Source organism: Camelina sativa, chromosome 14 (genome assembly GCF_030686135.1).
Source record: "Camelina sativa cultivar CO46 ecotype springtype chromosome 14, ASM3068613v1".
NCBI lineage: Eukaryota > Viridiplantae > Streptophyta > Magnoliopsida > Brassicales > Brassicaceae > Camelina > Camelina sativa.
This window is the reverse complement of record NC_141893.1, coordinates 31,729,828-31,785,711: the sequence shown is the minus strand read 5'-3', so window position 1 is coordinate 31,785,711 and position 55,884 is coordinate 31,729,828. Positions and strand designations below refer to the sequence as shown.

The following is a 55,884-nucleotide window of genomic DNA, read 5'->3' as shown; positions in this document are numbered from 1 at the left end:
GTCGGAGGAGGGACGAAGCGGAAGGGATTTAATCTCGGAGGCAAATCGGAGGATATTGATTTGAGTTTGGAATCAGGTCATTCAGATGAGGTTGAAACAATTGGAATCGAAGGGTAAATTTCTCTGTTTAGTAGATTGAATTCGCAAATAGTTAGGAGGGATTAGGGTTGTTTGGATTTTGATCGTAAATTTGGGATTAGGGTTTGTTGTTCGAAATTTTAGGGTTCTTGCCTGTAAATGAACAACATTATTTAGGGAGGAATTGATTGAAGTGGTGATGGATTTAGGGAGGAAGCCATTAGCTAGATTCCCTTTCGGCGATTAGGTGATCTCAGAGCAGCCTGTTACACACCAGGATCTGAAGCTTGCAGTATCAAAGGTCTCTCATCTAATACATGCAACTAATTTTTCAAATGTTTTAGCTTATTCTAGTTTCTGATCTATACTGTTACATTCCGTGTTTGAATCAAATGTTTTTTGATGAATTTGAGCTGATGAGGAGAGAAATATTTTCAATCTAGGTTGGTGATTTTTCTGATGATAACCGATCAGGGATTGACAGATCTTTGCATCGTATAAGCGCTATATGTAATCGGAAACTGCAAGTAATTGGTCTAACATGTCGAGTGGGTCGAGCTGTATCCGGAAGTGCAGAAATTATAAGAGACTTGGTTGAAGGAGGAGGATCCATCTTGGTTATAGGATCTCCTGGACTGGAGGGCCTGGATGTAGCAGTGAGCTGGCTGTGTTCTACGAGAATGGTCCTTTCAAGATTACTAATAACATGTCTCTTACTTGGAATGAGTATGGATGGGATCAGGTATTATTGTTACCTTCTATAATTATCCTTGTAATCTACTATTTCCCAAACCGCTTTAATCCTCTAGATATTTGCACATGAGAGTTGATTTGAGAATTCGTGTTGCAGGTTTCCAATCTTCTGTATGTTGACCAGCATGTTGGAACTGGTTTCAGCTTTACTACAGACAAAAGTGATATCCGTCATGACGAAACTGGAGTTAGCAATGATCTATATGATTTTCTGCAGGTTTGATCACTGGAATTTCTCTTGAATTCCTTTTTGTTCTGCATTTTCCTGCTTTCAAGCTATGAATTGGATACACATGTGATTATGTTTCCTGATATAACCTCAAACATTTCCTCTTTTTATGAATTTTACTTGTCATTTCTTATGTTTTAATGTTTCCTATGTTTTAAATTTTATGAAATGCAATAATTTTATAAAGATATATCTCAAATGCAATGCAATAACTTCATATTCTAATTTAAATTTTTTATTTTCAAAAAAAAAAAAATTACTTAAGAGACTCAAAATAAGAACCCACAAGAGTTGGAAACTAATGGTCCGAATGGTGACCGCGTATTTGATTGTGTGGGAAAAGCGGTTTTAGAGTGCGGTACGGATCAACTGTGGTACATGCGGTTTGCGGTACAAGTGCGGTTTATACAAAATAAGTGGTACATAAAAAAGTTTTTTTTGGTAAAAAAAACTATTTGCGGTACGGGTATCATATTATTTTGATATAGTTAGTATAGTTATATATATTTAACTTGTTTTCTACTAATAAATAAACATTTTTATATATTTATGAACTTTAAAATACCTACAAAATAGCAAAATATATTATAATTTAAATTGATTATTATTGATTTAAATGTTAATGAACTAACATATTGATCTAATATATATAAACTTGCTTAAAACTACTTAATTATGCATTATTGGTTTAATTTGTAATGATAAAAAATCAAATTTATTTAAACTAAAATTTAACTTTTATGTACATATTTTTATGCACAACTAAAATATATTTATATTTATAATTTATTAACTTTTTGGTATTTACAACATATGTAAATTATTCTTATTTATTTTATTATTTGTAATATAATTATTTATTGCATAAACATCTTTTTTTTTTACTTAAAACAATATATTAGTTACCATAAACCTTATTTTAATACAAATTTAGATAATCATTAATGGATCATTTATAATAAAAAACAAAAGGAAAGCGGATTTATGGTGATCCGCACCATATTTGGAAAACATTCATTAACGGAGCGTTTTTCATTTAACAAGACAGAACAAAAACTTAATGCAGTTTTCCTTTTTTGTTTTTTACAAAACCGCAAATTAATGTAAATTGTATGAATGGTGTAATAAATGCGGATTTCCCTTTTTGTTACAAAAACGTCCCCCTTTTCGATCACCATTCAAGGCCTAAACAAAAAGAGGGACTACACCTCTAAAACGAATTTGCTTCAGTGACCACAGAAGTGACTGATCTCAATATCAGAGCCGTGCAACAGTAATAGAAAAAGAAGCCGTCACTTGCGGCATCCAATTTTGAAAAAAATAAGGGCATATAAAACTTAGTAAGGTCATATTAATATAATTTATCCCTAATAAAAATATATAAATGTGAAAATATGGGTTCATAAATTTTTTTTACAAGTTACACCGTTAGAAACGAAATATAGATTTCTACAATATGATTTTAAACATACTTATTATATTATTTAATTAAAAAGAACTAGTTACATGACATACTCTATGCTTATTTAAACAATTAGGATTACAAATTTATTTTCGATAGCTTTCTATTTTGTCATTAAGATTTTCTCATCTTTTGATTATATGGTAACACAGTGACAAATTTTTTCTTCAACGTCTTCTCACCAGATTGATTCTATAAAAATAACCTAATAACTAAAGTTATCAAATCATGTTCTGTTAATGTTTGAAAACTAATATTTCATTTCAGTTTGTTTTTGTTTTTTTTTTTTGTTATATGTAGCCTATCAAATTAAAACATTAAATACATATCAGTTTTTTAATGTTATGTGGACAAAGCATAACGAAAAAGAGAACGTTTAATCAATTGCTCGATTTTTTTTCTTCATCGTCGTGACACTTATCTTGAATACTCATCTATCTTCTTCTTCGGCACCTTTATACCAATTTTTAATTAATTTTATTTTCATAAATTTATTTATACAATACGATTATGTGCATAAAACAAAATCAACATTTTACTTGAATTTTTTTAATAACTTTGACTACTAAAAAATTTATGTGTAACTAAGTTATACTAATGTATATTATCATAGAATTTATAAATATTCATAAATGATGTTTTTATTAAAAGTCAAAGAGGTTTAAAGAAACATATCGTTATAACTTAATTCTATTTTGATCCATATATTATAACAAATATATGTTTTTTAAAACTTACATATATTTATTACAAAAAAATAATTAGGGATATGTGCGATAATTTTATATTATTAAGCTATTATATATTTAGCTTTACACAAGCAAATATACAAATTATGAAATTAATAAATAGTTGACCAATACAAGAAATCAAATAAATAATTAGGATAAACATTTTATTGAATATTTTTGATTTACTTAACATATCATTATGAGAACTGATTTTGTGATTCTCTACTTTTTTGTAAGTTTTTTCAGATTTACTGTTAGACTTCCATCCCATGATCCCAATAAAAGCATGTAGAAAATGATTTTGATCACTAATCCTCTTGCTTTTTATGAAGGAAACATGTACATGGAGCATAATTTTAAACTATATAAGATTAGCTTTTTTTTAAGTTTTTTTTTTGGTATGAATTAAAATTCAAATATAATTTAAGAAAACTATCCCACGACATAGCGCAAGTGATAGTTAATTTTTACAAACGTTTTTATTTTGTATAAATTAAACGAATATATTTTATTTTTGTTAGCTTCTTATATACCTTTGCACGGCTCTGCTATTATATATGAAGAAATCAATATGATTTTTATTAGATGTGTGACGACACAAACTCATTCGAATCTCGTTAAATCGATTAGCTTAATGTATTTTGTTTTCACGTATGACATGTCTAGAGAGTTGTGATGTTAATTATTTGTGATCTCAAATAATATGTAACTAGGCTTGAACCCACGGTACACTATGGGACGAACTATAATTATATTTTTAAAATTAAAGTACTACTTTTTTTTTCAGCAAAATAAATTGAGGTACTAATTAAGTAGAACTTGTATGTATAGGAAGGAAAGAAATATATATTAATATATATGTAGTTTGATTAAGGAGCTAAAATGGTACATCAATATTTTTTAAGGATTTTAAAGTTTTTTTTTTTTTTTTTTTTTTTGGACAAAAAGGATTTTAAAGTATGTAGAGTTTAATATATAAATTTTTAAAGGATCATAAAGTATGTAGAGTTTACTATATAAACATTACTTGTTTTTATTATAATATGTATAAATTATGTAATATATTGTTGTAATTTTGTAATTATAAATTAGTGATACTAAGATTTTTGTGTCTCCTAGCAGGTTCAATTAACCTTAAGTGTTGTAGTATTTAAGGTGTCAATCCAAATGGGATGTTGCTAGCAATCAAGATGCAATCAAGGAATCACAAGTTAAGCCAATTCAAAGAGTGTTTTTATCTAAGAGTCCTAGAATGATCAAAATGCGAAATGGAAATGAGTCACAGAACAAGAAACAAGAATGCATGACAAGAAGCGAAAGTGAATAAAAACGCAAACGATTCTAAGCATGAACAAACGAAACAGTTCCAGGAATGTAATAAAAATCAGAAAGAAAGAAGTCCTAAGGATGGGGTAATTGATGTCGGTGGAGTATTCTAGTCTAAGGAGTGTTTAACATACCATAAGCAAAGTATCCCTAAACAATGAACATCACAACTTAGCTAATCCAATCTCTTGGCAAAAGCTACTCAGACGCAACCACTTCCATACCTAGCTCTCGCTAGAGAAACGTGGTCGAGCAGGCATGATAGACAAGTTCATTCGTGTCAACAAACATCCTAGACAACTAATCTCTTAGGCTAGGAACGTAAGTCTCTGGCACTAGTTGGTCAGACATTTCATCAAACACCTTTTGGGTGCGGAAATGTCTCGAACCTAGTTCCAATTGATCAGAGAGAAACAAGTAATTCTAACTCTAGTCCAGAAGGGAATTTTACAATCAAAGCTTAAACACTCTACATCCTAAGATCCTCCACCTAATCTATCCCATCCTCAGGAACTACCACACTACTCAGATCCGAAAATCATAGTCAAGGATGCAAACACCGAAATCATTGAATCAAGCATAATAAGATAGATAAAAATAAGATTAACAACTTTGTAGAAGGAATCAAATGCAAAATCTCAATAAATCTCAACGATATCGGAATACAAGTCTGAGAACGTGTTTTGGATGCTAGGTTAAAAACCTTCTGGGAACGAAAACGAGATTAAAAGATAAGATGTCTCCGCAAAGACTTAACAAAATGTATATATAGTAGTCCAACATGGAAAGCCCTAAAACTTAAAACGACAAGGTAAAGCGTCGGTTCGGTAATCTCCTGAAGCATGTGAAACCAAACGTCTTTCTTCCCGACATGTGCGATCAAGTCCATGTGCGTCGAATGGAATCCAATGTCATCATAGCTCGGATGGAAGGCTGAGGAGCATGGCTTGGACGGATAGCTCGGACGGAACGGAGATGGTGACAATGGCTCGGACGAGACGGAGATGGTGACCATGGCTCGGACGAGAATGAAGATGGTGACCATGGCTCGGACGAGAATGAAGATGGTGACCATGGCTCGGACGAGAATAGCTTCCAACGTTTCCTAAATACCTGAAATACTCCAAAATGCACAATGTATGCAAGGATGATGCAAGAGCTACCTAGACGTGCAAAGTGTATAGAAAAAACTAGAAAACGATGCAAACCAATGAGTTATCCTAGCTAAATGCATGATAAAAATAGGCTAAGGAGAGACAAAATATAGACATATCAACTCCCCCAAGCTTACTCTTTGCTTGCCCTCAAGCAAACAATCAAGAATAGAGTATGGAGAAGAGGTGTGAAGATGGGGTCTCAGAACCTAAAACATGCTAAATAAAATAGTTAGAATCAAGGTCCTTGTTTTTAGTTCTATGATGCATGGTGAAAGAACTCTATATTTTTTTTACACATGCAATCCTATCAATCATTCCCTTTAACATTCATTAACAGAGAACCGTGAATCAAGCTAAGCAATGTCGTTGAACTCATTTGGCTAGGGTGAAGGGTTGGAGACTTAGATGGTCTCCTTCTCGAGTGGTTTCATCAATACATGACAAGGTTCTCTCACAAAAATGAGTTGAGCTTAAGAGAAGGCTAAAGGTTGAAACCAACTGATACATACAAGAGCAGCGTCCTGTCTACCCAAAGAACATTCCAAACCGAAGTTGGTCCTATCTCTACCCTTCATCAGAAACATCATCTCAAACCCATTCTTTCACTCTTTATACTTGGTCTTAGGGGAAGTTCACTTATTATCATTCTAGCAGATTGGGAAATCTTTATTATCACTATGGTTCTTTTTCTTTTCTTCTAAGGACTCTAGACATCATAAGCATTTTTACTTTCTTTCCTTTGTCTAATCTTTTCGTTTTATGCCCAGAACCAATAACTCATTGTTTTGCTCAACCCAAATCCTTTACTAGACTTGTAAACCTTGAAAACACATCCCCCTCCTAAAGACTTTCTCCCCTTTACTTTCTGTTTACACTTCACTTTTCTGCACAAATCCATACCCAATACCCAAAATCGAGTTCTCACCTAGTCCTACTAGTCCGGATAACGCGAACTAGAACTACACAGGATCCTACTCTTGTCGGTTAGAACCTAACACTTTCTAACAAGCTCAACTCGGAAAAAGGCCTGACATTCAAGAATACAATTGGCTTGAAAGAACGGTTGGTTAAGGGTGCGGGGAACTGTTCCAAAGATGGGAATCAGCTACTTGGATCGACAAGGGTGGTAAAAATGTGAAAGACAATCCAAGTATGTATATGGTATCCATGAGTTCAACTTCAATGCATAACAGGATAATTGCAAGTCAGGATTAGGTTCAAGTAGATAGGGAATGATATCAATTCAAAACATGCTTCAATCTTAAATTTTCAAGTTCAATCAACAAGCATCAAAGAACTAAGAACAAGGGCCTTGATCCTATCCTATTGAATCCAACATGCTAACAAGGTTACAATCATCATCAACCCCTATGCTAAATGCAACAACCCTATATGAATAAACCTAGACTCAATCCTAATATGCAATTGCAAACTACATGAACACTCTGTTTTTGTGGAAATTTTCGAAATTTTTTTTTTTCAAATTTTTTTATGGTTTTTCTATACAAATAGATGGATGCAGACTCAAACATGATATGATGCAAAGATTTGAAATAAGAATCACAAAACACGACATTAGATACATCATCTCAAACCCTCCCCCAAACTTAAAATACACAGTCTCCTGTGTAAGAAAAATTTGCTGGAGGATTTAAGAATCACAATACAAACAATGCAGAAATGAAATGGTATATACAAAGGAAGGTAGGAGTACCTCAGTAGTAGAAAAAGGAGTCTGAGCTCGCCCAAGGAGCTGGTGCGTGGTACTGGCTCTGTCCTTCACCGTGTTCGGGATCCGCAGGAGTGGTCCCACCTGGTTGGTCGACTTGTTGCTCAACCGCTTGAGTATTCTGATAAGTGCTCGGCTGCTCGTCGCACTGCATGTCGTCGACTCTAGACTCGCCATGGTCCGAGACCAATACTACCACATCCGTAGGCTGATAATCACCTTGCTGCCCAACTTGTTGCTCAACCTCTTGCTCAGCTTGAGCTGCAGAACGACGCGCTGATCGACGACTTGAGGAGGCTCTTGAACCACGCAAACCGCGTCCCCTTCTCTCCCTAGATTCATGTGATGAGTGGCGTGAAGGGACGGGAGAAGATGGGCGCTGTCGCGGCACATATGAAGATTGACGTGCGGGTGATGGAATCGGAGAAGGTGTTCGCTCTAGGTTCGCGGAAGGGCGTCCTGGCATTGGTATGGTATCCTCGGGGATGGACTTTGGGACCGCGGTTGTGGATGTCGAACAGCTAAACTTACGCATGAAGTTCATGACATTCTTGGTGAAACGGCTAAACGTTTTGTCTCTGGCTTTCCCCCATTGTTGCAGCAGGTTGAGTCTATGATGAGCGGCTCGATCCCCCTTGGACATTCTCGGATCCGAGTACTCCTCGAAGTGGAATTGCTCCGGGCGGTACTCCTCTGGGCGGTAGTCCTCTGTGTCTTCTTCCATTGGCTCCGCGCGTGTTTCCACAACGTCGACATGATCCTCTTCAGCTTCAGAGTTGTATAAGATTGTCGTAGGAGGGATAAACTCGATATGCTCTCCACCTAAGATTGTAGTCAACTCGACGCAAGGGAGGAGTAATCTCGAAGGTCCGACCGCAGGATGCACAAAATTGTAGAGCAACCTTCCATGCCTCAAACCCCAATCCAAAGTGCGTAGCTGTCGCAGGTAGCGGAGGTCTATCCAACGTGGTGGGTGCGCCTCAGAGTGTAGGGGGACGCCAGCAGCCTCAAGGAACCAAGTCACGATGCCTCCCATGCACATCACTCCGGGAGTGTGGTTGAGGCTTAGTCGCGAGACCCAATGCTTGTATGTCAGCATGTGGTTGATAAGGTAGAGCGAGACGGAAGCGTTGGATATGTCACCTTGCAGCGCGGTGCAATCCATGGCAGTGAATGAGAGTCCCTTAAGCGCCAAATCGATCATCTCTAGATCGCCATTCGTCATGTATCCTTTAATCTCTTTAGCGTAAAATGCATTGGTGACCGCCTTCTGGAAGTAACGCAACACTGGGCTCCGCATGTTCAGCGCTTTTGTCTTCGAGGAGGTGAATGTGGGTGCACTCCCAATCGTTGCCCAGAGTGCGGATATCTCATCCCGATCGAACTGCGGCGTAGTCCCTGTTCCGCTGGGAAATCCAAACATCTCTTCGACAGTTTTGAAACTGAGAGTGTAGAACTGGCCATGAACGCGAAATGTAATGTAGCCCAGACCTCCATCAGACATCATTCCCGGCTCATCCGCATACAGATGCGTCTCCAGAGTACAGAGGAACTGAATTGTCTCCTCCCTGTATCCGCTTTTTGGTGTGTTCATGATTCCCCCCAGATGGCACCGGCTAAACAGATACTGAACATCCTCCCAAATCCCAAGTTGCTGCATAGTCTCAACATGGGGATATCTTGTTCCCTCAAACTCCATCTGCTGGAACAGCTCGTAGTATTCCTTGGGAGTTAATTTCGTCTCAGTGCTCTTCCGTTTGACCGATTTTCTGGGAGCTGGTGTTGAGCGCAAAGCGGGTTCCTCCTGTTCATAATCGCTCCCGTCCTCCTTTGAGTGTGAAGCTTGTGCCGGTCGCTTCCCGCGACTCTTGCTCTTAGAGAGCGGTTTGGCCGGTCTGCTTGACCCAGCGCCTTGCGTAGGCGGCTTGGAAGTAGCAACACGTCCTGGAACCTGACAACCATACTTATCATACATCTCATCCCAAAAATTGTCAGACATTGCAAAGCTGAAACAATTCAAACTCAAAATCAAAGATTAGTAGGTTAGTGACCGAGCAATAATAAAAATCGCAAAAAAAATCAATGAGAGTGAGTGTGGCGCGAGACACACGCAGATTGCGACAGTAGCTCGGTCAAAACGCAGATTGCGACAGTAGCTCGGTTGATGCCTCACGGAAGCGCGGGGTGAGACGGCGGTGATGAACGGGAGAGTGGAGCTTCGGCGAGAAGATGGAGAGTGAACTGCAGCAGGTCGAAGATGGAGAGTGAGCAGAGGTAATAGAACAAAGTGAGAACGTAAACAAAGAGTGATGAGGGAGTGGAATAATAATGGTCCTGAGGAGAGTATTTGTTTGGTAGGGGTGAAGAGTGAAGGGAGGGGAGAGTTGAATTTAAAGAGGAGAAAAGAAGGAAGAGTGGTGGAGTGATGGGAAGAAAGAAGACATAAAGTGATGTGTTTGTTGTGAGGGAACAAGAGAGGGGGGGAGTGAGGTGATTGAAGATAATAGAGGTTCACGTGGGAGGGGAAGCCAACAAAGAGGGAGATGCAAGTGGGTTGCTTTCTTTTCGTTTTTTCGTTTTTTTTTTTTTTTTTTTTTTTTTTTTTTTTTTTTTTCACTCCCTCTCCTTTTCACTCTGTTTTTCTCTGTATCCTCTATCTTTGTTGCACACACTCCCTTCTGTAGATTCCTGAACACAGAAAACCAAAAACAAAAATTAAAAACACAAGAATCCTAAAAATATTTACAGTGATACCTTTGGGACTTCCTCCCAAGTGAGCTTGTTTAAAGTCTCTAGCTTGACTTTTCAGCTTTTTATGCTTTTTGGGGTTCATGGAGGAGTACAGAAAACCCCTTTGGGCGGACTTGATCAGCTAAATATTTTTTTACTCTTTGGCCGTTTACAGTGAATTCGCTGCCATCCTTGTTCAGAAGAGTGATAGCTCCAAATGACAAAACGTCTTTGACTGTAAATGGTCCAGACCACCTAGACTTAAGCTTTCCAGGAAATAACTTAAGTCTGGAATTGAACAGCAAAACCTGATCTCCAGCTTTGAGCTCCTTGACAATAATCTTCTTGTCATGAAAATTCTTTGTCCTCTCCTTGTAAATCTTGGAACTCTCATAAGCATCAAGTCTTATTTCTTCCAACTCATGGATGTCAAGAGTTCTCTTAGCCTGAGCTGTGTCAATATCCAAGTTCAGCAGCTTGATTGCCCAAAGTGCCTTGTACTCAACCTCCACAGGGAGATGACATGCTTTACCATATACCAACTGAAACGGTGTTCTGCCTATTGGCGTCTTGAACGCTGTTCTGTATGCCCAGAGAGTCTCGTCCAACTTGACAGACCAATCTTTCTTCGAGACTCCAACAATTCTTGACAAGATACCCTTGATCTGTTTGTTCGAAACTTCAACCTGACCGCTGGTCTGAGGGTGATACGCAGTAGACACTTTGTGCTTGACCCCATACTTTCTCAGCATGCTCTCAAAAACTTTGTTGACGAAGTGAGTTCCACCATCACTGATCACCGCTCTAGGTATCCCATACCTTGGAAAGATTATACTTTTGAACAGCTTCAGAACAACCTTGTGATCATTGGTGGGGCTGGCTATGGCTTCGACCCACTTAGAAACATAATCAACTGCCACCAAGATATAGACATTCCCATTAGATGGGGGGTTGAAAGGACCCATGAAGTCTATCCCCCAGACGTCAAATATCTCCACTTCCAGGATTGGATTTTGGGGCATCTCGTTTCTCCTTGTGATGTTGCCCATCCTCTGACAAGCGTCACACTTGGTGATGAAGTTGTGAGCGTCTTTGAACAAGGTTGGCCACCAGAGACCTGCTTGGAGAACCTTCTGAGCTGTCTTGAATGTGGCGAAATGACCTCCGTAGACGGAACCGTGACAATGCTCAAGCACTCCCTGCACTTCCCCTTCTGCTATGCATCTTCTGAACAGACCGTCAGAACCTCTCTTGTACAGATAGGGTTCATCCCAGAAGTAGTGGTTGACCTCTCTGAAAAGCTTCTTCTTCCTGTATGGATCCATGTCATCAGGAACTTCTCCACATACCTTGTAATTCACAACATCTGCATACCAGGGTGCAGTCTCAGAAGTGATTGCCATGCATCTGATTTTGAGGTTCTCAACCCCTGTGTCATGCATCCGCTCACAAACCTGGGCTACCAGAAGTTGTTCCTCAGGCATTGAGTCATTTATTGGAACAACATCTTCTATCCTCATTCTTGACAAGTGGTCTGCAACTCCATTTTCTATTCCTTTCTTGTCAACTATCTCCATGTCAAACTCTTGGAGAAGCAGGATCCATCTCAGCAGTCTCGGTTTGGTATCCTTCTTCGAGTAGATGTGTCTCAGAGCGGCATGATCGGTATACACAATGACCTTCGAACCTACAAGATAACTCCTGAATTTCTCGAATGCAAACACAACTGCTAGGAGTTCCTTCTCTGTGGTAGCATACCTTCCCTGGGTCTCGTCCAAGGTGCGACTTGCGTAGTAGATGACATGAAGCTTCTTGTCAATACGCTGTCCCAGAACTGCTCCAACTGCAAAGTCTGAAGCATCACACATGATCTCAAAAGGATGATCCCAATTCGGAGCTTGCACTATGGGTGCTGAAACCAAGGCCTCCTTGATCTTGCTGAAAGCTTCCAAACATGCTGCATCAAATTCGAACTCAACCTCCTTGCACAACAACCTTGTCAAAGGTCTTGCAATTTTTGAGAAGTCCTTGATGAATCTCCTGTAAAACCCAGCATGTCCCAGAAAACTCCTGATGTCCTTCACTGTCTTAGGCTGTTGAAGCTGAACCATGACCTCAATCTTAGCTTTGTCAACCTCAATCCCTTTCTCAGAAATTTTGTGTCCCAGAACAATCCCTTCTTCAACCATGAAATGGCACTTCTCCCAGTTCAGCACCAGGTTCGTCTCCTCACATCGCGTCAATACCCTGCACAAATTTAACAAACAGGAGGAGAAAGTGGAACCGTATACAGAGAAGTCGTCCATAAACACTTCCACCGACTCCTCAATTAAATCCGAGAAAATTGAAGTCATGCACCTCTGAAAGGTGGCAGGAGCATTGCACAAACCAAATGGCATGCGTCTGTAGGCAAATGTGCCATAGGGACAAGTAAAGGTTGTCTTTTCCTGATCATTTGGGTGAATAGGGATTTGGAAGAATCCACTATACCCATCAAGGAAACAATAATAGGGATGACTAGCTAGTCTTTCCAACATTTGATCAATGAAAGGCAAAGGAAAATGATCTTTCCTAGATACAGCATTCAACTTCCTATAATCTATACACATCCTATGTCCTGTGATGGTTCTAGTTGGGATTAACTCATTTTTGTCGTTTTTGATCACAGTTATGCCTCCCTTCTTAGGTACACAGTGCACTGGAGATACCCAAGTACTATCAGAGATAGGATAGATAACTCCAGCATCAAGCAGTTTTAGGATTTCTTTCATTACTACTTCTTTCAGATTAGGGTTCAATCTTCTTTGGGGTTCAATACTAGCATAAGACTCATTTTCAAGATTGATCCTATGTGTGCAAAGACTAGGTGAGATTCCTTTGATATCATCTAAAGAATAACCTATGGCCTTTCTAAACTTTTTTAGCTCAGTGACTAGCAACCCCAATTCATCATCACTCAACCTAGCATTCACTATGACAGGATAAGTAGAATTGGTTCCCAGAAAAACGTACCTGAGTCCGGAAGGGAGAGTTTTGAGTTCTACCTTCGGAGCTTTCAGTTCTGACCAGTCATCAGCACGGGAGTCTGGAATGATCGCGGTCGAGTGGGAGATATCACGTTCTGAACTCTCTGTCTCAACTGCACGTACCTCCTTTGCGTCAGATATCTGCTCGAATTCCTCTGATCCATCCGTTTCTCTGTGGGAATCTAGCATATTCTTGTAACAAGTTGTCTCCCCATGCAGGAACCCTTCTTCTCCATCCTTGGTTAGAGCAGTTTTGAGATGATCCTCCTCAGCTAGTTCCTCCAACAGCTCATCAGCCAACTTATCCATCTCTTCAATATAGAAGACTTGTCCTCCTATTGTTGGCTTCTTCAAAGTATCCTTGATATCAAACTTCATGATGAAGTCATCGCCCAGATTAAGATCAATCTTGCCATTTCTGACATCAATGATGGCTCCAGCAGTCGCTAGGAACGGTCTTCCTAAAATCAGAGGATCTTTAGGTTCTTCATCCATCTCCAGAACCACGAAGTCAGTTGGTACTTCCACGTCTCTGATCCTGACAGGTAAGTCCTCTAAGATACCATGTGGAAGTCTCACTGATCTATCTGCAAGGATGAGGGAGATGTCGCATCCCTTAAACCTTGTGAAACCCAACCTCTTAGCCACAGAGAATGGCATCAGATTCACTGAAGCGCCAAGATCACATAAGCACCTCTCAAAAGACATGGGTCCAATGGAGCAGGGAAGAGTGAATGATCCAGGATCTTTGAGCTTCTTGGGTACAACCTTCTTCTGGATGATTGCACTGCACTCAAGACTTAGTACCACCATGCCTTGAACTTCTTTTGATCTCTCCATCACCAAGTCCTTGAGGAATTTCTGGTAGTGAGGAACAAGTGCGAATGCATCTAGCAATGGCATTCTCAACTCAATCTCCTTGACTTGCTTTTCGAACAAGGCTTTGTACTTCTCAGTAAGCTGCTTCTTGAACCTCACTGGAAATGGTAGAGGAGGCTTGTACGGTGGAGGGATGAACTTCGCAGGTCTGTCTTCAGGAACAGCAGGCTCCTTAACAGCTTCAGGCTCGGATTGCTTCACTGGCTCGATTGGATCTTTGACTGCCTCGACGGGGTTCTCCATCTGAGTGTCATCCTGACCAAAATCCTCCCCATCTAATTCCGCACTGTCCTCAGTGACGTCTGGTACTCCTTGCCTGGGAGGCAATGTTTTCCCACTTCTTAGCGTAATGGCATTGGCAAACTCCTTGGGGTTCTGAACAGCTTTACCTGGGAATTGGCCAGGCTTTGGTGCAGAAGTAGAAACCGATTGGCCCTCCATGTACCTTATCTTCGAATTCAGAGTTTCGAATTTGACGGTCAGATCATTGTAGGAACATTCCATCCGCTGACTTAGGTCAGCGAACTTCTTTGCAGTATCCATGGAACCGCTAGCTTGACCCTGAAGAATTTGTTGCATCATATGCTTCAGTTCTTGATCTGGGGTTGGTGTAGGCTGAACTGGTTGAGGGCGGAATCCTGGCGGTGGTCCCGAGGGAGCTTGGTAACCCTGCTGGAACTGTTGTTTTGGAGCGAATCCCGGATTGTAAGGCACAAAAGGTTTTTGTTGCCCTTGCTGTTGTTGTTGAGGAGGGTACACCTGATCTTGTGGATTAGCAACATTGGTACTTCGGTAAGACAAATTGGGATTCGTCTTGTAGGGGTTGTAACCTTTGTTGTAGCCACCCTGATTCTGAACATAGCTGATCTCTTGACTCTGCTCACCCTCCCCATCTGGAACTTGGAAAGGGTCGTCCTCAGAGACGAAGTGGACGCTCCTCTGCTGGCTCAGCAAGATACGGTCAAGCTTCTCATTGACATTCTTGAGGTCTTTCTTGTACTTCTCTTCAGACCCAGCGTCGCCACGAAATGTGCGGTCATAATCCTCGTTGTAGTTGCCGTCAGACTGAGCGAGATTCTCAACCAGTTGCCATCCTTCCTCAACGTCTTTGTTCAAGAAATTACCGTTAGAAGCAGTGTCAAGCAGCATGCGGATTTTTGGAAGTACACCACGGTATAGAGTGCTCAGCAGTGACTCGTTGCTGAAACCATGGTGTGGACACTGGCTGTGGTAACCCTTGAAACGCTCCCAGGCTTCACAGAATGATTCTGAGCTCTTCTGAGTGAAGCTGGAAATCTCATTCCTGAGACGTGCTGTTCTGGAGTTAGAGAAAAACTTGGCCAAGAATGCCTTCTTGCAGCCATCCCAGGTGGTGATTGATCCCTTGGGAAGGTTTTTCTCCCATTGATGAGCTTTGTCTCCAAGGGAGAATGGGAAGAGGCGCAGCTTGTAACCATCCTCACTCACACCATTGATCTTGGTGAGACCACAAAGACGGTCGAACTCGTCCAAGTGGTCGAGTGGATCCTCCATAGGCAACCCGTGAAACTTGTTTCCTTGGATCATGGTGATCAGACCACTTTTGATCTCGAAGTTGTTGTTCGGCACGGCGGGAGGGACGATTCCAGCACGTTGAGTATGAGTGTTCGGTGCATCCCCAGCACCAATGTTTCGCGGTCCCTGATGTGGTTCATTCTGGTGTTCCATAGTGACGTGTGCGGGATGATCAGTGGGTTGACGAGCTTGTCGTGGGCGTTGCAACCGATTGATTTCGTCGATCACAGGAAGGAGATTCTGATGCCCTCTTGATCTGGTGTGCATGCAAGGTTGCAATCAACAGGTACCTGAGATGCAAAACAAACAAGCAGAAAACCAAAGCAAGTCAGTACTCAGAATGATTGTGTAATAGAACTTAATCTTGCAAAACTTGAAATCTTAAATGTAGCAAAAAGAATCCCAAATGGCAACGGCGCCAAATTGATACTAAGATTTTTGTGTCTCCTAGCAGGTTCAATTAACCTTAAGTGTTGTAGTATTTAAGGTGTCAATCCAAATGGGATGTTGCTAGCAATCAAGATGCAATCAAGGAATCACAAGTTAAGCCAATTCAAAGAGTGTTTTTATCTAAGAGTCCTAGAATGATCAAAATGCGAAATGGAAATGAGTCACAGAACAAGAAACAAGAATGCATGACAAGAAGCGAAAGTGAATAAAAACGCAAACGATTCTAAGCATGAACAAACGAAACAGTTCCAGGAATGTAATAAAAATCAGAAAGAAAGAAGTCCTAAGGATGGGGTAATTGATGTCGGTGGAGTATTCTAGTCTAAGGAGTGTTTAACATACCATAAGCAAAGTATCCCTAAACAATGAACATCACAACTTAGCTAATCCAATCTCTTGGCAAAAGCTACTCAGACGCAACCACTTCCATACCTAGCTCTCGCTAGAGAAACGTGGTCGAGCAGGCATGATAGACAAGTTCATTCGTGTCAACAAACATCCTAGACAACTAATCTCTTAGGCTAGGAACGTAAGTCTCTGGCACTAGTTGGTCAGACATTTCATCAAACACCTTTTGGGTGCGGAAATGTCTCGAACCTAGTTCCAATTGATCAGAGAGAAACAAGTAATTCTAACTCTAGTCCAGAAGGGAATTTTACAATCAAAGCTTAAACACTCTACATCCTAAGATCCTCCACCTAATCTATCCCATCCTCAGGAACTACCACACTACTCAGATCCGAAAATCATAGTCAAGGATGCAAACACCGAAATCATTGAATCAAGCATAATAAGATAGATAAAAATAAGATTAACAACTTTGTAGAAGGAATCAAATGCAAAATCTCAATAAATCTCAACGATATCGGAATACAAGTCTGAGAACGTGTTTTGGATGCTAGGTTAAAAACCTTCTGGGAACGAAAACGAGATTAAAAGATAAGATGTCTCCGCAAAGACTTAACAAAATGTATATATAGTAGTCCAACATGGAAAGCCCTAAAACTTAAAACGACAAGGTAAAGCGTCGGTTCGGTAATCTCCTGAAGCATGTGAAACCAAACGTCTTTCTTCCCGACATGTGCGATCAAGTCCATGTGCGTCGAATGGAATCCAATGTCATCATAGCTCGGATGGAAGGCTGAGGAGCATGGCTTGGACGGATAGCTCGGACGGAACGGAGATGGTGACAATGGCTCGGACGAGACGGAGATGGTGACCATGGCTCGGACGAGAATGAAGATGGTGACCATGGCTCGGACGAGAATGAAGATGGTGACCATGGCTCGGACGAGAATGAAGATGGTGACCATGGCTCGGACGAGAATAGCTTCCAACGTTTCCTAAATACCTGAAATACTCCAAAATGCACAATGTATGCAAGGATGATGCAAGAGCTACCTAGACGTGCAAAGTGTATAGAAAAAACTAGAAAACGATGCAAACCAATGAGTTATCCTAGCTAAATGCATGATAAAAATAGGCTAAGGAGAGACAAAATATAGACATATCAATTAGTAGTGTGATCTGGAATTTTAAATTTTTTAAAAATGAGATGGTTGTTAAAAAAGATGCAGAAATCATCTTATAAAATCTACGTGTAAATAAGATGCATGTATCTGCCTCGCTAGAGTTCACAGGACACACATATATTTTACTTAATTTTTTTTTCTTCTAATATTGTTATTCCAGTATGCCTTGTGAAATATATATTAAAAGAAAAATATAATATATTAATAAAAATTAATTTTAAAATAATTAATACAAATATTCAAAAAACAGCAGAATTTGCTTATGCTTTATAAAACCCATTTTTAAAAATCTATTTTTCCGAATTAGATTATTTAGACCCGTACTCGCATCCACCCGCAAGCTTTTGTTATACTAAAAAGCTTAAAAGTGAATAATAATTAACAATGCCATGCAACATTTGTTCTTAAAAAAGGGTGATAAGTATATCCCTAAAATAGTTAATGTTCATCTGCCAATCATACCTATGTGACTACACCAGCGGCTGTTCTCGACTTCGGATGCTGATGTGTCGGCTGCCTCTTTTTCCTCTTCGCACCTGAATGCATAGGCTTGAAGGCAAAGCTTCTAATAAAAGTTCTTATAGCTTGTTTTGAAATTTGTTCTAATAACACACTTTAGTCCACTGGTTTGTGTGCATCATCTTTGCTTTGCAGGTCCTGGGTTCGAAACGTAGCTTTAATATATGACTAAATCAATATGATTTTTATTAGATGTGTGACGACACAAACTCATTCGAATCTCGTTAAATCGATTGGCTTAATGTATTTTGTTTTCACGTATGACATGTCTAGAGAGTTGTGATGTTAATTATTTGCAATCTCAAATAATATGTAATTAGGGAAATGTTATTATGCATTTTCAAGTAATATGTTACAATAATATATTCGGCAGTTTAGTACTAGACCATATTTATTTCTTATTTCACCAATTGACCATAAATATAACTTTGACTGAGATATAATAAAAATATATATTTCACTTTTTTAACGGTTTCAAAGGAACAATACTTTATATTTATGGTCAATTAGTGAAATAACAAGTATTTTTATGCCTTTGCTATTCATAATCAAATACTCAATTGATGCGAAAGTTCTTTCAGGAGCTAACATCTGAGGAGCGAATGTATTTCTTTGGGTTACATGATATTTTGACACTAATGTTCAAATTTGGTGCTATTGACACACTAATATTCAAATCTGGATGAAATACATTAAGCCAATCGAGATTGAACTCTTGAGAGAAGAACAAAAACCAATCACAATCACATAGAACTTTAGAAATGAAGAATGAAATGTTGTGGAGAAGATCTATTTCCCTAGTATACTGATTCGCTAATAACCATACATGTTTTCTTTTCAAACTAGATATCATGAGTAACAATACATCTGAGGGTATCTAGTTTTATAAATCTTTCAATGAGATTGGAGGCCTACTGATGATGATGAGACCAATTTTTGGGATGATTGACGACCAAAAAAATTTCTATTTCTAACAAAATCATAACTATTTTATAAACCAAAATTCCATAATCAACGCTCAATCAATCTTTCGTCATATATTGAATTTTTCTCATAAATCAACCATCATTCATTCTAAATCAGCAAACTATCCATTTCTGTTAAGCGTATCCAAGATTTTTTACTTTCTAAAAAAAAACTTTCTCGCACCTAACGTTAAGATCTCTTATCAGTAGCATTAATATTCAAATCTGGATGAAATGATAAGGGTTATGAAGTGTTCGTGAAGCCCAACAACACACAAACCAGGTTATAAATCAAAGGACGCGGATCCTTGTCATAAACAGATTGGGTAGTGTTGATGGTTGATTTCTAACAAAATTACGCCTTTCAATTTCAATTGTCTTTTAGTAAACATTCTTCTTCATAACTAATTAAGTGGCAGTTAAAGTTTTTAGCAATTTTTTATTTTGTATTTCTCTTTTAATTATATAGAGATATGATTTTTAATAGATGTGTGATGACACAAACTGATTCGAATCTTGTTAAGTCGATTGGCTCAATTTATTTTGTTTTCACGTATCCCCAAATCGTCTTAAGATATTGGAAAATCTCGAGATTTGATATAATAAAAAATAAACGTCGAAACAAAGTGTCCGTAGCATGGAGGGTACGGCTGGCCAGTTGGGACAGCCGGCAGCCCATGCTTTCGCATTTATCTCACCGAGTCATTTCTATCTACTTTCACTTGCCACACTTTCAAAGCCATTAAATTAAGGAAGAAAAGTCGCATTGGTATGAATATGACACGTAATAGAAGAATGATATAAAGTCAGTGGGGGATATGGTGGGTGGGTCATTCTGTACGAATGGACCCGTACGGCTTATTATCTCCTCCTCAAAAACTCATTTCACATGATTTACTAACTCCTACTCTTTAAAATACACATATCCCTATAATTCATTCGAATTATAACCCCATGCGCAATAATATGTACTTATGTAGATGAGATGAATTACAGCTAGCAATTCCGAAGGTTGAGGACTTGAGAACATTCCTTATACTCAGGCCCGGCTTAGAGGTAGTCCTGCTTATACTAGGCGTTTTAACTTCCCCATCATCTTTCTCTTTGCCTAGAACCAAAGTTCATCCATTTGCTCGTATCAAAGACTATATATAGCAAGTAAGTTTTCTGTACTAGATTACTCATATAGTCCAGAACTTCAGATACAACTTTCAACTCATGGTTAAAAGAAAAAAATCTTCAAAAAATAAATGAAAAGAAGCAGTGAGAAATTGACAATGAGACACATTTGGTGTCACGGAATTACATTTGTACTACTGTCCCTACTTATTATATATATTTAACTCCAAATACGTTCCCCGCAGTTTACGCCTCTTTTTTTCCTAGTTTTTATATTTATTTGTATAACTATATTTTAGAAAACTTTCAAACTGTAGTTTTGGATTTATCCTTATTTCGAATTTATCGATAACTATATTTTATATAACTTTCATACTATAGTTTTGGATTTATATACTTAAAAAAACCTATCCTATTGTCCACGGCAACTGCAGAGAGCTACGTACGACCTCTTTCCCACGAAACCACGAAATATATTTATGATAGGACTTAAATATTTTCGTTTTGAATCGGACTTGTCTACTAATAAAAAGATTTTATAATAAGTGTACCTAGCAAGTACTACTCCTTTACCCTCGTCTCCCTATATATAAGGAGGACCTTCTCGCTCTCTTGGCTCTTGTAATTACATTACTGTCTACTCTGTCTTTGGACGATGAAACAGCTAATCCGCCGTTTATCGCGGGTCGCTGACTCAACACAGTATAGTCTCCTCCGGTCTGATCAATCCCAGCGTGGCCGCACCAAGAAGGAGAAAAACAAATCTTGGGTTCCCGAGGGACACGTGCCTGTCTACGTAGGCCAAGAGATGGAGCGGTTCGTGGTGAATGCGGAGCTGCTCAACCACCCCGTGTTCGTAGCGTTGCTGAAGCGGTCGGCTCAAGAGTATGGATACGAGCAGCAAGGAGTGCTTCGAATCCCTTGCCACGTGCTTGTGTTTGAACGTATCTTGGAGTCTCTCCGTCTCGGACTCGCCGAGTCACATGAGCTTCACGATCTCTTTTGAGGAATAGGATCGTTTCTACTGTCTTGTGTCTTGTGTTACGTACGTACTTAGGTTTAGGTGTAGATCTGAAGTTTTGGCTGTTCAGAAACAGAGTTATGTAAATACCTATCCTATATATATATAATGTTTATTTTGATGATGGGGTTCTATTCTATATGTGACAAAATCGAGATTTAAGGTTCTTTAATCGAGATTTAAGGAATCACCGTAATTAAGATGTCTCCCATAAGTAGTGGCAAGCCAACAGGTTCTTTAGCTGCTTCCCAAACTTGGAGGAATAGATCAACCTCACAATATCAAGGAGTTTATGTATGTTATGTATCTACTACCATGTTACTTCACCTACACAACCACTTTCGTAAGTCACCCAATTGATTAGCTTTTAGAAACCTAGATATTTAGTTACTATCATGATACATACTGTACATACTATAATAAATCATGATTAAAACCGTACGTAATAGAAAGAATCGAGCATGGTTCTTCAACGATATGATGGATTTTCGGGACACTAATTAGTTTACCAAGAAGTAATATTCTAACATAGTTGATTAGTAGATTCTGAATTCTAGTGATACATGTGCCTTCTTTGTTTATAAAAATGAAAAGTCGTATAGTCAATGTCACCACTCACCATGGTCAACACGGCAGCTCAAATCTACAATATAGAAATTAGGGATACTTCAAAATTGAAAATACAACACGGCTACCATAAATTATGATAGTAAATAACTAAATATACATTAGTCGACGTCTCAATTTCACTAAACCAAAGGGGAATTAAAACATAGGGAGATATAATTCACTAAAACTAGACTACAATTCAACTTGGGAAAATTTCATTGTACCTTCTAGAAAATTCTCAATACAAAATCTCATGTCACAGTTTGTGAGTCGTTGCGACTCAATTTCGCACGTGTCAATTATCCGCACGTGTCAATTATCCGCACGTCTCCAATCCCGTTGGTCTCCATCACTCCACCACCCGATCATCCATTTCCGCATCTTCATCTGTTTTCCCTCGCCATTTCAGCTCCGAATCAGGTACTATTATTAACAAGCATTTTTCTCTCTTGTTGTAATGTTGTTAGTTACCAGATCTTTTGCGTTGATTAGTTTTATATACGTGTCTGGTGGATTGAACAGTGAGATTAAGATTTTGAAAAAATCTGAGATTTTGGTCCCAGAGATAGTTAATGACATTAATGTCAACATCGATTCTGAATAACTAAATGCTTTTGCTTAAGATGGTTTTTTATCTTTCCATAGTTTCATAGATTTTGTTGTTCTCTGTAAGTACTGAATGTTCTTTATTACGTTTGTATTTTTTGCAAGCAGAGACATCTGTGAAGAAGAATAATGTACAGGATGTAATGCCTATCGCAACTGGACATGAGAGAGAGGAGCTTGAAGCTGAACTTGAGGTCATTTACTACTTATGTTTCTGTATATATATATATGCAATTTAAGCTTTTGAGCAGACACACTTAGTAGTTTTGACTTTTTTTTTTTTTTTTTTATGGTTCTCTGTATATAGGGAAGGAGGCTGCTTGACATCGACTTCCCTGAAGGTCCTTTTGGTACTAAGGTTAGTCGATTTGTAGATCATCAGGAATAAATGGTGTTACTTTTAGATACTCTGCCTAATCTTGATCTTCTAATGATCTCGGAACAACATGATCAGATCTCTTAGAACTTAATGTCTGGTCATTCTCTTTGAATTGGTTCTGGCTGTTTTTTTCTTGCACCTACTTGGATCAACTTGTATCCTCTGATCTTTAGAGAGTTTGGTTTTGAGTCTTGTTGTATACCTTTCTCAACTGACCTCCAACTAGTATTAGTCTTTGCGGGGGTTGAGCACTTCTCTAATTCTCTTACATGGTTTTTACCATTTAGCATTTTTCTGATAACCTGGTTCCCATTTTATATACTTTAGATAATTAATATTGTGGAAGAGTTGCTTTAAATTTAGTAACTTGATTTTGAACCATGTGCTGTAGTAGGTCAAGTAAGCCTTTTTTACTTTGATACTTAACTGCTGACCTGATGATATATTCATTAGAAGTAACGTTGTTTCGAATGGTGTGATTTGGTTACCTAACCTTAGACCTCACTATTCATGACTGCTTTTCTTATATGATGATGACGAAAATTCTAAAGTCAGTTATGTGCCTAATTTAGATACCTATATATGTGCTTATATTTGGTGCAATCATCTAAATGATTTGTTAGGGTTGCATACTGTATTTTAACATAATCTCGATATATGATGTGCTATTATGACAGATTCTTGGTAATTTTTGGATGTTTGTTTAATTAGTACTTCAACAATATGTGACAAATTCTGTATCTTTAACATAATATTGATACATATTTTAGCATACTGTAATTTGGAGGTCACTGAGTTTACTATTATGACAAATTCTTGGTAATCTCTTGATTTCGAAATCTATAATTTCCAGGAATCTCCCGCTGTCGTAAAGTCTTACTATGACAAGAGAATTGTCGGATGCCCTGGTGGTGAAGGCGGTAAGTTATCATTTTGATGGCATATTTCTAAGTAGTTTTGCTTAGTCATTTGGTCGCTGATGGTTGTTTGATCCATTTACCAATCATGTTCTTTTATCTCCTGAAACTGCAGAGGATGAACACGACGTAGTATGGTTCTGGCTAGAGAAAGGAAAGTCATTTGAATGTCCAGTGTGCTCTCAATACTTCGAGGTTGGCTTTCAACACTCTTTAAGACTCAGAATTTTTTAAGCCAAATTGCAAGAGATGAATTTTGTTGATGTTGTTTCGTTTGGCAGCTCGAAGTGGTTGGTCCAGGCGGACCACCAGATGGTCACGGTGACGATGAAGACCACCACCATTGATTCGAGTCTTTTTACTCAACCGCAAAATATTTTCTTCTATATTAGTGTGAGTGGAACAAATATATCTCGTTGGTGAGAACACTGGAATATGTTTTTTTGATCCTCGAGAGGACACCACCACTTTTATTTGCCTCTAGGCTCTCTAACCCTTTTTGCGTTAAAAAAATCTCTTCAGACTTTTGTTTTTATGAATGATTCTCCCGAGTCAGAATCATTCCTCTCTTTTTGAATTATAACAAATGGTGTTCACGGTGTGAATGTTTTTGTGGTGAAAAATGCCTAGAGTATGTTCTTCACCCCCTAAATCCCTAATTGGCTTGTCGGTCCATGCCGACCTACCGATTATCATATAACAGCCAATTAGCTAATACGGCTGTCGTTGATTTGCTTGACATTTGGCCTTAAATTATTATCATTCCTTTTAGTGTAGTACATTCTAATCATATCAAAAACCAAGTCTACATCCAAGAACTTTTAAGTGTTCTATATAATATTTGGTTTTTGATATGTATAATGTATGATAGAAACTAGATTTTAATCTGCGGTAAATTGCGTGCATATAATTTTTATTATTATTTATATTTTATATTGTATTTGTTTGTTAAATATTATATGTTTTTCTTAGAGTAATAACTAAATTTCTCGACCGTTTGTGCGGCTAATTGCAGAGCTGGCCTTTGACACATGCAGGTGAAGCACATGCTTGTGGCCTCTAAATAAAATAGTTAATATTCAATTATTTTTTCCTAAAAACTTCATTAGTTCTACTGGTAAAAAGGTAGGATGTTAGTATCAAATGTCAATGGTTCAAATCTTTTCAAGTATTCTTTGTGTTTTTCAAGTTTAAAAAAAAATATTAATGTATAATTGGCTCCACAAAAAAAATGGGACTGTGGGCTTAATATTTTTAGAGAAGTTTTTGGCTAAATGTTTATATTAATTTTTTAACCCACAATATACTTCATTACCATTTGTTTGTTATATTTAGTTTGTTTTGTGTAGTGTTTGAGATTTATTTTGATTGTTAATTATTATAACATAAAATAAGAGATCTAAATATATAGTAAGTCATTTATAAGCTATAATTAACTCACGTTTATCCTAATGGTTTAATTATTTTACACAATCTTAGTTAAATCAACTTAATTTTTATATGTAAAATATTCTAATATTAATAATGTTGATAAATAATAAAATGAGGATTTAACCCGTGTTAGCACAAATTTAATGTTATTTTATTAATTCCAACATGTTCTCTTTATAACCCATCTACTATATAACCATATTATATAGTATTTTAAAAAAACTAATTTTACATATTTGTAATATTTTAAATTTTTTATTAAGTTTATATATATTAATTATAATATTTAAATAAATGTGAATCGAAGTTCTTCTTAGTTAAGAATTAAAGCTCACAGGTTTTGAAAAACAAAATAGGAATCAAATTATTGTTCTTGTTTGCAAAGGATTTATAGATAGAATATCTTTAATACACAATAGAAAGTGTAATTAAATATATCATAATTTATGTTTTCCATATTTATTCTGTTGTATTTTTTTTTAGTTGGAATGATATGTAAAATATTTAGGAAACAAAATCTGAAGTAATGTTATTTTTGGAAACTTTTAGGGGTTAATGTTGTAAATAAAATTTTAAATAAGTAAAACTAAAAGGGCATAACACAAAATGTACTTCAAAAATGTTAATATAGATTAACAAAAACAAAAAAAGGGAAAATCACAATTTAAACCTTCAAAGTGTCATTAAGTAGCACTTTAAACCTTGAGATATTTTCACTAACATTATAAATCTTTAGAATGATTTCACTAACACTTTAAACCTTAAAACTAACTTTTCTGTTTGTACGGCCATGAACGATGACGGGGCAATAAAATAGTTAAACTATGCTGGTTTGATTTAAAAAAAATCAAAGCAAAAAAAAACGACAATATATTTAGAAGATTCATTGGTTTCTGGTGAGAAGTCAATCGATTTGAATCAGAATCCAGTGGAGATGCATTTATTAAAATGATTAATAATGTGAAGAATAACGCCGTAAAAGTTTTGTCTACAATGAAGATGAACATAATTTTTTTTAAATCTTTTTATTTATTTATAAAAACTAAAACTAATTAAAAATTAAATTAAACCAACATAATTTAACTATTTTGCGTTGACGAATATTATTATTCCGTTATTTTTTATGGTGATACAAAAATAAAAGTTAGTTTTAAGGTTTAAATTGTTAGTAAAATCATTTTAAAAGTTTAAAGTGTTAGTAAAATTATTTTAAAGGTTTATAGTATTAGTAAAATTTTCTTGAGGTTTAAAATGGCAGTCAAAGTTAATGATATTTGAAAGTTTAAAATGTGATTTTCCTAAAAAAAATAGGGAGTAAGAAATAACGTATGTGTGTGTATAAGGGAATAATGGAAACCGTCTCGAAAAAAGATATTCATACGTTTACAAAATATTATATTGTGTTGTTTATGCACCGTTGGAAAATTCTAACAATAAACACCTCTCTAGTATCGCAGTGAAGCCAGATTCGGTGTTACATTTTTTATTTTTTTGGGAATAAGACAAGGGAACGAAGATGCCCGAACCAAACAACAATAAAGAATATATAAAGGAAGAAACTCAATTTCCTTAATTGGTGAAGTACTTATTAAACAAACATCCAAAAAAATTTCTTATAATAATACCCAAAAAAAGGGAATATGAAAACAAGAACATACGACGTTAACATCAAAAAGCCGTCTTTTTTCTCCAATACTACGAAGATGTATTCCTAAAGCTTCTTCGCTATATGTTGTTTTCTAAGGCTAAAAACAATTGAATCAAAGACATTTTTTTCGAGCTTCCGACTAGTTGTGGGGTGAACAAATGTTTTCACAAAATATTCGGACCGAAACCAACGCAACCAAGTGACTCAGGAATGAAATTAAACCCATAACCGTAACGAGTTTTTGTCTTTGACCCTAAATCTAATACCAACACACAAGACAAAAGTCACACAACACAAAGGTTATTTCGTGTATGTATATAAATTTAATGATCATTTTTTTCTATCTAACACGAGTAACGTTCATTCGATCTTGAGTTATCTCAATAGTTTCTCTACGCAAAATGTGTTTGTTCATGTAAGAAACTAAAATATATGTAAGAAAAATAAACAGTTTTGGTAAAAAGTTTTTCAATTAAAACTTTTTTTTTGCCACCGTATGAACCCAAAACAAAACCTACCAAGAAAATGTAAAAATGTCATTATAGAATCGATTCTACCAAATATTTAAAAATGCTTAAAAAAAATATCTCAAGAAAACGAACGTTGGAGTTTCTATTCCCTTTCTATTTCCGACAAATCCCCATATATACCTTTAAAGTTCTACACAGCTTCCCCTCATTATATATTAATTAACTATCCTTTTCGTACATGAACCTTTATTTATTTTGTTCATATGAATCTTTAGAAAGTTTTTACCCTAACTCGGTAATGTGTTGCTCTAATAGCATTGCTCCAAAGACATATTTAGTTGTTGTGTTGTCTGTGCTGTCTTTTTTTATTTTATTTTTTTGTTAATCTACGTAGACGATTTTAAATCTTGATCTAAGTCCTAAGACAAAGATGCAGAAGAGTTAAATCACTAGAGTACTTTAGATTAATATAGTTCTCTCGTGTGTGCTTAAATAATAACATTATTTATTTTGGATAAGTTTTTAAAATTAGTCTAAAAACTAATTAAGCATAAACAATTGTAGGAACCCTAGCTACCTTATTTTGGTTCACTAAAGTCTACTCAATAAAGGAATTAAGACATATACTTAGCATAATAAAGGCAATTACTCTAACTTAATGTAAAATGTAAAGTCACACAATTGCAGTTCTAAATCTATCATGTGTCTTAATTCAACACGCGCAACACCCATTTCTTAATCTATCATTTCAATGAAAATCTTAGTAATATGAGAAGTTTTGATACATAGTGTACGTCTTTAACTATATAATAAGATAAGAGTTTCATCCTAATCAGCATAATTGAAACGCATAAACTTACGTGCAATGGCCTTAATTAGCCCTTTAAACCTGCGAACAAGCAAACACTATACACCTTTAAGATACCATTAACGAGTTTCGAGCATTGTAGTGCGGAACGCATCTCTCATCTGTTATATCAAATTTAAAGCAATTCCAACAAAATATTTTTAATTATGTTAGAATATAAACTTAAATAAACGTTTTAACTCAACTTTTCTTATTTCGGCTGATTCTACACCCCAACTGAAGTTATTATTTTTTTTCGTAAGATAATGGGGGGGGGGGGGGGGGGTATAAATAGAGTTGACTAATTAACGATAATACGAAAATAAAATGTTTCCACTGTACAAATATATTAAATTACAAATTGTATGACCTTTGTAAGAAAATATTATTAATCTGATATACGACACGGCCATCTTTATGCAAAAAAGTTTAATGTCGTATTCCACTAGTGTTTGACTGTTTGTTCACTATAATTTAAATCAACCAAGTCCATTTCTATAATTATTTTCAGAGCTGACGACTATCATATTTAGAACCATATGTTCAGATATAGTAATCATTCCGTAAATCTCTAAGAGATTTTTGCGACTAAAGAAATATAATAAAATACCAAACAAGTACTTCCATTACAATTACAATTTCTGATTTCGATTAGAATAAGTTAAATTACTGACCCACAAGCTTCAAATTTTTATCAATCTATAAAATTTGGGAAAATTGAAATGATGGGTGATTGGGCCTTTCCCATTATTCTCTTTTCAGGTCACCTCTACACAAACTTCTCCTTTTCATATATTTTAATGATCAGTTATGTAGGAAATAAAGATTATAAGTGTGTGTGATAGATGAATTCTCGGGAAAGTATAAGAACTAACTTTTATTAAGTTTTACTACGTATAAGAGGGGTTTTTAAGGATTATAAGAAACTAACTTTTTGATATTATCGCTATTGACAAGATGTAAATTACAGTTGTGATTTAATTGTAAAGTTAGAGTTTATTTTTGTGAAAAGGAAATTTTAGAGCTTAAATATATTCTATTGCAAAATGTTTTGGGTTTATAAAGTTTGGATTTCATAATTTTAGAGCTTATAATATAAATTATAAATATTAAAAACGAAGAAGATAAATAGAGTGTATACTGGATGGATAGTCACCAGAAACTTGTAAAAGTTTCATAAAATTATAAACTTGTAAAAGTGTTAGTGATAAAATATATATACAAGCGCTTTAAAGAATGAGGGTAATACAAGAGCTTCTTAAATCGGTTGATACAAGTGATGTTCAACATGTTCAGGATGATTTGGAAAGACTTTTTAAGGATTTATACTCTTATGAGATTGCCATTTACGACTGTTTTGCCATAGCGGATATGAAACTGTAATCATTAATATTTTCTTCTTGGATAAAAAGTAAAGTAAGTTTTGATGTCTTTTGTCATTCTATTTTTTTTTACTATGTACGAAATGTTCTCTACAACGGTTTTTAACGGTAGATGAATGTCCATGATTTTAAGAAAATAGTAGACTGTAGAAAAATCATGGGAGCTTTGAGACATTAAAAATATCATGGTAAGATTGATTATATACTTTCTAGAGAAATCTGGATGAAATCTAAAAATAACAAATATCTTGTAGACGATGATGATTGTATATAATTACACATGGCAAAATTTCAAATCGATAATATATATATATAGATATTACCAGCATATTTTTTAGTTATTTATATTCTACCAGCATATTTTTAAAAAAGTATCTAAGAAAATAAATAAATTTTCGAATGTTTTTAAAAGTTGTAAGTGTTCGAAAACTTATAAAGATTGCTACAAACTTACAAATATTTGTAAACAGTTTCACAAATACTTAATTGCAGTACACTTATGTTTTGCATTACTACTAATTCGTTATGAACTGTGCATACCTACTTTCAAATATTTGGTTGTCGGAACTTCAAAATTACTGTTTAATGTTTTCAAAATCTGGTTTACATAAAGGATATAATTTATCTTAAAATATATTACATGCAATTACAATGCATGATCCAGTTATTTTGTTTGTTTTTGTTTTCATACCTGTTTATTAATTATCATTAAAAAACAAATTAAAATCATTGTTATCGGTTGTGTATTCGATTCAAGCTTTGTAGTAGAAATTCAATTCTCTTAAATGGTTCGTTCTTAAAATTTATTAACATATATATTAAAAATCATACTACAAACTGATTTTTTAAAATATTTATATTAATAAATTTTAAGAAACGAACCATATAAGAGAATTAACAAACTAATTTTGTTTGTGAATTATTTTAATAGATTTGTGCGAAATGGGGCTCCTCAGTCCTTGATTCACCGGTACAAAGAAACCCAAAAGATTTGAATCTATTGGTGGGCACAGGGCAATAACCATTATCAATGACAAACAGAACATTACAATGAACAAAGCGTTGAAATTGATCAAAAAGATTTGTGTCTTTTTCTTCAATATCTTCTTCACCCCACCTGAAAAATTCAGGTTGGTCTCTTACAATTTTTTCAATACTTGCCATCATTTAGGTAGATCCAAATCTTTATTATATATCCAGTATCCTTAGATAAAACAAAACCCTTAATCAAAACTTAGTTTTTGTTTGCAAGATTTTCTTACAAAGTTTAGAATTTGGAGCTTTCTGGTTAATGGGTATCAATCAATCATCTAATTTTATTTTATTTTCATAAATAAATGATTGAACTATATATGAATTTTGTCTTCTTTTACAATTCTGGATTATGCCTTAATGTTTCAGGTAAAAATGTGTATTGTTTATATATAGAATTAATATTCTTATAGGCGCAAAAGTTAATTTGTGTTTTTTTTTCTTCCACCACTGCCCACAAGGCATTGATTCTCCCTCATGTTTTAATTTTAATTTTTTTCCCCTATATTCCAAAAAGATTTGTTTTTTCTTGTTTATAAAAAATGCCTAATTTTAATTTCTTTAAACTTATATAAGCACTCCTTTCCCACGGATGCATCCTCTATACGTCTATGGTTTTCTTCTTTCATTCCTTTTCTAGTAGTTTTGGTTAGCTGTTGTACACATTGAAGCATCCTATTGTGAATGATTCAGATTCACTTCTTTTCTTTTATTCCACATTTCCACATCAACCCTTTAATTTGGTGTATAAATACCCGTTGCCTTCTCATATATCTAGCATCATCACTTGTTTGTATTTTGAAACTTGAAAGCTCTCTCAGAAGATAAACTACAAAACCTTTAGAGGAGTCGGTACACTTGAACAACAAATGAGTTATTCTCATCAAAGCATGGGTTCTGGTTTGTTTATTTTTTTCTCTTCTTGATTGTTCATGTTAATATTATCTTGAAATGTTAGTGATTCTTGTGAACAATTTTTAACCATAAGATAGATTCCAGAGATTAATCTGGGATTTGGCTTGAAGTTTCTCTTGTTATCTCTTTAAAAAGACAAAGATATTCTTTTGCTTGAAACTTGTTTGTGACTCTGTATTTGGTAAAATCTTTGAAGGTAGTAGAAATGCAAGGGGGTACGAATTTGGAAGGACTTATGTTGTGAGGCCCAAAGGAAAGCATCAAGCCACTCTGGTCTGGCTTCACGGTCTTGGTGACAATGGGTCTAGGTAACACTCTTCACATGGCTTCTTTGTATATATTATGGTTCATTTTTTTCTGGGTGTGTGTGTCATAGAAGAATTAATCTATCAAAGTAACCTCTTGAAGCTTAGACTCTTGCATGGTGCTTCAACTTTTTTTTTTTCTTTTTTTTTTCATAAGCTTCAACTTTTTGGTGTTTAAATGGAAAAAAAAGAAAAAAGGTTTTCGAAAGTTATTTTTTGGCATGTTCTCTAATACCAATTTTCACCTACAAATTTTATATATGCTACTTCTTTTTTTTTGCTCTCTTTAAAGTCTGTATGTAAATGTTGTGGCCTCAAATAAATAATTAATATTTTCCTTATACCTTTCTTCTCAAATGTCTTCAGTTAAGTTACATTAAAGTTTATAATCTGAAAAAAAAGAGTTGTATATACCTTATTCATGGCTTTGAGGGACCACTAGCCTCACTTAGTTTCTAATGCTGGTAGAGATTTTCTCGTCTCATCTCTCATACTGAAAAGGATATTCCATGTTTTGTGTATTAATCAGAACAAACTCTATCTGAAACATCCATATATGCGTTTCTCACCTATGTCTCTGTTTTTTGCTACAGCTCATCTCAGCTAATGGAAAGCTTGCGTCTTCCAAATGTAAGAATCTGCTAAACATGTTCTGTTATAAATCTTTTTGGGTCACATTACATTATGTTGAAGTTTCTAATAAAAACATAAATGCTATTGCACAGGTAAAATGGATTTGTCCAACCGCTCCTACGCGTCCTGTTTCAAGTCTTGGTGGATTTACCTGCACTGCTTGTAAGATCAGTTCATTCGCTTGAAAACTTCAACAATCATTCTTTGTTGTCTAGAAACTGGAAAAATTGAATTAACAGTAGTTACATAATCAGGGTTTGACGTTGGGGAAATTTCTGAAGACGGTCATGATGATTTGGAAGGTTTAGATGCCTCAGCTTCACATATTGCTAATCTTTTGTCCGCTGAACCAGCAGATGGTAAATAATCCAAATTCATCTAAACCTGATTTTTCAAAATGCATTAATTAAAGCTAAGCATTGACTTTCTCTTGTGATTTTTGACAGTTCAAGTGGGCATAGGCGGGTTTAGCATGGGAGCAGCGATATCTCTCTACTCCGCGACTTGTTATGCTCTTGGACGTTATGGAACTGGCCATGCTTATCCTATTAACCTACGAGCCGTTGTAGGGCTCAGCGGCTGGCTTCCTGGTTGGAAGTAATTACTCTTCAAAGCCCTTTTGTTATACAAACTTTTTGTTCTTTAAATTTTACCTTAATGCTGCATAGTCTTTCTTTATTTTTGTTTTTACTGATAGAAGCCTAACTTAAATTTGTAGGAGCTTAAGGGGAAAAATTGAATGTTCATATGAGGCTGCAAGGCGTGCTGCCTCGTTACCAATCATACTTACACATGGGACTTGTATGTGAAAAACAAGTTGCTTTGTAAAATATATATATTTAGCTTTCCCGTTTAGTAATGTACGCGCTAACCTGACCTTTACCGATTTTTGTGTGTGTCACAGCCGATGATGTGGTTCCTTATAGGTTTGGAGAGAAATCTGCGGAGTCTCTTGGCATGGCTGGATTTCGACAAGCCATGTTTAAACCATACGAAGGGTAATTAAACATCAATAAACAAAAATATGATTTGATTTAATCATTTTTTTAGACATACTTATAAGGAGTTTTGGGATTTATATGTGCTAATGTGCAGACTTGGTCACTATACTGTTCCCAAAGAAATGGATGAGGTTGTTCACTGGCTTACAGCGAGGCTTGGGCTTGAGGGCTCACGCTAATATTTTACAAACTACGATGCATCTAGCTATATAGGTGATACGGTCGACCATAAGAACAAATAAAAACAGGGAGCACAAAGGAATTGGTGGAGAGCATGAAAGAATTAGTGTAGACTTGAGATACTAGTATGTATAATGGTTGGGTTTCTTGGGGGTATATATGTTGTTCAGGGTTCGTCTTTTTCCCTTTATGATTTCTTCTGTCGTTTGTTCTTTTGTCCATGTTAGATTCTTGATCTTGAATAAAAGGGGGTTTTATCAATGTTTTTAAAACCGGACCAAAAAGTGAACCGGTCGGACCGGTTGAACCACAAGTCAATTAGTTTATTGATTTGTTTACATTTTATGAATATAACATCTATTTTTCTATAAATATATTAACAAAATATACATATTTAAGTACTAAACAACTAAAATTAAAATTTTAAATGATTAGATAAAATAACTAGTGATTCTTATATAAATAATAACATTTATTTTTAATTTGGCTTGAATTTGAAGTGTGACAAAAATAAAATATTTTTATTTGAGACCGACCTACCGGTTCAACCACCGGTTCATGGATTTTTAGCAGGGTTTTCCGGTTCTTTGCGAGTTTTTATTTGTTCGGTTTTTAGAGGTAACCTGGACCGCGACCCCGTACGGGACCGGTCATTCTACAAGTGATGATGCTTTAATGGGTCACTAATGGGCTGCAAATTATTGGTAAACATGCCCAATAGGTAGCAATTAATAAGAAGCAGCGGAGGGAAAAAAATAAAATGTTCATATGAGGCTGCAAGGCACACTGCATCGTTACTAATCATACTTACACATGGGAGTTGTATGTGAAAAACAAGTCTCTTTGTAAAATATATATTGTCAGTTTCTCGTTTAGTAAATGTCCGCGCTAAGCTGACCGTACCTTTACCGATTCTTGTGTGTGTCACAGCTGATGATGTGGTTTCTTATAGGTTTGGAGGGAAATCTGCGCAGTCTCTTGGAATGGCTCGATTTCGACAAGCCATGTTAAAACCATACGAAGGGTAATTAAACATCAATGAACACAAAAATGTGCTTTCATTTAATCTATGTTACATGGAAACTCTTTTTAAGGTGCGTTTCCAGTTTCCGAAACAGAAACTCGTGGAAACACGGAAACCAGCTATAGAAACACGATTCCTAAAAATCTTTATTTGGAAACATGATGGAAACTCCGTTTCCGTTTTGGAAACACGACGAAATTTTTTTTTAGCTTAGAAACTTAATAAATAAAATAATTTAGAAATATAGTCATAATACATATAAATATATAATATTATTAGTGTTTTAATTCAACTATTTAATATTTATATTTTGAAGTTGTGTTGTTTCAAATATTTATTTTTATATAGGTTTTAATGTTTGGTATTTTATTATGTACATACATATATATCTAGATATATACACATGCGTTTCCAAAATGTTTCATTTCTTAATTTAATCATCTTTTTAGACATATACTTATGAGGAGTTTTGGGATTATATGTGCTAATGTGCAGACTTGATCAAAGAAATGGATGAGGTTGTTCACTGGTATACAACGAGGCTCGGGCTTGAGGGCTCGCGCTAAAATTTTACAAACTATGATGCATCTAGCTATATAGGAGGTTTGTTCGACCATAAGAACAAATAAAAACTGGGAATATGTATATTCAGGGTTCGTTTTTCTTAATTTGTGATTTATTTTGTCAGTTTGTTCTTTTGTCCATGTTGGATTCATGATCTTGAATAAAAGGGGTTTTATGCTTTTTGTTTTTGGATTTCCCAAGTTCTCTCGATATCTAATTCTAAGACTTCTTAATCAATACTATAAAAACCCCGCTTGTAAGATATAGTTGGGAGAAAGACATTAGTAATAATTAATGTCTTCTAAAATTTAATTAATTTAAAACTAATAACATTGTATATAAAATTTTAGTGACCCATGTCAAAGGAAATATTTCTGAGAACATGGGAGAGGATATGGAATCTTTGAGTTTTGCTGCTGCTTTGTGGTTAACCTTGTTAAAGATGAACCAGACAATGGTAACCAATATTAATCTACAAATAACATGCGTAGTAATTTAGATGTTAAAAAAAAAACGTAGTTTAATAGTGTGCATCAAATTTTTCTCTCCCAAAACACGCGATCCCTCTCCTTTCACCTCCACCTTCGCCGATCTCGGCGTTGGCCCCCGCCGGTCCCCATGACCAAGAAAAAACTTAAAAACCCCCCAGCGACCTCTCCACTGGAGTAGCTTCTCTTTCGTCCCCTCCTAGCAACCCAGCACCGCCTGCATCCTCGACAGCAGCTGGTGTACCCACCTCCTCTAGATCTACGGAGTTACCTGCAACCTCTTCGGTCTCGGCTAACCGCAATGTTACCGATTTGACAGCCGGATTTGGATCTCCAATTGTCGAAGCTCCAGCTACTGTGGATGAAATCTCCTCAACAGTACCTGTAAGTGTGTCTGAACCCAAAATTGGAAACCCTGCCGACGAGGCGACCTCAGATCCGTCGACGGACAAACTTTCCCCAAAGGTTACAGACAACCCCACCAGCAAATCCGACTTTCCATGGAAGAATCTTGTCAATGGAAACTCGATTAAGATGCAAAAACAAGGTACTCCATTCACTCTTGAATCTGGCGAGGCGTGTGTTACAATACCGAACGCAGTGATTGAAAGGAACAAGAAAGCTTGGGATAGCTTCATCTTAGGTCAATTTTATGAAGACCCTCCTTCGAGAGGCGCCGTACAAGCAATAGTAAATGGGATTTGGAGCCGCCAACGTAAAGACATCTCGGTCTCAAAAATGGAGGGCAATTCGTTCCTCTTCAAAGTGCCGTGTCCAAACGCTCGACGAAGAATCCTCAGTCAAAGTCTTTGGCAAATCGATGGCCAAACCATGTTCGTGGCCAAATGGTCCCCTGAGGTTCAACACTCAAAGCCTGAACTAACAATGGTACCTGTTTGGTTAGAATTCGTGGGTGTTCCGCTTGAGTTCTTCAATAGAGAGGGTCTTCAACACATTGCTGATCTTGTGGGGCACCCAGTTTGCCTTCACCCGCACACAGAGAACCTGATAAACATCGAAGTAGCAAAGGTCTATACAGTGATTGACCCTAGAAAACCTTTGCCTGAGGCGTTGAATGCACGTTTTGCCAGATAAAGCGTATTTAGGTTTCTAGTCCTTGGTTGCCTTCCCTTTGCAGTCATTGCAAAAAAGTTGGCCACACGGTGTCTAGATGTTCTAAAGCTCCTCCTACATGTACCGCATGTGGCTCGGTGAAGCATTCAACCTCAGACTGTCCTCGAGCAAAGAAGGAAAAGCATTCTGGTAAATGACCCATCCAAAGCCAACTTCCCATAGTTGGTAAGGTTGTCGTGCCTGCATTAGCAACTACAAGTGTAGCAGAAGACTCACGTAACCAACGGACTGAGGTCCACGTATCTTCTCCAACCCGCATCCTAAAAGCTCTGGAAGGACCTAAGGACAGCTTTGACCCCCAAGTCGGAGGTCAACACGGTTCCCAGTCTCAAGCTAAAGCCTCCAATAAATCTTACCCTTTAGGTTTTGATGATGGACAGCTCTGTATAGATCTTCGTGACAACCTTTTCACGCATCTGTCCCCTAAAACTAATGGAGCAGGAAAAGTCACGGAAGATCAGGGTTTGTCTGAAAACGATGTCTCCTCGGACAGCCTATCTGAAGAGGATGACAATCCGGAAGCAGACCCAGACCGGTTTTTGAAGGTAGTGTCTAAAAAAATGCTGCGAAAGAATCACCGAGGAGCTAGGGCTAGAGGCCCTTTAATCCTCTTATATCCCTCTATCTTTATGGATATTTTTTGCTGGAATGTAAGAGGTATTAACGATAAAATAAAGCGTAGATGCTTACGGAAGTGGTTGAAGAGTAATCAACCGTTTTTTGGTGGGATTATAGAAACCCATGTCAGTCAAGCGAACTCACAAGCTATAGTATCTCGTGTGTTCCCAGGCTGGAATTTTGAAGGAAACTATGAGTTCTCAGATCTTGGTAAGATTTGGTTAACATGGCCCCCCTCTGTTCAGGTTACTATCATCTGCAAATCTCTCCAGATGATCACCTGCCTAGTCAAGCTGCCTTTTCGTCTCTGTGGTCTATGCATCCTCCACCTGTAGTGCTTTCAGGAGATCATTGTGGGCTGAGATAGTAGACCTTTCCCAGAATTCTTCTATCTCAACAAAACCGTGGACCGTATTGGGGGACTTCAATCAAATTTTGTTGCCTCATGAGCACTCTAACCCTGAAGTTCATATTGTTCCTCCAGGTATGCGCGACCTAAGTCAGTGTTTGCTCACCTCCTCTCTGACTGACCTCCCTTATTGTGGTAGTACCTTCACCTAGACGAACAAACATAGTATTGGTCTAGTTGCTAAAAAGCTGGACAGAGTTGTGGTAAACGACGCATGGATGGCTGATTTTCCCACATCCCTGGCTGTCTTTGGTGAGCCCGCTTTTTCGGATCATAGCCCTGGATGCGTCTTCCTTGACTGTCAAAGGCAGAAGCGTAAGAAGCCTTTCAAGTTCATGTCTTTATTAAACCAAAATCCGGATTTCGGGCCTCTTATCAAGGTCTGGTGGGATGCTCTCCGGCTCGATGGGACTCAAATGTTCAAAATTTGAAAGAAACTGAAACTTCTGAAGAATGTGATAAGAGACTTTAGCAAGGAGAATTACTCTGGAATAGAAAAGAGGGTGCAGGAGGCTTATGCAAACCTGCTTGCTTGCCAGCAAGAGCTCTTAGCTGCACCATCATCTAAGAGTGTCAACAAAGAGAAAGAAGCACATAGGATTTGGAGCTCCCTTGCTCTTGCAGAAGAATCCTTTTTAAGGCAGAGAGCGCGTATCTGCTGGTTAGAAGAAGGAGACAAAAACTCCAAATTTTTCCACAGGTCTATTCTTACAAGGCAAAGTCTTAATGAGATAATTTTCCTCTTAGACGACAATGACCAGGTCGTGGACTCCAGACAGGGAATTCAGAACCTTGTCGTGGATTTCTACAAGGGTCTGTTTGGAGGTCAAAGTGCGCATTCTTCAGTCTCAGTTTCAGAAATATCGGCCCTTTTCACCCAACATTGTTCTTCAAGCGCTCTCTAGATTCTAAATGCGCCATACTCACCAGAGGAGATCAAGAGAGCAACTTTCTCGCTTCCCAGAAACAAGGCCCCAAGACCAGATGGCTATTGTGTTGAGTTCTTCACTGCTCAGTGGGAAACAGTAGGAAGCTCAGTGATCGAGGCTGTCACTGAATTTTTCAGGTCAGGGAAGATGCTCAAGCAGTGGAATGCAACAATCATCACGCTCATACCAAAAACTCCAAACGCTCAACGGGTGGGAGAGTTCCGTCCCATTGCTTGCTGCAACACTCTATACAAGATAGTGTCTAAGCTTTTGGCAAACAGACTAAAGAGGGTCATCCCGGATCTAATCTCCAATTCCCAATCAGCTTTCATCCCGAGTAGACTTTTGGTGGAGAATGTTCTGTTGGCTACTGAATTAGTGCAAGGTTACAACCAGAAAAACATATCGCCAAGGGGAATGCTCAAAGTTGATCTTAAGAAGGCCTTTGATTCGGTAATTTGGGAGTTTATCATCAACACCCTAAAGGCAATGGAGTTTCCAGCGCACTTCATTTCTCTGATTGAGCAGTGTATATCTACAGCAAGTTTCTCTATTTGCATCAATGGGGAATTGTGTGACCATTTCACAGGCTCAAAGGGGTTGAGACAAGGGGACTCCATCTCACCTTATCTATTTGTTTTGGTCATGGAAGTTTGCTGCTTCCGACTCGTTGTGGGCTTTGTGGTTGCGCAATACCAAGATAAAGGATGGATCTTTCTGGGCTATGGATGCAAAGAAACAATCCTCATGGACCTGGAAGGCCATGTTGAACCTTAGACACACTGCAAGACGCTTCCTCAAGGCAAGGCTCGGTAACGGTCAGCAGATAAATTTCTGGTATGATTGGTGGACGCCTTTTGGCCCCTTAATAGACTACCTCAGATTTTCCGGACCAAATCAAATGGGAATCCCTACTCAAGGTAAAGTGGCCCATGCTTGTTCGACAACAGGATGGATCCTTAGGCCTGCTCGCTCAAATCAAGCTTTGGATCTCCATATGTACCTTACTACGATTCAGAGTCCACTACTTGCGTTGGAACAAGATAGCTTCTTCTGGATGACAGGTCCGGTCGAGTTTCAAACGTTCTCAACAAAGAGGACCTGGGTGGAGGTCAGACCGAGACAGAACCCTCTTCCTTGGACTTCTCAGGTTTGGTTTAAGGGCGCAATACCTAGACATGCGTTCATGATGTGGCTTCTGCATCTAGACAGGTTACCTACAAAAGCGAGACTGGCTAGATGGGACACACACATCGACGCAAGTTGTTGCCTCTGTTGTCGGTACCAGGAAACCCGTGATCACCTATTCCTCCACTGTGAGGTCAGCGAGGAACTCTGGTCGGAAGTAACTAGAAGACTTGGCTACCGGTCATTCTCTTTTCACACTTGGGAAGCCTTCACCAGCTGGTTGGACATGAAAGATAAAACATCAACATGCTCCCTCCGAAGGCTAGTTGCTCAAGCCACTGTTTACGCATTATGGTGGGAACGTAACACCAGACACCACCTCAACATCTCCACTGAGACTACTATCTTATTCAAGGGTCTTGACAGGCAGATTAGGGACGCTATCCTGGCGAAGAAGACTAGGAAGCATTTTAAGGCCGCTATGCCGATGTGGTTAAAGTACGTTTAGACATATTATCTCTCTCTTTTGGTTCCTTCCTTGTTTTTAGTTTTTTTTGGCAAGAAGTAACCTCTGTATCCAGCTTTTATAAGTTCCTCAAACTATTAGTTCAATGAAATTCACATATTTATCAATTTTTATATCAAATCAATTAATCCAATTGGTTTTGATAGTCATGAAAGGGCTAGGAAGTATTGGCTTGGGTGCAGCAATAACTCTCTACTATGAGACTTCTTATATCACAGGAAGGAAAAACATAAACCTAAGATCTTCTGTAGGAATCAATGGCTGGCTTCCTGCTTGGAGGTAGGCTCGCTTTAAACCATAATGTCAATATTCTAATTTTTAAGAAAACTTAAGTTACCCACCTTTTAGACGTGGAATAAACCTAAATCAATCTTGCAGAAACTTAATGCACAATATGACATTTGATTATGGGTCCCCAAGTTTTGCTCCATCATTACCAATCTTATTTACACAAGGAAACGATATGTGTATATTGTCATCGACGCACATATCTACATTACGATTTAGATATCAATCGCGAGAAGATGCTGATTCTTCTTAATTATCCTTTTTTTTTCTGTGTCTTTCACAGCTAATATTGTAGTTCCCTTCCCATTTGGATACAAATGTGGTGACACTCTTCGCATGGATGGATTTCCAATTACGTTTACACCAAACGAAGGGTCTAAACATGAAATTAACTTCAATTTGTTATTTGATTTGATCACTACTTGACCTTATTTTTCTCAATCTAATTTTGGGATTATGCATTGTGCAGGAATCATCATCTAATCCTTCCCCAAGTAATCGATGAAGTTCGCTTATGGCTTACAATAAAACTCCAACTCTAGGGTCAATAATGCTCATTACCACTGCGTAGAAAAAGGAATTGGAGAACAAAACTATTATACAATATACTACATTTATTTTTTTAATTTCTCCTTTTTGTTCATATATAATCAATAATAAATATGAATATTATAAATATTATATTAACTACATTTAAACAAAACTGATTTTGACCAAAAAAAAAAAACTGATTACTTTATAATATCTAAATTATAAAAGTACCTTAACAACAACTTTGATGAGATGTCAATTTACCTAAAAGAAGTTTTCTTGTCTTTTATTCATATGGTGATCTATATATTATTGAATTGTGTTCCACCCAGATATGTTTTTGTGGTTTTTTACACTTTAATTTGATATTGTAGACCAATCAAACAAATAGTAAGTAAAAAAAATATTGTTAACTACTTTAAATAGATTATGCCTCTAGAGAAACTTTGTTATGAAATAAATTGTGTAGGACTTTTGCCATCCATCTAAATTTTTTTAAAGGTGTGATTTTGTCAACTTTTAATATTAAGATTTTTCTTTTGTAAGGCTCCTTTCTTGATTTAAAAGAAGAAAAAAAAAACACTCATTTCTTTTATAAAAACACAATGTTCTTCCCTTCCCTTCTCTTATATCTTTCATCTCTAATGCAACTTCTTCTCATCGAAACATGGCTTCTGGTTCTGGTTCAAGAAAAAAGAAAACATTTGCTTCTGGTTCTGGTTCAAAACAAAAGGAAACATTGGCTTCTGGTTTGTTTTTTACCTTGTTGACATTATTCATGTTTCTTCCATAGTTATCAAATTATTTGACAATTTATTCTCATATGGTCTATATGAGTAGAACTCATGAGTGAATTTGTGTATATATAACACTATACATACAGGTAGTGGAAACGTAAGTGACAAAAAATTTGGACAAACTTACTCTGTTCGACCCTCAGGCGTTCATAAAGCCACTATTGTCTGGCTACACGACGTCCGGTTCACAGGCTACTGGTAACATTCTCGCATACTATTACTATCGTCTTATTTATAAATATAATTACAAAGTACATTCAACTTTTAACTCTTTTTTTTTGGGTCCTAAGACCATCTCCATTGGATAATTTGTTTTGCATGTCTTAACATAAATTTAATTATAAAATAGTATTATTCTATTATTAGTGTTTTAAAAACAATAACATGCTCAATGAAAATTTCTTAATAAAAACACTTTACATATAGTGTCTCACATTCTCCCAAAAATTTATCTTACAATAATATATATATATATATATATATATATATATATATATATATATATATTTTAAGTATAGATTAAAACACTCTCCTTGATATGTCTAATGGAATCGGGGAAATGGTCTAAGGTCTTTATTTAGTCAAAAGTAGAATTTTGTCATGATCCGCAAAAACTAATTTTAACAGCTCTATTTTATTTGTGTATGCATTTAAATGTTTTTGGAGCGAAAAAATGATATACAGTTTGTTTCACTAAAACTTTATATTACATATATATATATTTGTAAAATAAATGTACTTTATTCTCACTATAAATATGTCTATTATATATGCAGCTTACTTCCGGCTCTGCAAAATTTGAGGCATCCAAATGTATGATTTTGCCATGCAATGAACTTGAGAACATGCGAGATGATTTTGAATCTTTAAATGAAGTAAACTCATATATTACCGAAATTTTATCTTCCGAACCCGATAATGTTATTTTGAAATTAGCTGGATTTAATTAGCATGCACAGTTAAAGAGTATATATGTTGTATCCATTACATGTATATATGATTGATTAATTATATGTTAATGTTGGTTTTGGTAGTTATGAAAGGAGTAGGAGGAATCGGCATGGGTGCAGCACAAGCTCTCTATTATACGAGTTGTTATGCCTTTGGATGGGTTCCCATAAGCCCACAAATTGTTATAGGGATCAATGGGTGGCTTCCTGGCTGGAGGTAGCCTTATTAAGCTCTTATATTGTTTTTCCACCAAACAAATTAAATTTAAAATACTTCAAATTTTAATAAGGGCGAAACCCAATCTTGCAGGAACTTAGAATACAATATGAGTAATACTAATTTTGGGACTGCAAATCGTGCCGCATCATCACGAATCTTACTTATGCATAGAACTTGTATGTGAAACAAGTTATATATATCTACAATAATGTTATATAAGAAACGCAAGATCATGCTAATATTAACTTGATATATCATGGTTTTTGTGGTTTTTAACCGAGTCTTTTGATTTGTTTTCTAGGTTGTTTTTGAGATTTTATAGGTTTAGGTACTCATTGGCACGAATGGAACGCAAATGAGCTAAAAATGGTGATTTGGAGCATAATCAAAGCATTAAGGCTGATCGGAGACGAGTTGAAGACTACGCATTGAACGATGCTACCTATGCATCGATCGATGCAGTGCCCAAAAGCCTAGTCGGAAGTTTTCTCTACAAGCTTTAGAAGATTTACAAAATTTGCTCAAGTTTTCCTTATTTGCAATGAAGGCCCAAGACGTGTTTTAGAGTATATTTAGGATTTTTTATCGTCATTATTAGGACCTAAGTTTTTCTCTAGAGAGTTTTATTCTGCAACCTTATTGAGAGAAGAGATATTGAGAGCTTTGGGAGAGATAGATCTAATTTCATCTGTAGAGAGAAGATTCTTAAACTCCCTTGTTACTTCTTAATTTAAATCGCTTATTATTCAGAAAAGATGTTTTTTTCTTCATTAAACATGTCTAAGTAGTTTGCTTGTTAGGTTTAGGGTTTTCATAGGGTTTTTATGGTTTATTAGATCTGTTGTTTTTAGGATTTATCATCTTGTGTGATCTTCATCTTAGGTTGTTCTTCATATTGATTCTTGATTGATCACCTATAATTAATATCTTAGGAAAATAAATTGATATGAGAGTATAATTGATTTTCCTGATAAAACCTTTTGATGAGCAAAATTATTAAATCAAATCTCTTGTTTATAAATTATTAAATTATTTTCTGCAAAGAGATTTGATTTAATAATTTTGTGAACAATGTACTCTTGTTTATAAAACTGATTTTTAACCTTGAATTTTATAAAGAGATTTGGATTTTCTGGTTTTAAATTTAGATAATATTTGCAATGAGAACTAATTTATTTACCAAGAGTTTAGAGTTCTAGATCTGATCTTAATTGCTTGAATCCTATTAATTTATTGATTTGATATTCCATAATTTCCTGAGAAACTCCCTATGCCTAGCTCTTTGATCCTTTGAATTTACAACACTCTTTTTAATTCTGTTTCTACATTGTTTTTAATTTAATATTTTGATTTAGCATAATTAAAAGATTGATAAGTCTATTGTGTGATCTAGAGTCTCTGTGGATTCGACCCCTAGAATATTACAACTGCAAGGCTGTTAGTACCATTAGGGTATTACAATTTGAGCATATCAAATTTTGGCGCCGTTGCCGGGGACTCTTTTGATTCACCATTAAACCAAAGTCTTTGATTTTGTCTAGATTTTTATTTATCTGTTTTACTCACACGCTTTTGTTTCTTTTCTCTTGTGTGTTTCAGGTATATGCCTAAGCCGCACACCAGGAAAAATCAAACAGGTCCTACCTTGAATCTTACAAACCAAGAGTTAGGAAGACTAGAGCGTGACAACAAGAAAGCAGCCAAATCAACAAAGATGGTCAACCTAATCATATTGAGACCAGATGAGGCTGGAGTTTTGAGAGATCAAGAGGGTCATGTGTGCAACGAACAAGGCCAAAAACTTGATGATGAAGGACGGGTCATTCAGGAAGAACTCGTCATTGCGGATGAGAATGCACGTTGCGTCGAGCGACGCAACCAGGAAGGCATCGACCGACGCAACCAGGAAGGCATCGACCGATGCAACGATGGCGTCGATCGATGCAATGCCAGAGCCGATGCGGAAAATGTTCAGAGGCGACAGGACGACAATGGAGAGCTTGTCAAAACTCTTGCGGACTTTAACAGACCAGATTTGTTCTATGAGAACCGCTCGACAATTGTCCCTCCTCCCTTTCCGAGGAATGATTTTGAGCTGAAGCCTGCCTACTTCGCTCTTGTTGAACAAATGCCATTCCAGAACTTGCCGCATGAGAAGCCTCTAGACCATATTGAGCACTTTGAGGATATAGTCACCAGCATCAAGGCTAATGGAGTCACAGAGGACTATCTCTATTGCAAGCTCTTCCCCTACTCTCTTGTTGGGGAAGCTTCTCATTGGCTAAGAAAACTCAAACCGGGATCTCTGACAACCTGGCATGACATCAAGGTGGCATTCTTGAACTACTTCTATGATGATGCGATGTCTGATGAGCTGAGGATTAAGCTCTCCACCTTTAGACAAGGACCTGCTGAATCTTACAAAGCTGCTTGGGTGAGGTTCAAGACATATCAGAGAAACTGTCCGCATCATAGGTTCTCAGAGGTTCAGTTGATTAGTATCTTCTTCAGCGGGATTGACTGGAGGTATCAGATGACTTTGGATGCTGCTAGTGATGGGAACTTCAAGACAAGGTACCCAAATGAGGCTGAAAAGTTGATAGAGAGGCTAGCATCGAGCAACAGTACTAAGAATGCAGACTTAGAGCGCAAAAGAGCACATGAAGGGTATGGTTCAAATCAGTTTGCTACAGTGAATGCCAAATTGGTTACAGTGCATAACCTTCTTGTTGGAAAGAAGTCAGTCAATTTTGCTGAAGATGTTGAGATTTTTGAGCCAGAGCCGCAGAATGTAGAAGAAGATGTCAACTTTGTGTATGGGAATCAAGGCCAAAGGTTTTAAAATCAGCAAGGCAACATGTCTTTCAGTGGAAACAACCAGCGCAACAATTATCAGTCTAATTCTACAGGCTTCATTCCTAAGCAAGATTATCAGAAACAGCAGCAGAGCAATGGTTACACCAAAACCTATGGCAACTCCTCTTACCAATCTCCTCCTCCTAAGACAACTGAAAGTACGATAGAGGCAATGCTTGAGCAGATTCTTCAAGGACTAGAGCAGTTAACAGTGACATTCAATGGGAAGATTGACAATGTCTATACTGAGCTTACTGGCAAATTTGATTCATTGAATGTCCAAGTTAAGAAGCTGGAGAACCAAGTTGCACAAACTGCTGGAGCTGTGAAAAGGCAAGAAGGATTCTTACCAGGAAGAACTGAATCAAATCCGAAGCACTCTTGCAATGCTGTGACCTTAAGGAGTGGTAAGCAATTACAGTCTGAAGCTGAGAAGAAGCAGAGAGCTCAAGAATTTTAGGAACTAATCGATGAGGATGATGAGTTTGAGGATCCGGAACCTGCGTCGACTGATGCAGCTGCAAAGCATCGACCGACGCAACCCTCAGAGGACGTAGAAGAATTGCCTTTGCGAGACAGCATCGACCGGTGCAACACAAGCAACGACCGATGCAATGTCCAGACCGAGACATAAGTTACGAAAGCTCCGATTCCAGTTGCTGAGAGAGTGTACAAGCCTAAGGTGCCTTTTCCCAAGAACCCAAGGAAGTCTAAACAAGAGCTTGATGATGCTAAGTGTAAGGCTATGATGGATAAACTTATTGTTGAGCTGCCATTGATTGATGCGGTTAGAACTTCTCCAATGCTTAGGAGATATGTCAAGCGGATGGTGACTAAGGATTTGAATGCTGAGCAGGGAGTAATGATGATTTCAGCCCAAGTTAGTGCCATCATTCAGAACAAGATCCAAGAAAAGCTTCCTGATCAGGGTAGTTTTGTTCTTTATTGTACAATCTTCAGTGAAAGGTTTGCTAGATCTTTGTGTGATCTTGGTTCCAGTGTCAACTTAATGCCTAGAGCAGTAGCACTCAACCTTGGGATGACAGATTTCCAACCCACCAAGATTACTCTTATCCTTGCTGACAGATCAGTTCGTATTCCTGACGGTATTCTTGAAGATGTTCCAATTAAGATTGGTAATTGTTTGATACCTACTGATTTTGTGGTCTTGAAGTATGAAGAAGAGCCTAAGGATCCTTTAATGTTGAGAAGATCATTCTTAGCTACTGTTGGAGCCATTATTGATGTCAAGAAGGACATATTGGTCTTAATGTTGGAGATTTGCAGATGCGTTTTGACATGGATAAGCTGGTTAAGAGGCCAACAATAGATGGTCAAACTTTTTATGTGGATACATTGTCTAATCTTGCTGAAGAGATTTTCAAGGAGCTGCATCCTGAAGATCCTCTTGAGAGAGCATTGGTTGCTTTTACTGAAGAAGCTGAGCATTTAGATGACATTGCTGCTGGGTATGTCAAGTTACTAGATGCTAATGAGCAAGTGAAGAAGTTGGTTGCACAAGAGGAATTGGTTGGTACTTCTTCACAAGCTGAGAAACTATCAGATTGGAGCCTTGAGAAAGCTCCAAAGCTAGATCTTAAGCCACTTCCTGCAGGGTTAAGATATGCATTTCTAGGTGAGAATTCTTCTTTTCCTGTTATTGTTAATGCTTCCTTGAACAATGTAGAGCTCACTTTATTGCTAAGCAAGCTGCGCAAGTTTCGCAAAGCTCTTGACTATTCTCTTGATGATATTGCAGGGATTTCTCCGGACTTGTGCATGCATAGGATTCATCTTGAGGAAGGAGCTAAAACATCTATTGAGCATCAGAGGAGGCTAAATCCGAATTTGCAAGATGTTGTCAAAAAGGAGATCATGAAAATGCTGAATGCCGGGATTATCTACCCAATTTCTCATAGAAAATGGGTTAGTCCAGTTCATGTTGTTCCTAAAAAAGGTGAAGTTACAGTGGTGAAGAATGACAAGAATGAGCTGATTCCGACATGGACAATCACCGAACACCGGATGTGCATTGATTACAGAAAGCTGAATGCCAAAACAAGGAAAGATCACTTCCCGCTGCCCTTCATTGATCAGATGCTTGAGAGGTTAGCTAACCATCCATACTACTGCTTTTTGGATGGTTACTCCGGGTTTTCCCAGATTCCGATTCATCCCGATGACCAAGAGAAGACGACTTTCATTTGTCCATATGGTACTTTTGCATACCGCAGAATGCCTTTTGGTCTTTGTAATGCTCCTGCGACATTTTAGAGATGTATGATGTCCATCTTCACAGACATGATTGAAGATTACATGGAGGTTTTCATGGATGATTTTTCTGTATATGGGTCTTCATTCAAGAGCTGTTTGGATAATCTCTGCAAAGTGCTAGCTAGATGTGAAGAAAAGCACTTAGTTCTTAATTGGGAGAAGTGTCATTTTATGGTTTAGAGATGGTATAGTGCTTTGTCACAGGGTTTCAGAAGCTGGTATTGAAGTTGACCGCGCTAAGATAGAAGTGATGACAGGTCTTCAACCACCAGATAATGTGAAGTTGGTAAAGAGTTTTCTTGGACATGTCGGGTTCTTCAGACGCTTCATCAAGGATTTCAGTAAGATAGCTAGACCACTTTCAGCTCTACTATGCAAGGATGTCAAGTTTGAGTTTACTGATGAATGCCGTTTAGCTTTTGAACGGATTAAGCAAGAGCTTGTGAGTGCTCCAATTGTTCAACCACCAGATTGGGATTTGCCTTTTGAGGTAATGTGTCGTGCCAGTGATTTTGCAGTAGGAGCAGTGCTAGGAAAGAGGAAGGATAAGAAACTTCATGTTATTTACTATGCTAGTAGAACACTTGATGATGCTCAAAGGAATTATGCAACAACAGAGAAGGAGCTGTTAGCAGTAGTGTTTGCTTTTGAGAAGTTTCGTTCTTACTTGGTTGGATTGAAGGTCATAGTTCATACAGATCATGCTGCACTCAAATACTTGATGCAGAAGAAGGATGCTAATCCAAGGTTACTAAGATGGATTCTTCTTCTTCAAGAATTTGACATTGAGGTTAAGGACAAGAAAGGGATAGAGAATAAAGTAGCTGATCATTTATCAAGGATCAAGATAGAAGATGATGTTCCAATTCATGATTCACTGCCAGAGGAGAATGTCTACTTTGTTGATATTGGTTCTCAAGCTACATTGTCTCGGGAAGTTTTGCAGACCCGTGGCAGTGCATCAACCGACACAGCTGGTGTATCGATCGATGCAACATCTCGATGCGAACAAGATTTGGCGAATGCATCGACCGACACAGTACCATGCATCGATCGACGCACGTATTTGGAATCATCGGGTTATGAGTTTGACGACGACATGGCTGCTCTAACTACTTCTGATCAACTGTGGTATGCTGATATTGCGAATTACCTTGCTGCTGAGGTAGGACCAGAGAAGTTTACAAGGTATGCAAAGAAGAAGTTCTTGAGTGATCTTAGGGGATACTATTAGGATGAACCTTATTTGTATAAGCATTGCTGTGATGGAGTTTACAGAAGATGTTTAGCAGAAACTGAGGTACCTGACGTTTTGTTTCATTGTCATGGATCCGACTATGCCGGACATTTTGCTACATTCAAGACGGTTTCCAAAGTTCTCCAAGCAGGCTTTTGGTGGCCAACGATGTTCAAAGACGCTCATGAGTTTGTCTCAAGATGTGATGCCTATCAGCGGAAGGGTCAAATCAATAAACGGCATGAGATGCCACAAAACTTCATTCTTGAGGTTAAAGTGTTTGATTGTTGGGGCATTGATTTTATGGGACCATTCCCTTCTTCTTACAAGAACATGTACATCCTTATAACTGTTGAATATGTCTCCAAGTGGGTGGAAACTATTGCAAGTCCCAAGAATGATTCTGTTGTGGTTCTTAAGCTGTTTAAGACCATTATCTTTCTACGGTTCGGAGTGCCTCAGATTGTTATCAGTGATGAAGGTAATCACTTTATCAATAACGTGTTTGAGAAGTTGTTGAAGAAGTATTGAGTTCAACATAGAGTAGCCACCCCATATCATCCCCAGACTAGTGGTCAAGTTGAGGTTTCTAACCGCCAAATCAAAGAAATCCTTGAGAAGACAGTGGGTGTTACTAGAAAGGATTGGGCAGCGAAGTTAGATGATGCACTTTGGGCATATCAGACTGCATATAAGACACCACTTGGCACTACACCTTTTTATCTGCTTTATGGGAAAGCATGTCATCTTCCGGTGGAATTAGAGCACAAGGCAGCATGGGTTGTTAAATGGCTGAATTTTGATGCCAAGACATCTTCAGAGAGAAGGTTGGTTCAGCTGAATGAGTTGGATGAGTTTAGACATCATGCATTTGAGAACTCTAAGCTATACAAGGAGAGAACCAAGGCTTATCATGATAAGATGATCATCTCCAGAAATTTTGAGCCTAATGATCAGGTACTTTTGTACAACTCTCGCTGGAAGCTGTTTCCAGGTAAGCTTTGTTCTCGCTGGTCCGGGCCATTCACTATCCAAGAAGTCCGCCCTTATGGAGCTATTGTGCTGCTGAACTCCAAGGGAGAGAAGTTTACTGTCAATGGACAGAGGGTGAAACAATATTGGGCTAATGCCGGGATACCAGACGGACACATTGTGCGTTTGGATGATGCACCTTCTGCCTAATCCTCTGCCAAGTCAAGCTAATGACTTAAAACAAGCGCTGAGTGGGAGGCAACCCACTGGTATGATTTAACTATTTTTATTTTTATTTTTAGGATTTACTACATATTGATTTTGAGTTTTGAGTTTAAGTGATGCAGAAATCGTAAAAAAATATATAAAACATAAGTGGCAGTGCATCGACCGACACAGCTGGTGCATCGGTCGATGCATTGCTCGATGCTGTTACTGGATCCGAGAGTAAACGGGCTGGTGGGTATGGAGAATACAACTGTTGGTAGGCCGGACCAAAGCCCAGTTGCATCGACCCAACACTTGCATCGACCGATGCAACCTCAACATCGATCGATGCAAGTTAAACTAGAGTCGCGATTAAAGAACCCCGACTTCGTCTTCTTCGCCTCTTTTCCTCAGAACTCGAACTCACGAAGTACAGAGAATTAAATCGATCATAACTCAGTCAATTCTCCATCAAAATCCGACGATTCAAGGCTCTATCTGCTTGATTTTCTCTCCTCTACTCGATCCTCACATCCGCTTTCAGATTCAGAGCAATGAAAACCCGCAATTGATCGAAGAGACTTTGGCCCTCCACTTCCGCCGCGCCTCCGCGACTCTCCACTGCCGGCGACTCCTCCTCCGGTTCCACTGAGGCCAATCTGATCACTTCCAGCTCCTGGTGCACCTTTTCAAGCCACATGTCATGATCCATGGCCAAGAAGAGAAGGACTACGGATTCCACCACAGCATGTTTGGCCTGGACGTCCAACTGAAGAGGTTAAGAAGCTTGAATACATCAACCGACCGCTTCTTGATACTTGGGGAGAGTATGAGACTATGTTCTACAATGCTTGGCTGAAGGTTGAGATCAAGCCAACTCGGTTCGTTGATCATGTTACTATGCAGAGGCTGGGGATTCATGATGAGGTACTGAGACTTCTGGAGAAGATTGGATTGGGGGCTATGTGCACTCACCACTATGACTTATTTCCAGAGCTGGTCCGGCAATTCATGGCTTCAGTCCGCCTTCTCTTCCAGAACGAGCAGGTCCCGAAAGCTAGTGAAGGAAGGCTGTCTTTCTTCATTAGAGGGGTTCAGTATGAGATTTCTTTATGCTATCTTTGTGCCATTTACGGTTTTAGTAGAGAGCCAGAGGGAGTTTCACTTCCAGGAGAGTTTGTAGATGTCTCGCATCTCTGATCCTACTTCGGTACTGGCGATTATGATTTCCGAAGTTCCACTATGACTGATGTGAGGCATCCAGTGATCAGGTACATTTTTAGAGCCATAACCAACACTATTTTGTGTAAGATGGAGCCTAGGAAGATGAGAGTGAGTGAGCTGGAAATGATGGCATATGGGATTTATGATTTGATTGCTGAGGATGATAGATGGGTTGACCCTGAGAGGGTTAACTATGGTGCAATGTTTGCTTCTCATTTGATCTCTTTGAAGGTCAAGCCTTTTACTCCTATTTTCCAGCGACAGCGTATTTCTACTGATTCTGTGTCCGTTTGTACTGAGAGGTGCGTTATTGATGAGGAGCATTTGAGGAACTCCACTTGGATGAAGAGGGAGATGCTATGGCATTTTAAGGATTCTACTGGTACTCATCTGATCAGATTGCCACGACCAGACCTCACCACTATCGGAGAGGATGCAGAGCAGTTGCGTTTTCTTCCTCCTGCATCTGATTTTGTTATACCATCACCTTCCCGTCGCCATAGAGCTGCCGCACCTGCTGAGCCACCTGTTGCCGGTTTTGCTGATGATCACCCTGCTGGGGGTTTTGAGTTCGGTTCCTCCTCCGGCACTACATCGTTCGATTTCCCTGAGCCACCACAGCCTTCTGCTATTATGAGTCAGGGAGCCTACCAGGAGTACTAGACATCCACCATGCGTGCCATCTGGAACGCGATTGCTCGATTGTCTCGGTGTGGCTACGTCCGTCCCACTAGGCGCAAATCACGTTATCCTCCCCTTGGTGGAGCAAGCGGTAGTGATGCAGATCTTGCTGATGGTGATGGTGATCCTGAGGACTGATCTTATTTCTATTTACGGTTTCTTTTATCCTTTTTCTCTTTCACTTTAAGTCATTTTTTTATTTTTCCTTGAGTCAGTTTGTCATTTGTTTCAGATTGAACTTGTATTGCGTTATGAACCATTATCTATCATGTTGCATTTAATGTTGTTTTTGAGTGATTCTTAACAGATCTGACTTTCATGAGAAACACACAACTAAGAAGGAATCAGAGTCGGAGATGGACGATGTTGCATCAATCGATGCAATATTTGCATCGGTCGACCCAACGGCTAACAAATTGGTAACACGTATTTGGTTCATTATTTCACTACTTTTTCAATTTGATTTTTCTTTCTTGATCAATCTTAGGCTTGATAACACTGGGGACAATGTTGTTTAAGTCTGAGGGAGATTAGTACTAACTACGTTTTCTTTCTTGAGTGTGAGTTGTGTCTGTCAAAACCATATTTTTGAGTCAAATTTTTCAAATTTTCTTTTTGGAATTAGGATATCTAACTAATGGTTTCTGTTCTTTGGCTAACACTTTTATGAATCTTGATTATGCTTGATCTCAGAACTGAAGTTTAGAAAAGACTATGAGCTGTATCAACAATCCTGAAAGCCCTTATCCAAAGGATATCTGGTTTAACTAACGTTGTCTCAACTTTTATCAGGTATTTAACCGGACTTAAATCTCTTGGTTTGGGGTTTGAGATCGGTGGACTAGATTTCTTTTTCCGGCCATACATGACAGTGCAATTTTTCAAAGTATGTCTCCCCTCTCTTTTCCCTTCGGTACTTAAAAAAAAAGAAATTGAAAAAAAAAACATGAGATGATTTTGATCGGTTTAGAGAGGTAGGTAAATTACCTGTGACCTCATTATTCTATTCTTGAGTCAAATGATCACACAAAGCTTGGAAGCGAGGGGTAGGTAAATTACCAATGACCCCGGTATTCGCTTACATCTTTGATTATCAAAAAAATAAAAAATCAATCCTTTGGAAGTGAGAAAAGGGGGAGGAAAGGAGATGTATGAAGAATGTCTTGGCCTGAAGAGAGTCCATATGCCACTGATCAATACACCAAGGTAAGAACTCACCTGTATTTGTTTTAATTTATGTAATGAGATGACAATGGTGAGATTAGAGATTCCTAAGGATTGTAGGATTTGAGTAAGGAATGTTGATGCTTCTCAATTGACAAAGTATATGAACTAAGTTCTGGAGATCAAGACGATGAAGAGTGCGAAAAACAGCTACCTGCAGGTCTAAGTTTCCAAACCTCTTTCACAGGTCTAAGTTTCTGTTTTGCTTGAGGGCAAACAAAGGCTAAGTCTGGGGAGTTGATATATCATGGTTTTTGTGGTTTTTAACCATGTTATAAGTGTGCTTTTTGAGTCTTTTGATTTATTTTCTAGGTTGTTTTTGAGTTTTTATAGGTTTAAGTACTCATTGGCACGAATGGAACGCAAATGAGCTAAAAATGGTGATTTGGAGCATAATCAAAGCATTAAGGCTGATCGGAGACGAGTTGAAGACTATGCATCGATCGATGCTACCTATGCATAGATCGATGCAGTACCCAAAAGCCTAGTCGTAAGTTTTCTCCACAAGTTTTAGAAGATTTACAAAATTTGCTCAAGTTTTCTTTATTTGCAATTATGGCCCAAGACATGTTTTAGAATATATTTAGGATTTTTTTATCGTCATTATTAGGACCTAAGTTTTTCTCTAGAGAGTTTTATCCTGCAACCTTATTGAGAGAAGAGATATTGAGAGCTTTGGGAGAGACATATATGATTTCATCTGTAGAGAGAAGATTCTTAGACTCCCTTCTTACTTCTTAATTTAAATCGCTTATTATTCAGAATAAGATGTTTTGTTCTTCATTAAACATGTTTGAGTAGTTTGCTTGTTAGGTTTAGGATTTTTCATAGGGTTTTTATGGTTTATTAGATCTGTTGTTTTTAGGATTTATTATCTTGTGTGATTTTCATCTTAGGTTGTTCTTCATATTGATTCTTGATTGATCACCTAGAATTAATATCTTAGGAAAATAAATTGATATGAGGGTATAACTGATTTTCCTGATAAAACCTTTTGATGAGCAAAATTATTTCCTGCAAAGAGGTTTGATTTAATAATTTTGTGAACAATCTAAACTTGTTTTTAAAGCTGATTTTTAACCTTGAATTTTACAAAGATATTTGGATTTTTTGGTTTTAAATTTAGATAAAATTTGCAGTGAGAACTGATTTATTTTACTAAGATTTTAGAGTTCTAGATCTGATCTTAATTGCTTGAATCCTATTAATATATTGATTTGATATTCTATAATTTCCTGAGAAACTCCCTATGCCTAGCTCTTTGATCCTTTGAATTTACAACACTCTTTTTAATTCTGTTTCTACATTGTTTTTAATTTAATATTTTGATTTAGCATAATCAAAAGATTGATAAGTCTATTGTGTGATCTAGAGTCTCTGTGGATTCGACTTATAGAGTATTACAACTGCAAGACTGTTAGTACCATTAGGGTATTACAATTTGAGCATATCATAACTCTTTCATTTTTCTATGTCACAGCTGATGATGTTATTCCCTCTGCGTTTGGGTACAAATGTGCTGACTACCTTCGAGTGGCTGGATTTCCAACTTTGTTTAAACAATGCGGAGGGTGGAAACATTGATTACTTCACTTCGTTTTGTTTTTACTACCATTTTCTTAATACACCTTTCTTAATTTTAGTTATACTGCGTGCAGGGATCATTTAGTGAATGAGATCCGTGTTTGGCTCAGAACCCTTGGGCTTTGATGATATGGTTAAAGTTAAACTATGCGGACCAAAGAGATCTGGAGAACAAAATTAACGTACAATATTAATATCCATTATGAAGTGTGTTATTTTTTTAGCTTTTGTCTTTATATCATTGATATTCATAATCAATAGTTGACTAAGTAGTAATCCGTGCTACAGCACGGAGAAAAATATTGTCATATAAATTTTAAATTCATAAAATGATTAAGAATTATATTAACCCGGGTGCTATAGTACATGTGCGTTATTTTTATGTAAATTAAAAAAAAATTAAA

General features: G+C 37.3%; 4 protein-coding genes, 2 non-coding genes and 1 pseudogene across 6 annotated transcripts; 6 read left to right on the top strand and 1 right to left on the bottom strand.

Annotated features, from left to right (window-relative positions):
- The first annotated feature begins 15,304 nt into the window (after positions 1 to 15,304).
- Positions 15,305 to 15,411, top strand: LOC147928885 (small nucleolar RNA R71). The gene has a single exon (XR_015581038.1). It is a non-coding gene; the product is annotated as a small nucleolar RNA R71 (small nucleolar RNA).
- A 5,286-nt stretch (positions 15,412 to 20,697) lies between these two features.
- LOC104742773 (auxin-responsive protein SAUR71) lies at positions 20,698 to 21,384 on the top strand. Its single transcript, XM_010463818.3, has one exon. The coding sequence runs from the start codon at positions 20,895 to 20,897 to the stop codon at positions 21,243 to 21,245; it is 351 nt and encodes a 116-aa protein (XP_010462120.1). The 5' UTR covers positions 20,698 to 20,894; the 3' UTR covers positions 21,246 to 21,384.
- Positions 21,385 to 22,154: 770 nt separating this feature from the next.
- On the top strand, positions 22,155 to 24,414 carry LOC104742772 (cytochrome c oxidase subunit 5b-1, mitochondrial). Its single transcript, XM_010463817.3, has 6 exons — positions 22,155 to 22,289; positions 22,584 to 22,669; positions 22,783 to 22,833; positions 23,708 to 23,774; positions 23,887 to 23,966; positions 24,053 to 24,414. Exons 2-6 carry the CDS (start codon positions 22,619 to 22,621, stop codon positions 24,116 to 24,118), a joined length of 315 nt encoding a protein of 104 aa, XP_010462119.2. The 5' UTR covers positions 22,155 to 22,289; positions 22,584 to 22,618; the 3' UTR covers positions 24,119 to 24,414.
- A 6,263-nt stretch (positions 24,415 to 30,677) lies between these two features.
- On the top strand, positions 30,678 to 33,876 carry LOC104742771 (uncharacterized). Its single transcript, XM_010463815.3, has 9 exons — positions 30,678 to 31,481; positions 31,693 to 31,804; positions 32,395 to 32,431; positions 32,527 to 32,596; positions 32,689 to 32,793; positions 32,881 to 33,031; positions 33,153 to 33,235; positions 33,339 to 33,432; positions 33,530 to 33,876. The coding sequence occupies exons 1-9, from the start codon at positions 31,451 to 31,453 to the stop codon at positions 33,612 to 33,614; spliced, it is 768 nt and encodes a 255-aa protein (XP_010462117.2). The 5' UTR covers positions 30,678 to 31,450; the 3' UTR covers positions 33,615 to 33,876.
- A 2,553-nt stretch (positions 33,877 to 36,429) lies between these two features.
- On the top strand, positions 36,430 to 40,417 carry LOC147928884 (uncharacterized; annotated as a pseudogene).
- Positions 40,418 to 41,899: 1,482 nt separating this feature from the next.
- Positions 41,900 to 55,606, top strand: LOC104744100 (uncharacterized). The gene is given in 9 exon segments (XM_087483063.1): positions 41,900 to 42,003; positions 42,138 to 42,249; positions 42,828 to 42,865; positions 42,868 to 42,971; position 43,017; positions 43,086 to 43,218; positions 43,312 to 43,397; positions 55,377 to 55,467; positions 55,555 to 55,606. Coding segments are annotated over 9 exon segments (699 nt in total). The 5' UTR covers positions 41,900 to 41,921.
- LOC147928883 (small nucleolar RNA R71) lies at positions 45,593 to 45,699 on the bottom strand. The gene has a single exon (XR_015581170.1). It is a non-coding gene; the product is annotated as a small nucleolar RNA R71 (small nucleolar RNA).
- Positions 55,607 to 55,884: the final 278 nt, after the last annotated feature.

What these genes read in the sequence shown, in the direction of transcription:
- LOC104742773 (XM_010463818.3), top strand. Translation starts at nt 20,895, where the DNA reads ATGAAACAGCTAATCCGCCGTTTATCGCGGGTCGCTGACTCAACACAG.
- LOC104742772 (XM_010463817.3), top strand. Translation starts at nt 22,619, where the DNA reads ATGCCTATCGCAACTGGACATGAGAGAGAGGAGCTTGAAGCTGAACTT. An exon ending in AAGGTCCTTTTGGTACTAAG is followed by an intron (nt 22,834 to 23,707) that starts GTTAGTCGATTT and finishes TATAATTTCCAG; the next exon opens with GAATCTCCCGCTGTCGTAAA. An exon ending in ATGCCCTGGTGGTGAAGGCG is followed by an intron (nt 23,775 to 23,886) that starts GTAAGTTATCAT and finishes CTGAAACTGCAG; the next exon opens with AGGATGAACACGACGTAGTA.
- LOC104742771 (XM_010463815.3), top strand. Translation starts at nt 31,451, where the DNA reads ATGAGTTATTCTCATCAAAGCATGGGTTCTG. An exon ending in GGCTGGCTTCCTGGTTGGAA is followed by an intron (nt 33,032 to 33,152) that starts GTAATTACTCTT and finishes TTAAATTTGTAG; the next exon opens with GAGCTTAAGGGGAAAAATTG. An exon ending in ATGTTTAAACCATACGAAGG is followed by an intron (nt 33,433 to 33,529) that starts GTAATTAAACAT and finishes GCTAATGTGCAG; the next exon opens with ACTTGGTCACTATACTGTTC.